Genomic DNA, 71,262 nt, shown 5'->3' with positions numbered 1-71,262 from the left:
GATTCCCACCATGGAGCCCTCCTCCATTTCACCTGCCGCTGACTCCACTGACATGGCTTTGATTTGCTTGTGCCGAATCTGAGCCATGAAGAATTCCATGAGGAAGAAGAGGGCCAAGAAAATAAAGAAAAAAAAGTACCAAATTCCCACTACAGGACTGTTAAAACTTTTTTCAAAACACTCAATCAAACAAGTATTGGTAATGTTGCCATGGCACCAGAAATCTTCATGGATGGGAACCCAGGGCATGCGGACCACGTACACCACCACTCCATACACAGCGATGAACCCAAACCACAGCTGTCGCCCAATATAGTAGCGGGATTTGTCACCAGCCACTGAGTGTAGCACAGGGATCAGTCCAGCCACTGCCGCTGCAGCCATCTCTTCAGAATCTCAAGGGACCACAGAATCCAAGACCAGGAGGACTCCTGACAGCACCTCCAGAAGGGCAGGAAAGGAAAGAAGAACACAGTGTCAGAACTTGCGAGCAGGCGGCCAAGAATCCTAAGCACATCCAAGGAGATGGCTCAGGTTTTAGATCTGCTACCAGCTGTCAGTTTCATATCTTTATACACATGCAGTATTTGTGCCCCATGATATGGTTATTCCTCTCTCCACGTTTCAGCCTATGATAAAGGCTGTCCACTCTGGACACGCCCAACTGCAGAACAGTTACATATCTCATCTTTCCTACTAGATTATCAGCTTCTGGAGGTCAGAAGTCAAACTTTATTCACAGTTAAAATGTCCATATCATCCGGTATAGATAATGACACATAAGGGTCTAATTAGACTTGATAAATGAACAAAAGGATGGAATGAATAAATGAATTTAACTATTCAGGTGTGTCTGGTTGTTCTAGAAGCCCTATGACAATCTCTATACTTTGTATCTTTGCCAGATTTCTTAAGACTATAGAGAAAAATAGAACATTTCCTTTTCTTTCATGCACATGGCTTCTGTTCCATCCACAATTCTTCAGAGGGTACCTATCACCATACTTTATTGATACGACTACTACTAATAATACTCTTTAAGAGTCCCCTTCCCTGTTTTTATGTTATTTTTGCTTCCCTTTCTTTATGTTAATCTGTTTTGTATCTACATATGAGTGAAGTCATATGATATTTGTCTTTCTCTGACTGACTTATTTCACTTAGCATAATACCCTCTAGTTCTATCCATGTTGTTGCAAATGGCAAGATTTCATTCTTTTTGATTGCCAAGTAATACTCCATTGTGTGTGTATATACATACATATATATATATATATATATATATATACCAATCTTCTTTATCCATCCATCTGTCGATGAACATTTGGGCTCTTTCCATACATTGGCTATTGTTAATAGTGCTGCTATAAACATGGGGGTGCATGTGTCCCTTTGAAACAGCACACCTATACCCCTTGGATAAATACCTAGTAGTACAATTGCTCGGTCATATAGTACTTCTATTTTTAACTTTTTGAGGAACCTCCATACTGTTTTCCAGAGTGGCCGCACAAGTTTGCATTCTTACCAGCAGGGCAAAAGAGATCCTCTTTCTCCGCATCCTCGCCAATATCTGTTGCTTCCTGAGTTGTTAATCTTGGCCATTCTGACAGGTGTGAGATGGTATCTCATTGTGGTTTTAATTTGTATTTCCCTGATGATGAGTGGTGTTGAACATTTTTTTCATGTGTCTGTTAGCTATCTGGATATCTTCTTTGGAAAAATGTCTCTTCCTGTCCTTTGCCCATTTCTTCACTGGATTATTTGCTTTTTGGGTGTTGAGTTTATCTTTACAGATTTTGGATGCTAACCCTTTATCTGATATGCCATTTGCAAATATCTTCTCCCATTCCATTGGTGGCCTTTTAGTTTTGCTGATTGTTTCCTTCACTGTACAGAAGCTTTTTATTTTGATGAGGTCCCAATAGTTCATTTTGGCTTTTGTTTCCTTTGCCTCCAGAGACGTGTTGAGTAAGAAGTTGCTGCGGCCAAGATCAAAGAGGTTTTTGCCTGCTTTCTCCTCGACGATTTTGATGGCTTCCTGACTTGCATTGAGGTCTTTCACCCATTTTGAGTTTATTTTTGTGTAGGGTGTAAGAAAGTGGTCCAGGTTCATTCTTCTGCATGTCGCTGTCCAGTTTTCCCAGCACCACTTGCTGAGGAGACTGTCTTTATTCCATTGGATATTCTTTCCTGCTTTGTCAAAGATTAGTTGGCCATACGTTTGTGGGTCCATTTCTGGGTTCTCTATTCTGTTCCATTAATCTGAATGTCTTCTCTTGTGCCAGTACCATACTGTCTTGACGGTTACAGCTTTGTAGTATAGCTGGGATTGTGATGCCTCCTGCGTTGGTTTTCTTTTTCAAGATTGCTTTGGCTATTCGGGGTCTTTTCTGGTTCCATACAAATTTTAGGATCATTTGTTCTAGCTCTGTGAAGAATGCTGGTGTTATTTTGATAGGGATTGCATTGAATATGTAGATTGCTTTGGGTAGTATCGACATTTACCAATATTTGTTCTTCCTATCCAGGAGCATGGAATCTTTTTCCTCTTTGTGTGTGTGTGTGTGTGTGTTCTTCAATTTCTTTCATAAGCTTTCTATAGTTTTCAGTGTATAGATTTTTTCACTTCTTTGGTTAGATTTATTCCTAGGTATTTTATGGTTTTTTGTGCAACTGTAAATGGGATCTTGATTTCTCTTTCTGTCGCTTCATTGTTGGTGTATAGGAATGCAACCGATTTCTGTGTGTTGATTTTATATCCTGCAACTTTGCTGAATTCATGAATCAATTCTAGCAGTTTTTTGGTGGAATCTTTTGGGTTTTCCATATACAGTATCATGTTGTCTGTGAAGAGTGAAAGTTTGACTTCCTCTTTGCTGATCTGGATGCCTTCTATTCCTTTGTGTTGCCTGATTGCTGAGGCTAGGACTTCCAATACTATGTTGAATAACAGTAGTGAGAGTGGACATCCCTGTCATGTTCCTGACCTTAGTTTAGCTGAACTTAGCTCTCAGTTCTTCCCCATTAAGGATGATATTAGCGGTGGGTCTTTCACATATGGCTTTTATGATCTTGAGATATGCTCCTTCTATCTCTACTTTCCTGAGGGTTTTTATCAAGAAAGGATGCTGTATTTTGTCAAATTCTTTTTCTGTATCTATTGAAAGGATCATCTGGTTCTTGTCCTTTCTTTTATTGATGTGATGCATCACATTGATTGTTTTGCAGACACTGAACCAGCCCTGCATCCCAGGTATAAATCTCACTTGGTTGTGGTGAATAATTCTTTTAATGTATTGTTGGATCCGGTTGGCTAGTATCTTGCTGAGGATTTTTGCATCCATGTTCATCAGGGAAATTGGTCTGCAGTTCTTCTTTTTAGTGGGCTCTCTGGTTTTGGAATCAAGGTAATACTGGCTTCATAGAATGAGTTTGGAATTTTTCCTCCAATATCTATTTTTTGAAATAGTTTCAAAAGAATAGGTGTTAGCTCTTCTTCAAATGTTTGGTAGAATTAGAAAACCATCTGACCTGGGCTCTTGTTTTTTGGGAGATTTTTGATTACTAATTTGATTTCTTTACTGATTATGAGTCTGTTCAAATTTTCTATTTCTTCTTGTTTCACTTTTGGTAGTTTATATGTTTCTAGGAATTTGTCCATTTCTTCCAGGTTGCCCAATTTATTGGCATATAATTGCTCATGAAATTGTATTTCTGCAGTGTTGGTTGTGATCTCTCCTCTTTTGTTCTTGATTTTATTTATTTGGGTCATTTCCTTTTTCTTTTTGATCAAACTGGCTAAGGATTTATCAATTTTGTTAACTCTTTCAAAGAACCAGCTCCTGGTTTCATTGATCTGTTCTACTGTTTTTTTATTTCAATAACATTGATTTCTGCTCTAATCTTTATTATTTCCTATCTTCTGCTGATTTGGGGTTTTATTTCCTGTTCTTTTTCCAGCTCTTTAAGGTGTAAGGTTAGGTTGTGTATCTGAGAACTTTTTTCCTTCCTTAGGAAGGCCTGGATTGCTATATACTTCCCTCTTATGACAGCCTTTGCTGAGTCCCAGAGGTTTTGGACTGTGGACATTTTAATTTCCTCTTTAACTTCTTCATTAGCCCATTCGTTCTTTAGTAGGATGTTCTTTAGTCTCCAAGTATGTGTTGTCTTTCCAAATGTTTTCTTGGGGTTGACATTTGAGTTTCATAACATTGTGGTCTCCAAACAGGTATGGTCTGATCTCGATCTTTTGTACTTGTTGAGGGCTGATTTTGTCCCAGTGTGTGATCTATTCTGGAGAATGTTCCATACGCACTTGAGAAGAATGTGTATTCTGCTGCTTTAAGATGAAATGTTCTAAATATACCTGTTAAGTCCACCCAGTCCAGTGTGTCATTCAAAGCCATTGTTTCCTTGTTGATTTTCTGTTTAGATGATCTGTCCATTGCTGTAAGTGGGGTGTTGAAGTCCCCTACTATTATGGTATTATTGTCAATGAGTTTCTGTATGTTTGTGATTAATTGATTTATATATTTGGGTTCTTTCACGTTGGGGGTACAGATGTTGGGAAACAACGCACATACTATTTACAAATAAGTGTCCATTTATAACAGAGTGCCTAGCACATAGTAAATGCCCAGTATGTGCGTGTGGATGTCCCTTGTTCCAACACCAGCAAACATGGTTGTTCTCCAGGGTCCACTGGGACCTTTGCCTGTGGGGAGTCCACACAACCTACCAAATGTCTTCTCAGCAGAGGAACCACTTCTCCCTATGTGGCCCGAGGATCCCTCGGACCTCACTGTCTGCTCCTGGGGATTCACTGTTCCCACCAGAGCTCCACCAGGTATCAAGTCATGGAGTTTCAGACTCTGTTCTCTCCTGTTCATTGAGTCATAATGGTATCCACACCCTCTCCTTTCTCCTTTCTCCCTTTCTTATTAATTCTCTTATGGGTGTTTCCACTCTTTCTCTTTTTCTCCAGCTATTTTCGGGGAGAGGGCTTTTCCTGTACTCTCCCCACTGTCTCTGTCCTCTCTCCACAAGCAAAAACAGGTCCCTACCCTCCATGGCTTCTCTATCTCTCAGTTCACCTCTCCGTGCCATGTACCTGCCGAGTTCTATGGTTCAGTTATGCAGATTGTTGAGTGAATCCTCAGATCAATTTTTTAGGTGTGCAAGATGGTTTGGTGTTGATCTAGCTGCATTTCAGGGAAAAGAGATGTAAAAAACTTCCATGCTGCTCAGCCATCTTGGCCTTGACCTTTCTTAAATCTTTTTATTAGCTTAATTTGGGTAATCATCAATGGTTGTCCTGTTTTACATGTGTTCTTGTACATGGCAGTGACCAATCATTTAATTTGAGATTTAGAATATTTAACAAATTTTGAGGAGTTTTTTGTGATGAAATACACATTAACACAGAATCTACCATTATGATCATTTTGAAGTGTACACTTCTGTGACATTGAGTACGTTCACACCCTTGTGCAACCATCATCACCATCCACCCCCAGAACTTTTTCATCTTCCAAGACTGAAGCTCTGCCCCTAAACAATAACTCCCTTTCGCCCCCCACTCTCTCTGAATCCCTGGAAACCACAACTCTACTTTCTGTCTCTAGGAGTTTGAATACTCTGGGAACCTCCTCTAAGAGAAACCATGCCATATTCATCCTTTTGCAACTGGCTTATTTCACTTAGCATAAAATCTTAAAGTTTCATCTACATTGTAGCAGGTGTCAAGTTGTCCTTCCTTTTAATGGCTAAATAATATTCCACTGTATGTTAATACTACATTTTGCTTATATATACATTCATTGATGGACATTTGGGTTGTTTCCACTTTTTGACTGTTGTGAATAAGACGACCATACCACACTGAGATATCACCTCACGCCAGTCAGAGTGACTAAAATGAACAAATCAGGAGACTATAGATGTTGGAGAGGATGTGGAGAAATGAGAACCCTCTTGCACTGTTGGTGGGAATGCAAACTGGTACAGCCACTCTGAAAAACAGTGTGGATGTTCCTCCAAAAATTAAAAATAGATCTACCTTATGACCCAGCAATAACACTGCTAAGAATTTACCCAAGGGATACAGGAGTGCTGATGCATAGGGGCACTTGTACCCCAATGTTTATAGCAGCACTTTCAACAAAAACCAAACTATGGAAAGAGCCTAAATGTCCACCAACTGATGAACGGATAAAGAAATTGTGGTTTATATATACAATGGAATACTACTTAGCAATGAGAAAGAATGAAATATGGCCTTTTGTAGCAACGTGGATGGAACTGGAGAGTGTTGTGTTAAGTGAAATAAGTCATACAGAGAAAGACAGACACCATATGTTTTCACTCTTATATGGATCCTGAGAAACTTAACAGAAGATCATGTGGGAGGGGAAGAGGAAAAAAAGTTACAGAGAGGGAAGGAGACTCTTAAATACTGAGAGACTCTTAAATACATAAGAGACTCTTAAATGCTGAGAACAAACTGAGGGTTGATGGGGAGTGGAAGGGAGGGGAAATTGGGTGATGGGCATTGAGGAGGGCACCTGTTGGGATGAGCACTGGGTGTTGTATGGAAACCAATTTGACAATAAATTTCATATTAAATAATAAATAAATAAATAAATAAATAAATAAAACGACTATTAACATGGATGTACAGATATGTTTGACTTTCCAATCACTTCTTGTGAGTATATAACAAGAAGCAGAATTGCTGGATAACATGGTAAATCTATGTTTAATTTTTTTGAGGGATCACCACAATGTTTTTCATAGCAGCTGTGCCATCTGCATTCCCACCAGCAATACATAAGTGTTCTAATTTCCCCATGTCCTTGCCAACACTTGTTGTTTTCTGGGGTTCTTTTTAAATGCTTTGCATTTTACTAAAAAATTGTCACAGCTAGTGCTGAAAAGTCCTCTTCAAAAGTGTCTGAGACTCAGCAATATTTCTAAATTACCCCCAAGAATCAGTTCACATCACTCAAATAGTCATACATAGGAATGAAAGGCAGGCTCCAGAGTGAGCTCATGGATGTAGGACTACCCAGTAAGCCTGCCAAGAGCAGTGGTTGATCAAGGAGAAGAGCCAAAGGGGGTAGATGGGACAGTGGGAAAACAATGCACATACTGGGCATTTACTATGTGCTAGGCACTCTGCCATAAATGGACATTGATGTGTCATTTATTCTTTAGAACAACCTTATGAGATAAATATTCTCAATTTCTAGACAAGAAAACTGAGATTTAGAATGGCTAAGTAACTCCTCCATGATCATTATATAGCCAAGTACATGGAGGAGTCAGGATTAGAAACCGGAGTGTCTAACTTGGCAGCCTAAACTTTGGATTTCATCTGCTTTGCAAGCGCATGGTCCAAAGATAACAAGGAGGAAAGGAGGAAGGCCATGGTGGGTCTCCGAACCCTCACCTGCCAACTCTCATGGGAAATAAAACAGTTGGTGGTCAGACTCACAGATCTTTGCTTTCCTTCCTTCAAAGACAGTTTTGTGGCCAAATCCCAGTCACTCAAATTGAAGCATCAAATCTCTGGTAACATGTGTTGAGTGGTGACTAAAACGGCAGGTTTTTACTGCAGTGGCTGGAGGAGTGGATCCGGTCTGGACCATTTGTGTCCCTGCTTCTGCTGCCACAGCTCTGAAGCCCTGCTTTTTCTCTCCTCTCCTATGTAAAACCTGGTGGTCAACAGGAAACCTCTCCTTCCTCACCAACTGTTCCTCTCCTTAGAATCTCTCAGCTAGCTGCCCCATTGGCTATGCCACCTGCCTGTCTTCACAGCCTCTACAAATCATCACTCTCAGAAAAGCAGGTGTAGGAGAACCTTCAGATCAAGTATTCTATAGTGTAGAATGGAGGGTTTGTACAGGGTCAGGAGCCTGCTTGGAAGATTGAGCCAGGGCCCTGGTGATATCCAGGTTATGGTGTGTCCTTTTCCTTATCTACTCCTGGATTCAGATGCCTCAATAGTATGACTCTGAAACAGACTATCAGCAGATTCAACAAGGAGTAGCTGGTAACTTTCCCATTCTTCTCAAACCTCCAACCCCTTTCTGCTACACTCTCATCTCATTTAAACTGAAAAAACAGTGATTGCCAGCCAGGAAACTCCCTCATTTTCCAAATGAGTCCCAGATCCCATACCTGGACCTTCCCAAGGACCCCATCTCCTCAGTCAAAACTCTCCCCTGAATCCTCGATTTCTGCCTCGCTACAGAATTTTCCCACCAGCACTCTTGCCCCTGCCTAGCTTCCCTACACCCTACTCTTCCTCCTAGCCAAGTTCCTGGATAAAGCTGACCCTCTCCTATGTATACTGTCTCCACCTCCTCACCTCTAGTCCACCACCAGTTCCTCCTGTGTAGGGAAGTCAAGATCTCCATCCCCATCAGAAGTGTGATGGGCTTGCTTTAAGTCAAGCAATGAGAATGACTGTTTCACTGTTTTCTTTTTGCCTTGCCTGAAATCTCAGAGCTATATGTTCAATTATAGTAATTCTATTAGACTAGGTTCATGGTATATTTATTTTCCTTTCCTGATAATTTTAATTGTATGGTTTGATACTATAGGTCATATTATAGGTTACCACACATTCTTCAGAGCTAAAATTTATAAATAGACAAGAAAAGAAACACCTGGATTAATTTGCATTCAATTCAAAGAGCAATTTCACAGGAATTATGTGAATGATTAAAAATATGGAAAAAATAGTATGCAGTCATTTAGCTCCAAATCCTCTGTGCCTAACATGAAGTAGGTCTCAGTAAATGCTTGTTCAATGGGTGAATGAAAAATACAATGTGAAGAGAGAGAAAAACAGCACAATGTCACGTGCTCAATAAATACAACATTGTTTCACTATGTATGCCTATCATACACTAACAGAAAAACGTATGGATAAGTGAAAACAGAGAAAGCATTGGAACGGTGGTGTTGTATATGGATTTCTTTCTTTTATATCTATGTTGATATTATTACAATGAATACAAACTGGAGTGGAGGTACTAGAATGCTGTACTACAATTATACATTCTAGTGTTTAATTTGGTAGAAGATGGGGCTTGGGTTATCTATTGCTTCAAATCAAGCCATTTCAAAACTTAGTGACTTAGAGCAGCAATGGCTTATTTACTTCTAATGATTCTGTGGGTTAAAAGTCTGGGCAATGCCTGGTTGGCTAGTTCTTCTGTTCCAGCTGGGATTAACGGGGGTGTCCATGAAGTTGCAATCGAATGGCAGCTGGGCTGAGCTGGAAGGCCTAAGAAGTTTCACTCACATACCATATAGTCAGCTACTCAGCTTGGCCTTTCTCATTGCACATGATAGATGCCTCATCACTCAGTATTTTATCTGCAGCTTCTTTACTGCATGGCAGCTGGCTCTCACAGAGAGCAAAAGAGCAGAAACTACACTGCCTCTTGGAGGCCAGCCTCAAAAGCCACACAATGTCACTTCTGCATCTAGGCTCAAGGAGAGGGAAATAGACCTCTCTTCCTAATGGTCTCATTGCAGAAATCATGCAAGATGGGAGATAAAGTTATGATCATCTTTGAAGAACAGTCGGCCACTGGGTGCTTAAATAATGTTTCACTTCCAAAGTTGCAAAGAAACCTCTTTTAAGGTACTCTGCCAAGTGGAATAGACCTTAAGGATAGTGATATATAAAACCCTGAGTGTTCATTTTATTTTGGGAAAGAGGAGGGAAGAGAGAATGAGTGGGGGAAGGGCAGAGAGAGAGGGAGAGAGACTCCCAAGCAGGCGTCATGCTGTCAGCACAGAGCCAACACAGGGCTCGACCTCACAACAGTGAGATCATGACCTGAGCCAAAATCAAGAGTCAGACATTTAACCAACTGAGCCAGCCAGGCACCCCAAGTGTTTATTTTAATCATCTCCATTGAAAAGAACAAAAAAATGAGCAGCAGCAGTCTTGAGAGGGTGAGAGGATAACTTGAAGCACATCCAGAGACAATGAGCCTGACTACATAGGGACCCTTTATGAGGGCTACTAACCTAGTCTGCCCACTGGCTCCTGAATCTCAACCACAGATCCCAGCAGGGGTCCCTCCTGATTCATTCTCTCTCTCTCTCTCTCTCTCTCTCTCTCTCTCTTTCTTTCTATCCAGCATTACCTAGAGGTTTTATTTTGTTCTTGTTGTTTGAAAGTTTATAAAAACGATTTTAGTGGTTATTTTTTATTGCAGCAAAATACACAAACATGAAATTTATCATTTTAACCACTTTTAAGTGTACAGTTTAGTGACATTAAATATATTCCCCATGCTGTGCAACTATTACTACCATCCATCTCCAGAACTTTTCTTTCCTCCCAGACTAAAGCTCTGTACCCATTCAACACTAACTCCTCATCTCCCTCTCCCCTGAGTCCTTGGCAACTACCATTCTACTTTCTGTCTCTATGACTTTGACTACTCTAGGAACCTCAAATAAGAGGAGTCATACCATCCTTTTGTGTCATCCTTTTGTGACACGCTTATTTTACTTAGTATAGTGTCCTCAAGTTTCCTCCATGTTGTAGTATGTGTCAGAATTTATTTCTTTTTTAAAGCTAAATAATAGTCCACTGTATGGATATACCACATTTTGTTTATCCATTCATCCATCAGTTAACTGGGGACGAATCAGTTAACTGTTTTCACCTTTTGGCTTTTGTGAATAATGCTGCTATGAACATGGGTATACAACTATCCAAAACAGTTTTTAAAAACATAATTGGTTAGGGGCGCCTGGGTGGCTCAGTCGGTTAAGCATCCGACTTCGGCTCAGGTCACGATCTCACAGTCCGTGAGTTCGAGCCCCGCGTCGGGCTCTGGGCTGATGGCTCAGAGCCTGGAGCCTGCTTCCGATTCTGTGTCTCCTTCTCTCTCTGCCCCTCCCTCATTCATGCTCTGTCTCTCTCTGTCTCAAAAATAAATAAAAACGTTAAAAAAAATAATTGGTTAATTTGACTAGTATTTATTGAGTACCTACTATGTGCCAGTTGCTGTGCTAGATGCTGGGAACACAACAATAAATAAGACCCTCCCCAGAACTTACAGTTTGAAGGGGGAGATAGAGACAACCACAGATTTCAATATGGGGAGATAGCTGTTAGGACAAAAAGAATGTGAGCACATGGGCTAGGTACGCAGCCTAATCTCCCAACAAAGGCTTTCTGGGTTGTGTCACTTGGAACCTGAGATCTAAAAAATGAGTCTGGTATAAGGGTGTGGGGAACAGATGAGTGTGGGCAGGCAGAGCAGCTTGAGCAGTAACCCAGAGGCATCTAGGTCAGAGAATGAGAAAGTGGGGTTGACAGACAATGAAGCTGGAGAGATGGGTAAGAGCCAGAAGATATAAGGAGGGCCCTTGAAAGCTTGGTATAAAGTTTGAGTTTATCCTAAAAATAATAGGAATCATCAAAACATTTCGAGTGGAGAGGTGATATGATCTAGTTTACACTTTAAGCTACCAGCCTGTCTAGGGTGTGAGAGTGGGTGGGACTGAATGGTGGCAAAAGAACAGAGGAAGCCACAGTGAGTATCTAATTCATCAGGAGTGGAGACCTGGACTAATAGGAGAGTGGGGAATGTAGATCAAGGACAGCTAGTGGCTGACAGAATGTAGGAAGTAAGGGAGAAGGTGTCATCATGAAAAAAAAAACACAGATAGTTATTAAATGAACCTTTAAAGCATAAAAAGAAGTGTAGCAAAATATTGGTAATCTACTGTAGGGGTGTGGTCTTTACTTTTATTTCTTCTTCACCAAGGACCTGGGGGTATCTTTGGCTTAGTCTGCTCAGACCTTCTTGATTCAGCAGGCAGATTCACTGAACCTGCTTGACCTCTTCTATGACCCACATCAAAAGAACTGCCATTTTCAGAGCATAATCTATGTCTTGATACTCTGAAAACAGTCTGTTCTAGACTGAGTTGTGCCCCCTCCCTAATGTGTATGTTGACACTCTAATCCCCAATGTGACTGTTTTTGGAGATAGGGCCCATAAGAAGGTAATAAAAGTTAAATGAGGTCATAAGGATGAGATCTTAATCTGTTAGGACTGGTGTCCTTATAAGAAGAGGAAGAGATATCAGATCTCTCTCTCTCTCTCTCTCTCTCTCTGCACCCTCACAGAAATGAAGCCATGTGAAGACAGCAAGAAGACAGCCATGTACAAGCCCAGAAGAGAGGCCTCATCAGAAACTGACCCATCCAACACCTTGATCTTGGACTTCTGGCCCCAAAAACTGTGAGAAAATACATTTCTGTTGTTCAGGCCACTCAGTGGTATTAGATATGGCAACTCTAGTGGACAATATAGTCGTAAGAGGTAGGACTTACCATCCCATTCTATAGCGGAAGAAACTGAGGTTCAGAGAGGTTTTATTTTTTTTTAACATTTATTCATTTTTGAGAGACACAGAGTGTGAGTGGGGTGGAGGGGCAGAGAGAGAGGGAGACACAGAATCTGAAGCAGGCTCCAGGCTCTGAGCTGTCAGCACAGCTAGGCGTCCTGAGGCTCAGAGAGTTCTACTTAGCTAAGACTCCACAGATAGTAAGCAGCTCATCTCAGCATCTGTGCAGGCTTCCTTATAGCAAGGCTTTGTCTTTGCAGAGAGTTGTCTGAGCTACCCTGGAAGTACCAGGTCTTTACCAACTCTTTCTAAAATCCTAGCTGATGCTCTTCCTCACAGCATAGAATGATAGTATTCCAGGGTCTGCTCTGAAAAAGTACCCCAGATAGGCATTCCAGGCTCGGAGACACAGAGATCTGCTGCACTGCTCCACCCTCCTCGACAGTGAGGGGGATTTTAAGTTGGCTATAAACTTTTCAGCAGCTATAAACAGAGCTACTTCTTGGCTATATATGATTTCACATGAAACTCCAGCACTTCACTACCTTCTGGAACTGCAGAGTTGCTAGCTGTAAAGAGCAGTTTTTTTCCAATTTAATTATTTCTGTTTACCTTTGTGTAAGCTACTTAAGCTTTTTTTAAGTTTATTTATTTATTTTAAGAGAGACAATGAGCATGAGTGGGGGAGGGACAAAGAGAGTGGGAGAGAGAGAGAATCCCAAGCAGTCTCCGCACTGCCAGCTGTGGAGCCCATATGGGGCTCAAGCCCACAAGCAGTGAGATCATGACCTGATCTGAAACCAAGAGTCAGTTGCTTAACCAACTGAGCCACCTAGGTGCCCTACTACCTTCTTATAGTCTCCTTTATAGTATAGGTGGGGTGCCTGGGTGGTTCAGTCTGTTGAGCATCTCTCTTGATTTTGGCTCAGGTTATGATCACACATTTCTTGAGTTCGAGCCCCACATCAGGCTCTGCACTGACAGCATAGAGCCTGCTTGGGATTCCCTCTCTCCCTCTCTCTCCTTCTCCCTGGTTCGTGCATGCTCTCTCTCAATCTCTCTCTCTCTCTCTCTCTCTCTCTCTCTCTCTCAAATAATAAATAAATAAACATTTAAAAAAAATAAAGTATAGGTAGACATAGGCCCTACTGAAGCAATTTCTGAAGTCGTAGTTTGAACCAGATGAAATTGTTGATTTTATAGATCAAAAATGATGAAATATCAGCAATTTCATACATGCAGTTGGCCCTCATCTCTCCCCACTCTATTTGCTAACTTCTGGGTGCCCAGGACTCATGCTACTCTCTGACGCCTGGGTCCCTAACTTCTTCCTACCATCTACCCCAGTGGTAGCCCAGCTCTGGACAGAGACAGAACCTAGGAGAGAAGTCCACAAAGGAAAACAAATGGAATGGTCAGGGAGATAGAAGGAGAGACACAGAAACTAAGGGTGTAGAGAATTTAAGAGGCTCTGACCTGGCAGGTTCTTCTCTCCCTGAGGCTCTGACCATAGCATTTCTAGAATGTCTTTGTGAGGTTCAAGGAAGACATGGGAGCCAGAACAACCTCAGCACCACTACCGCTGCCCTCATGAATAGCCTTTGCACAGCCTAGGTGCTGGTTTCATAATAAAAATGAAGCAAAAACAACCCTGTCACATCAAAGCCAGCCAGACTTGGCAGCTGGCAAATCTCATTTGGCAGATGTTGGCAGGATTTTGTCTGAAAGACCTTGTGGTTCAAGACAGGAATAAGAGAAGTTCAAGGTGAGCAAAAGGCTCTCGCATCCTGTTACCTTTTCAGGCCTTCAGCTGTGGGCTCTGTAGGGATGTCCCACTGTGGGCTGGATTAGACCCAGAGGTTTAGATGAGCTGAATTTTCAGGGGCAGGGAGCAGCTGTGGTTGAAGTCAGCCTTTCCCAGAGTGCTGCTTGCTGATTTGGAGCAGGAACTAAGTGGAGGACTCTCAACATGGGTTCTGTCCACATTCTGAGTGGAGTTTTCCATGAATTGGCCAATGGTTAGCATCCCTGGCCTGAGTGAACTAAATGCAAGTAGCACTCTCTGGGCATTGAGACAACGTCCAAGCCCAGGGCTGGGAGCTGGAGCAGCTTACAGTGCTGATGATCTCCAAATTTAAAAAGGGTTTTCCCATTACTGAAAGCTTTCCCCCAAAGGTCAGGAGCAAGACAGGGATGTCCACTCTCACTACTGTTATTCAACATAGTATTGGAAGTCCTAGCCTCAGCAATCAGGCAATACAAAGGAATAGAAGGCATCCAGATCAGCAAAGAGGAAGTCAAACTTTCACTCTTCACAGACAACATGATACTGTATATGGAAAACCCAAAAGATTCCACCAAAAAACTGCTAGAATTGATTCATGAATTCAGCAAAGTTGCAGGATATAAAATCAACACACAGAAATCGGTTGCATTCCTATACACCAACAATGAAGCGACAGAAAGAGAAATCAAGATCCCATTTACAGTTGCACAAAAAACCATAAAATACCTAGGAATAAATCTAACCAAAGAGGTGAAAAAATCTATACACTGAAAACTATAGAAAGCTTATGAAAGAAATTGAAGAACACACACACACACACACACACACAAAGAGGAAAAAGATTCCATGCTCCTGGATAGGAAGAACAAATATTGGTAAATGTCGATACTACCCAAAGCAATCTACATATTCAATGCAATCCCTATCAAAATAACACCAGCATTCTTCACAGAGCTAGAACAAATGATCCTAAAATTTGTATGGAACCAGAAAAGACCCCGAATAGCCAAAGCAATCTTGAAAAAGAAAACCAACGCAGGAGGCATCACAATCCCAGCTATACTACAAAGCTGTAACCGTCAAGACAGTATGGTACTGGCACAAGAGAAGACATTCAGATTAATGGAACAGAATAGAGAACCCAGAAATGGACCCACAAACGTATGGCCAACTAATCTTTGACAAAGCAGGAAAGAATATCCAATGGAATAAAGACAGTCTCCTCAGCAAGTGGTGCTGGGAAAACTGGACAGCGACATGCAGAAGAATGAACCTGGACCACTTTCTTACACCCTACACAAAAATAAACTCAAAATGGATGAAAGACCTCAATGTAAGTCAGGAAGCCATCAAAATCGTCGAGGAGAAAGCAGGCAAAAACCTCTTTGATCTTGGCCGCAGCAACTTCTTACTTAACACGTCTCTGGAGGCAAAGGAAACAAAAGCCAAAATGAACTATTGGGACCTCATCAAAATAAAAAGCTTCTGTACAGTGAAGGAAACCATTAGCAAAACTAAAAGGCAACTGACAGAATGAGAGAAGATATTTGCAAATGACATATCAGATAGAGTTAGTATCCAAAATCTATAAAGAACTTATCAAACTCAACACCCAAAAAACAAATAATCCAGTGAAGAAATGGGCAAAAGACATGAATAGACACTTCTCCAAAGAAGACATCTAGATGGCCAACCGACACATGAAAAAATGCTCAACTGCACTCATCATCAGGGAAATACAAATCAAAACCACCATGAGATACCACCTTACACCTGTCAGAATGGCTAACATTAACAACTCAGACAACAACAGATGTTGGCGAGGATGTGGAGAAGGAGGATCTCTTTTGCATTGTTGGTGGGAATGCAAGCTGGTGCAGCCCCTCTGGAAAACAGTATGGAGGTTCCTCAAAAAACTAAAAATAGAACTACCCTATGACCCAGCAATTGCACTACTAGGCATTTATCCACGGGATACAGGTGTGCTGTTTCAAAGGGACACATGCACCCCCATGTTTATAGCAGCACTATCAACAATAGCCAAAGTATAGAAACAGCCCAAATGTCCATCGATGGATGAATGGATAAAGAAGATGTGGTATATATATACAATGGAGTATCTCTCAGCAATCAAAAAGAATGAAATCTTGCCATTTGCAATGACGTGGATGGAACTGGAGGGTATTATGCTAAGTGAAATTAGTCAGAGAAAGACAAAAATCATATGACTTTACTCATATGAGGACTTTAAGAAACAAAACAGATGAACATAAGGGAAGGGAAACAAAAATAATACAAAAACAGGGAGGGGGACAGAACAGAAGAGACTCATAAATATGGAGAACAAACTGAGGGTTGCTGGAGGGGTTGTAGGAGGGGAGATGGGCTAAATGGTTAAGGGGCACTAAGGAATATACTACTGAAATCATTGTTGCACTATATGCTAAGTAATTTGGATGTAAATTTTAAAAAACTAAAAAATAAGATTTTAAAAAAGGGGGTTTTCCCATAGAGCTGCCCAGCCTTCTCTCAACCCAGTCTTTAGCTGGACTTCACCTTCCTAGCTCTGACTGACCTGGTGCTGACAACTAGGGAAGGAGGGACAGGTGAGCTCGGAGGGGAGTTTGAAGGGAAATGCAAGGAATGGGGAGTCTTCACCCCAGCTCTAGGAAGGGGGACTGCACAGTAGTAAAACTGATGACGAGTAAGAGGAAACGGAGACAGTGGTTCAAACCCAGCACCTGCAGCCAAGGCAACAACTTTTTTTTTTTTATGAAAAAGAGAAAAGTGGGAAGAGGTCTGCATCTCCAGGACCCCCAGCACAGATTTGCAAAAGCACAAGGACTTGTCCTGCCAGGGGTAAGGGTCTAGCCCCAGGATGGCCAGGAGATGGGAAATACTAATAAAGTGGACTGAGAGTAAGGAAGCAATGGCCCATGGGCTCCAGGCATGGGTACTCAGGTATTCCAGGTGACCTCCATCATCTCAGAGACAGGTCTTTGATCAGAGTAAGGATGTCAGGACATGTCCTCATTCCCTCAGTCCAGAGGCCAGAGTGCATAACCTTGAGCAAAGTAAGGGTGACAGCCATAGAAGCAGACCATTTGGAAGAGACAGAGATGAACATTGTTGGAAGCTGAGGGAGCAGGTACCAGTTTGCACTCCTGATGCAGAGGCCCACCCCATGTGTGGTAAGAAAGCTGCCCTGGAAACCCTCAAATTGCCCCACCCATCAGAGGGGGTTAACACTCACCAAACCACCTCAGCAAAGACACAAAGGAACAGGGGGTTTGTGACACTAGATCACATTAAGACTTTGTTTTGTTCTCTGTGGTATCTGTAGGGCCTAGAGGAGCAAAATAAGTAAATGGTAAGTAATGACCCACTTTGGCCAAGAAAGGTGTTTAAGATGATGTATTTCACACTGCCCTAGTTCGAATTAAATAAAATCATGCCACAGATTGCCCCAGAAGTAAACCAGATCACCAAGACTCAGGACTGTGACAGGAATGTGTACAAAGGGAGGGCCCAGACAATAATAAGGCCAGTGGTCTCTGAAACAGCAACCAGGAGGAATTCATAACCCAGATATCTACAGAAATTCCAGGGCTATCACAACAAGATTGCAGAGTGCTCAGGAGCTCAGAAGGCCCAGGACTGGATCATCAAAGGGAATTCCTTATCTGACACGAGCTGTGGTGAAACCAGAGAGCAAAGCAATACCGCAGATTTAAGAGCAAGTCAGCACTCACCTGGTAAGGACACTCCCTCGAGCCACTGAAATACTCAGGTAGATCATCTCATCTGGAGGACTTCTAGTTTATAAGGAGACACTGGAGGCATGTCACCATGCTGCTCTAGGCAAGAGATCGTGATCCAGCATCAAGAGAGGAAGTGGTAACAGTGCCAGGATGCATCCTGAATGCTGTTCTACCCCCCAGAATGCACCCACCAGGCCAGGACCCAAATAGGTCTTCATCTGACTGGTGAATAATGTACAGGTCTTATCGATACATAGTACGTATGAGCCAAATGTACTAGAACTCTGTGATACACATGAAAACAACACACCATAACCAGGAGAGACCACTTTCATGTTTGCGTGGATACTGCTGCTGCAGCCATGGGGATCCTTGCCAACAGCCAAGGGTTGGCATGCAGGAAGACTGCAACTATTGCTCTGTTGAAGGAACTCATGTGCTCTCATCAACTGCACCCTTAAGTGCAGGACTGACCCTCCTTCAGGACATAACCTGGACTTTCTCTCCATCAGATCATCTATAGGAGGCAATGGAAGTAAATAAAAGAGGACATGGACTCCCAGAGAAGCAAATACACACCATATGCCAAATCTAGGCCAGAAGGCACGTTTTATACCAAGGCAGGAACCTACAGGAGCCATCAACAGGAAAAGGGGAGCATACTCAATTCAACCTCTTACTCAGAATGGAGGGGTGGATGTGGGGATGGACACGGACATCACTCCAATAAGTAGTTCCTTTTTCATCTCAGCAGCAGTGACTATGGGAACTGTGAAGCTGGGCTCTGGTGCCCTAGGAGAATGGTGAACTCTGAGCAGACCATAAGCATCCATAATCTCAAAACCACCTTCCCTCTAGCAGGATTTGGACCAATCTGAACTCCAGCCGAACAGGGGAGCGTGGTAGGAGATGTATGCAGACTATCTGGAGCAGGGGGCGGGGGAGGGGTGGACTGTGTCACAACTGCCAGCAGCCTATGGAACTGGAGGTCCTGAGAGCCCAGCCTGCCTGTGGCAGATACTGCCATCATGCTCTTTTTCAGCTGGACACATAGCTTCACTTAATAAGACTACAACCCCCATCCTCTCCTCCCTTCAAAAACATTCTGGTGAGTGGGATGTGAGCAGGTGAGGCATGTATCTTCTGGGTTGTACACTCCAATGGAAATGGCTCACCCTCTCCTCTCCCCTCCCCGCTTGTCACTAGCTGAAATGCCACCCCAGATGCAGACCAGGACCGTCCCCCAGGGGTGGTGGAATAAAAGGATAGAAGGAGCCTGGCCCCCTGATGGCCTCATAAAGTAGAGTCTTCATACCTATTTGAACTTTTATATGCAACAGAAATACAGTGTCTAAGTCAAAATTCTTCTGAATGTCTTCTGCCCCCAACCAAATTAACATCCAAGTGATACCTGACCCAAGAATGGACAGAGTCAGGTAATCTCAGAGAACTGAGAGAACATAGAATGAGTGGCTAAGAAAGGTCAAGGACAATATGGGTTGAAAAAGAATGACACAATGGCTGCAAGGGGAGTAGTCTGTGACCCAGTTAGTCCCCACTACCAAATGTTGCCGACAGAACCAAATGCCAAGGAGGAGGGAGGAGGATCACACCTGCGCCTCTGCTGTTCCCAGTGATATTCTTGCTGCAACGGGGCATCCTGAGTGGAGACGTTGACTTCCACAGGTCACTGGAGACCCACGAGAGGGTGAATTGGTGAGTCCCACTCCACAAGGGTAGAGGACAAACACTCAAAGAACTGCACAGAGGGTCAAGTCATGACCTCACAATTTGGGAGTTCAAGCCCTGCATCAGGTTCTGGGCTGACAATGTAGAGCCTGCTTAGGATTCTCTCTCCCTCTCTCTCAGGCACCCCCCCAAAATAAATAAATAAAAACATTTAATAAAAACTGATAGACCCAATTCATGTGTACCCAAAAACCCTGCTGTGTGACCTTGGGCAAATTAATTAGCAATCTCTCCCAACTTGTTTGCTCGGCTATGCAGTGCCCGCCTTCCAGGGTGGCTTCAAGGATTAAATCAGCTGGGAAAGCTGTGCCCCGGCTTGGTGCTCAGTCTGCACCCAGCAACCTCTGGTTTATTTCCATCTGCTCTCACGTGGACTTCTGACTTCCTGAACCTGTCTGGAAAGCTGCTCTGTACAAACCCAGAACTACAGCCGAGGAGCAATGGGGCAGAGCATACAGGCACACAGCTACATGCAGGTAGAGGAAAGGGGTGGTTGCTGCCCTGAGTTCCACTCAACATGGCTCTATGGGTTACTCTGCTACCCCTTCAAGCCACCTCCGAAGTCCCTGCTTCTTTGTGATTTTAAGACCTCATAAACTGGGGCGCCTGGGTGTCTCAGTTGGTTAAGCCTCCGATTTCAGCTCAGGATCTCATGGTTCTTGAGTTCGAGCCCTACATGGGGCTCTCTGCTGTGAGTGCGGAGCCTGCCTCAGATCCTCTGTCTCTGCCTCTCTCTGCCCCTCCCCCATAGCGTGTGTGTGTGTGTGTGTGTGTGTGTGTGGTGACCTCATGAACTAAGTGTGCCACAACCCCAGCACCCACATTCTTCTCGGGATCTTACTTCTGTCCCCACAACCTCACTGGGGCTGCATTCTCCAAGGTCACATGGAAACCCTTAAACTCTCAGTCCTGGGGCCTGAGTCTAGCGCCCCATGCAGCGCTTAACTCATAGAGCTCAATAAATCTTTGTAATCTAAAATATTTCTCTTCCCTGGCAATCACCTCTTCAACGAGGTGATCAGACTTAGCATTGGTAAAAGGAGTAGTTATGCAGCCCTGGGACAACCCAATAGCATGAACTGTACACTTCCATTGGATGAATTGGGGGCACCTGAATGGTTCAGTCATTAAGCATCTGATTTAGGCTCGGGTTATGATCTCATGGTCTGTGAATTCGAGCCCCACATCAGGTGAGCCTTGCTTCTCTCTCTTTCTCTCTCTGTCCCTTACTCACGTGCACCCTCTCTCTCTCACAAAAAAAATAAAAATAAAAAATAAATAAATAGGTGAATTGTATGATCTGTGAATACCTCAATAAAACTATTAAAAAATAAAATAAATAACAGTGGGAACAACCCGAGCTTATTTGGGTCTCCCAATGTGACAACATATGAAATACACAGCATCACCTGGGGGATAATCTTGCCAAAAAGATTTAACCTGAATCAAAGCAAGCCTTTAGACCTCACTTTCAGTTTACAGGAAACATAAGGAATAGAAAAAATCGTGCTAAGAGACACTATAAGAAAGTTGTCAGAAAAATATAAAAATGTGGAATAGTCAATGTCATTTTTTAAAGTTTATTTATTTATTTTGAGAGAGAAAGCAAGCAATCAGGGGAGGAGAAGACAGAAAGAGGGAGAACCCCAAGCAGGCTCTGAGCTGTCAGTGCAGAACCCAACTCAGGGCTTGATCCCACGAACGGTGCTATGACCTGATCCTAAATCAAGAGTCAAACACCTGACTGACTTAGCCACCCAGGCGCCCCCTCAATGTCATTTTTAAAAGGTGAGGGACATGTTCTAGATCTAAAGAGACATAACAACCACATGCAATATGTGTAACTTGAATGAACCATGGTTTTAAAAATGCTATAGTTAGGGGCGCCTGGGTGGCTCAGTCAGTTGAGCGTCCGACTTCGGCTGAGGTCACGATCTCACGGTCCGTGAGTTTGAGCCCTGCGTCGGGCTCTGGGCTGATGGCTCAGAGCCTGGAGCCTGCTTCCGATTCTGTGTCTCCCTCTCTCTCTGACCCTCCCCCGTTCATGCTCTGTCTCTGTCTCAAAAATAAATAAACGTTAAAAAAAATTAAAAATGCTATAGTTAAAGCATTTAGGGGCACAATTAGGGGAAATTTGACTATGATCTGATTATTAACAGGTTGGTGTTAATTTTCTTAGGTGTAATAAAGGCATTCTGTTAATGCAGTGAGCTGTCTTACTCTGCAGAGATGCTTGCTGAAATATTTGGGGGCCAAGCATCATGTCTACAACTTTCTAATGTTTCTGAAAAACACACATCCACATACACAGATATAGAAGTACATTAGTAAAAATTCAATATATTAAAGAAAATAAATAGATAAAAATAAAAATAAAATCAGCTTTTCAATTCCTATGAAAAAGCCTGCTGGGACTTTGAGAAATATTCTACAAATGTTTTTATAGTTTACTTTCTTTCAGTGACCACTAACCTCTAGCCATGTTATTGACAAGCACTTACACATAATTCTGTACCTCTCATTACATCTTTCTCGGTCTCTCAGAAATAGGAATCATTTCTAAGCCTCTGATTCTTTTGACTCATTTTGCGCAATTTCTCCCCAAATCTCAATGTTCTTTTAAAATATAAATTTAGTAATTATCCCTAGATGTAATGATCACACACTCTGTCTCTATCCTAGGCTCTGCCACATACTGTGATTCCAGGCAAGTGATTTACTTTATCAGTTTACTTATTACTAAGGGACAATATTAAACTAAGTCAGTATTGAGGTTTAGTTGTGGTGCTGCTGGTGGTTTTATTTTGTTTTGTTAATACTAAAACTCTCTCAAGAATGTGAGGAAATTTATGAATTCTCTTTCCAGGGTAAGACATAAACACATAAACATTTTGCAAATTATTTCTGAGTGTTTATAAACTTCCTAGAACCTACCCATGGACTTCACCATAACAATCCCTGGACTGGATGCCTTTAAAAAAAAATTTTTTTTTTTGCAATAGTTCTTTGGGGCTCTAATTCTAACTTCTCTTAGAAATAGAAATGGAAAGGGGCGCCTGGGTGGCTCAGTTGGTTAAGCATCTGACTTGACTCAGGTCATGATCTCACAGTTCGTGGGTTGGAGCCCCACATAGGGCTCTGTGCTAACAGCTCAGAGCCTGGAGCCTGCTTCAGATTCTGTGTCCCTCTCTCTCTGCCCCTCTCCCACTTACACTCTGTCTCTCCCCACCCCACCCCCTCTTTCTGGCAAAAATAAATTAAAAACATTAAAAAAAATAGAAATGGAAAAGCAGCACTTTCTATTATTGCAAAGAAGCTGCCTCCAAGAACGGTGCTGACATCCCGTAGGATTCTGGGACCTTCCTTTGCCTAGAAGGTAAGTGGCAAGAAAGCCCAATACATCTGTTTGTTTGCCTCCCAGAATGCAAAGCTAATCATTGGTAGAATTTGATAGAACTTTCCCCTTAGATAATATTTCTCTATTTTTCAATCTGCTCCATAAAATGTGACCAATATGTTTAGCGACTTACAACTCTTACTTCTATTAAATTTAGTTGGAAATGTCATATTGAATTTAAATAGACATGCTGTAAATAAAATATTTTTATGTCAGAACAACAATTAAGGATTGGATAAAGTGGAAATTATATTGAAAACATCATTATGAACTCTTTACTTTTAAAAGTATAATAGTCCCCCCCCCCACCTGCCTTATCCACGGGGATATATCCCAAGACCCCTAGTGGATGTCTGAAACCACAGATAAAACCAAACCCTATGTGTACTATTTTTTCCCTATACATACGTATGATAACTTAATTTATAAATTAGGCACAATAAGAGATTAACAACAATAAGTAATTTAAAAATGGAACAATTACAACAATATGCTGTAATAAAAGTTTTGTCAATGTGATGTCTCTCAAAATATCTGATTTATTGTACTCACGCTCTTCTTCTTGTGATGATATGAGATGACAAAATGCCTATGTGATGAGATGAAGTGAGGTGAATGGCACAGGTGTTGAGATAAAACATTAGGCTACTACTGACCTTGTGGCCATACCTCAGAAGAAGGATTGTGTTTCCAGACCACAGTTGACCAGGGGTAACTAAAACCATGGGAAGCAAAACTGCAGATAAGGGGGGGGATGACTGTCTAACTGTTCTGTCATTAAAATGGTCCACAGCAGGGGCTCCTGGTGGCTCAATCAGTTAAGTGTCCAACTTTGGCTCAGGTCATGATCTCACAGTTTGTGGGTTTGAGTCTTGCATTGGGCTCTGTGCTGACATCTCAGAGCCTGGAGCCTGCTTCAGATTCTGTGTCTCCCTCTCTCTCTGCCTCTCCCCTGTTTATGGTCTGTCTCCCTCTCTCTCTCTCTCAAAAATGAATAATAACGTTTATTAAATGTTACATAATGTTATCTTAAAATATATATTTAAAAAAAATGGTCCACAGCAAAATCACCCATTTCAGACATACATGGAACAATTCGAATGTACCCTTAGAACACTGAATGGGGTTTCTAACACACCACTGAAATAACCAAAGCTTGGTGAAAAGTAGCTAATTCCACCTTTGTTGACTAAAATACCTTATTCCTAGAAAGTGAGATACTTCAGACCATCTGGGATGGCACTGAGGAGACAAGAGCAAGTTTTAAGGATCTTTCCCTGGCTGAGATATTATAATTTGAATAAAAAGAAAAAATCATTATATTTCATTGGAACAAATCTGAGAAAAGCATCAGCCTATAATGGTATTCCAGAAGGAGAAAAACATAAAATATCCTAGAAGAAAATTTCAACTCATGAAAAGGATGGTTATGTAGGATATATTAATGATGATCATGTTATTCTCTTTCTTATCACCTTGGTATTAATATTAATTGTATTACACTGGCATCGTTTATTATGTTAAGAAATTATTAAATACATTTTATTTTTTATTTGTTTAAAGATCAAGCTTTACAGTTAGAAGGGTAATTGGCCCATTGACCATTGGGAAGATATCTACAAATGACTTTAAAAAAATTTTTTAATGTTTGTTTTTGAGAGAAAGAAAGTGAGCAGGGGAGGGACAGAGAGAGAGGGAGACACAGGATCCAAAGCAGGCTCCAGGCTCCAACCTACCAGCACAGAGCCTGATGTGGGGCTCGAACTCATGAACCATGAGATCATGACCTGAGCTGAAGTCAGGTCAAATGCTCAACCAGCTGAGTCACCCAGGTGCCCATACAGATGACTTTAAAATGAGAGTTGAGGGGCACCTGGTTGGCTCAGTCGGTTAAGCACCCGACTTCGGCTTGGGTCAAGATCTCACAGTTCGAACCCCAAGTCAGGCTCTGTGCTGACAGCTGGCAGCCTGAAGCCTACTTCGGATTCTATGTCTCTCTCTCTCTGCCCTTCCCCCACTCTCTCTCTCTCTCTCTCTCAAAAATAAATAAATGTTAAAAAAAATTGTTTTAATGAGAGTTGAGGGGAGCCTGGGTGCCTCAGGATTAGCTCAGGTCATGATCTCACAGTTTGTGGGTTCAAGCCATCGTTGGGCTCCATGCTGACAGCTCAGAGCTTGGAGCCTGCTCCGGATTCTGTGTCTCCTCTCCCTCTGCCCCTCCCTGGCTCATGCTCTGTCTCTGTCTCTCTCTCTTAAAAATAAATAAACATTTAAAAAAAATTTTTAATGAGAGTTGATAAAAGAAAGGGAAATATTTGAAGGGTATGGAATCCAATCAAACAGGAAAAAAGGAATTAGTTACAATCTGGATGCAGGGTTCGTTACCTCCTCAACTCAAATCAGGAGCACAAAAGTTATGAAAGATATTCTATTATAGAGCAGATGGATGGTCCAGGTTTCATGGAAAAAAGTTTGGCCTGAAAAGGTCTATTATAAATAAGAAGAATTTCAGTTTATATATCAGTTTGCTTTTGCTGCATTGAAACATCCCAAACTTAGTTACTTAAATTCTCTCTTATTATTTCTCTTCATTCTGTGGGTCAACTGAACAGCTTTTCTGGTCAGCTGGTACTGAATGGTCAGGCTGAATGGTCCATGTCAGGTGGTTGGAAGGCTGTTGGTTTGTTGGTCTCTGTTCCACATGGTCTCTCATCCTCCAATAGATTAGCCCAGGCTTCCTCATATGGGAGTTTAAGGATTCCAAATACACAGAGAGAGAAAGCCCCAGTGTTTCACATATGCTATCATCCCATTGGTCCAAGCAATTCCAATGACCAAGCACAGAGTAAGTATGAGAGAGGATTACTCAACAAGGTATGAACAAATCAGGATATGAACCATTACTGCAATAACCTTCTGTAGTTTGTTAACAATTAGATTTGCAAGTGTTACTTAAACACTTAGGAATATTTTGTTTGTTAAATTTATAAGTCTACTTGCTTAGCATTAGAAATATTTGCGAGAAGCAGACACATAAAATTTGTGATATGGTTTGAAATGTCTAAGAAAATATAATTAATCAAGTTTTGAGTAGTGTTAAATATTTAAAGACAATTTAATTTTAAATTTAGGAGTTAACTGCACATGAATCAAAGAACAAGTAAAAGTGTTCTTATTTTAAATAAATATTACTAGATTAATAAGTGGACTAGCAAGATTTGTAAGTTGAATTTAAAAGCCTGAGAAAAACTAGGACTTAAATTTCATAAGTAAGTGAATGATAATTAAAACACCAATATTATAAATAATTTTTCCACATACAAAAACCTCTCTCAGGCTTTAGTAAGCCTTAGTGGACACATTTATCCAATAGTTTATTCAAAATATATTTGTTGATCATCTGCTATGAGACAGATGCTTTCTAAACACAGTGTAAAGTGACTCCCAGACCTTCTTTGGTTGAGATTATACATAGTAGAGAATACAGGGAGATAATAGACAAATACCGATCAGAGACTATTTCCTTACCTCCCGACTCTATCCCATCTTCCTCATGGCAAAAACCACTCTGTTCTCTCTCTCATCATCCAAGAGTAGGAGCAGTGCCTTCTTCTCTTTTTCCACAGCCAAAGACATCACCAAGTTTCAGTTCCTGCCTAACTCCAGTTCCTGATATCAGCCTACTAATCCTTTTATAATTGATAAATCCACAAATGCTTCCTGACTATCTACTATTTCCTCAGGATGAGGCAGAGAAGAAGGGAAGAAAACAGTAAGAGCCCAGAGAACATGCAATACACAAAGCAGTACAATGGTGGACTCAGTAAGTATTTATTCAACACGGCACACCAAGCAGAGCACTGAAGGGTGAGAGGAACACAGTGGTGGGGAAGCCAGGATCCTTGCTGTAAGGAAGGATCAGTCCTGTAGGCAAGATTCTGTTACACTGAAGACACCCACTTTTTTACATTTTATAATCTTGCAAATTGCAATTCATCTTATGATGGTGATGCTTTCCTCTGGATGAAATACAGTAAGTGTAGCACAGAGCAGCTTCATACCTGAGAGCTGTGTAAGAGCCTATGGCAATTTGAATAGTGGTCCAAGTCCAGCTGCAACATTAAAATCACCTGGGAAACCCTAAAAGAAAGAAAGGAAAAAAAAGTTAATGCCTGGATTCCATCCCAGATCAGCTAAATCAATATGGAGAGGGCAGGGCTGGGCACTGGTAGTTTTTAAAGCACCAGAATGTTGAGTTCAAACTAGAATACACATTCCCAAGGGGCATGCTTCCATGGATGCTTCAGGTCAAGGGTCAGCAAACTAGAGTCTATGGCCCAAATTTGGCGGGCTGCCTACTTTTTACCACCTCAGGAGCTAAGATGGGTTTTACATTTTTAAATAATGGGGGAAATATCAAAAGAGGAATAGTATTTGGGTAATGTAAAAATTATATGAAATTCAAATATAAGTGTCTGTAAATAAAGTTTTACTGGAACACAGCCATACTCCTTGGTTTACATACTATCTATAGCAGCTTTTGTTGTTGTTGTTTTCAATATAATTTATTGTCAAGTTAGCTAACATACAGAGTATACAGTGTGCTCTTGGCTTCAGGAGTAGATTCCTGTGGTTCATTACTTACATACAACACCCAGTGCTCATCCCAACAAGTGCTCTCTGCACCCATCTCCCATTTTCCCCTCTCCCCCACCCCCTGTCATCAACCTTCAGTTTGTTCTCTGTATTTAAGAGTCTCCTATGGTTTGTCTCCCTCTCTGTTTATAACTATTTTTTTTCCTTCCCTGCCCCCATGGTCTTCTGTTAACTTTCTCAAATTCCGCATATGAGTGAAAACATATGATACCTGTCTTTCTCTAACTTATTTCACTTATCATGATACCCTGCAGTTCCATCCACGCTGTTGCAAATGGCAAGATTCCATGCTTTTTCACCACTAAGTAGTAGTCCATTGTATATATACAATGTATATGTGTGTGTGTGTGTGTGTGTGTGTGTGTGTGTGTGTATACTACATCTTCTTTATCCATTCATCAGTTGATGGACATTTGGGTTCTTTCCATAATTTGGTATAGCGGTTTTTGTGCCACAAGGGCAGAGTTAAATAGCTGGGATAGAGGGCATATGGCAAAATATAAAATATTTACTAACTGGCCCTTTACAGAAAAGGTTTGCTGATCCCAGTTTGAAGAAAATGGGTTTCTAGAACCTCAGCATCTCTCTCTCCTCTTCTAAAAACTTACCTGCCTGGGAAGATGCCAGCCATCAAGGGCCCAGGTATGGGAGGCATCTTCTCCTTCCCCACCTCTTTTTCACATTTGCCCTTCTCCCACTTTGAAAAGAAAAGTAGACCTCTCACCAGCCCTGGGGAGGTGTAAAAATCTCACCCGGCACTAAACAAAAGAATCTCCCTGAATACTGGTGTCTAACAGGATTCTAATGACATCTTGTTGTCAAGTCTTGCCAAGTATTGCATTACCAAAACTGAAGGAGGACCCAGTCAAGTTATCAGCTGCCAAACCATTGAAAATATTTGGTGACAGATAGCTATATGATTTGGGGCATGTAACTCAGAAGGGGTTCAAAGAATTGAGTAACATGGTTATGACAAACCTAGTATCATAATTATTTATGTAAACAAAGTTTTCGAGGCTTATATGCAAAATATTTAAAATGCTGAACACAGTCTCGTTCTGTGAATAAGCAGTATTTGTCCTCAGATACATGAGGAAAAAAATTACTCATCTCATAAGAGAATTTCAAATGTTTGTTATTCTGTTTAATAATCACTATCAAAACTTGTGTCACTTTTACATCATTTTGATCAATTAAGTACTAATAATTATGAAATGAGGGCCTCAATTTCTAACTGGCTGTTGACTGGAGGCCTTTCTCAGTTCCTTGACATGTGGACCTCTCCACAGGGCAGCTCACAGCAACCCAGAAAGAGGCCAAACAACCAGAACCCATGGTCTTTTTGTGGCCTAATATTGTGACATCCCATCATGTTTGTCTTATTCTACTCCTATTCTGTTGTTGGAATCAAGGCATTAGTCTCAGCCCACATTCAAGGGGAGGGAGATATAAAAGGATGTGGATACCAGGAGGTGGGATTGTGGGAGCCATCTCAGAAGCTGCCTGCTACAAATGTCAAATTAACTATATCCTCTACATCTGCTTAATTACAGGATTAAAAATTTTAAGTGTCTTTTTTCTTAACGTTTATTTATTTTTGAGAAAGTGCAAGAAGGGGAGGGTCAGAGAGGTGGAGACAGAGGCTCCAAAGCCGGTTCCACGCTGACAGCAGTGAGCCAATGTGGGGCTTGAACTCACAAACTGTGAGATCATGACCTAAGCCAAAGTCAGACGCTCAACTGACTGAGCCACCCAGGCACCCCTTAAGTATCGTCTTAAAAAATGGGGGAGAGCGGGTCACCTGGGTGGCTCAGTCGGTTAAGCATCTGACTTGGCAACAGGACTTCCGCTCAGGCCATGATCTCACTGTTCTTGAGTTCGAGCCCTGCATCAGTCTCTATGCTGACCAGATCAGAGCCTAGAGCCAGCTTCAGATTCTGTGTCTCTCCCCATCCCTCCCCCGCTCTCAGGCGCGCTCGCTCTCTCTCAAACATAAACATTTAGAAAAATGGGTGAGAGGATGCAGAATTTTCCAAGATTCTTTCAGAAATGAACAAGTAAAGGGGCGCCTGGTTAAGCATCCAGGGCTCTTGGTTTCAGCTCAGATCACGTTCTCCCAGTTGCTGAAATCAAGCCCCAGGACAGCTTGGAGCATTCAGCCTGCTTGGGATTCTCTCTCTCCATCCCTCCCCCACTCTCTCTCTCTCTCTCTCTCTCTCTCTCTCAAAATAAATAATCATTAAAAAGAAAAAAACGGGTAAAGATGTTCGGAGAGCAGGATGCTTGAGGCCTAATTGAGCAGCAGTCTGTTGGGGGTGCGGGGCTAACAGAGATAATCGCCAGGGGTCCTCAGCAGCAGAAAAGGATGGCGGCTGCTTCAGACAATGAAAAAATCCACCGACCCAGACTTGGGAGCTCCAGTCCGTGGGTGGGAAACACACGGAAAAGCTAAGTGCGTCTAGATTCCGTGGGCTTCAAAGGCCAGGCCAGGCCAGGCGTTTACAGTTGACCAGGAGAGAAATGCGGGGGAGGTGGGTGTAGGGGAAACGCAGGAAGGGGATACGAAATGCAGTTTAAGAAAGGCAAATGTGCCGGGAGCGGGTAGGGTGAAATCCGGGAGGCAGAGGCTGGAAGCCATGAGCCGGGTCGGGCAGTGGCAGGAGTCAGGAGAAGGGAGACGCGGCCCAACTTGGATAATCTGGGGAGTCCGGACAGGAAAGCATGCAGTCAGCGCTCCTCCAGAGGACGAGTCATCAGGAGGGAGACTAAGGAGCTGTGGTCGCGATGGCCGTCCTCCAACGGACGTGGGGGAAGTCTCGGGAAATACGGAAGTCTTCAGCGCTGTGAGCACGCAGAATGGTCCGAAACCGGGTGCCTGCCCCCCAAGAATTCAATCTCCCAGAGTCGACGCCAACTGTGTGGGAAATGACTGCTCCTACTTCCTCCCCCGGAATCCAACTGAGAAATGGGTCGGAGCCGGCAGCAGCAGCCCCTGACTGAGAAAAAGAAAGTCAGAACAGAGCCAGACAACTGAGCTGCCAGGGGTGGGAATAGAGGGGAAGGGAGTAAGAAATCGATCGGACTCCTTTGGAGTCTCGAGCTGGGGCCTGACGTCCAGGAACCGAGAAGAAAACGCAGAGAAGACTAACCAGGGGCGCGGGCAACGCGGGAATGAGCTAAAGCCGGGCGCCACGGCTGGCGGGTAAGCGCGGAGATGAAATTTGCGAGCTGGCGGGAGCCGAGAGCTAGGAGAGGCGGTGGGCGGGGCGGCGAGAAGCTGGCGCGCAGGAGTCGAGCCCAGGCCCCGGGAGCGCGGGGAGGAGCGCGCACCTGGACGCACGGCCGGAGGAGGACCCAGCGGAGTGCTGGTCGGGCCAGAGCCCCGCCCCTCGGCGGCCCGCCCCCTGGGCGGCTGGAAGCCGGAAGCAGGCGAAGTCGAGCCGACTCGGAGCTTCTCGGCGGAAGGGAAAGCCCAGGGCCAGTCCCTCGCAGCTCCCCAGCCGCCGGGTCGCGAGCTCTCCGCGACAGTGCGGGGCCATGGGGACTCCGCGCCGCGGGCCACCAGTCGTCCCGGGACCCCTGCTGGGACGGCTACTGCTGTCCCTGCTCCTGAGCGGGCTGGCCCCGGTTCGCGCCTCCCCGCGGCTCCTGGACTACCCGGCACCGGTCTGCTCCCAGCAGGTGAGACCCCGACGCGCCCCGAGGTTACTGGGACGTGGGTGAGGGACAGAGGCGGTGGTAGCGGACGAGGTGCCCCAGGCCGGGCCGGCGGGAAGTCTAGGCTGGGGGTCTCGGAGCGGGCGCGCTCCGGAGGACACTCGGATTGGTGGGAGTTGAGGGGTGAACCCGAGAAGAGGGAGTTTGCGGGAGAGAAGTTCGCGCGGTGAGTGTTGTACAACCCGACCCGGCGTCCCGTGTTGGAGGCGGGAGCGCCGCCGCCGCCGCCGCCGCCGGGCCCCACGGTTCGGGGAAGGAGAGGGAGGCGCGGGGCCTGGCCGGAGAGGCTGGGCAAGGCCGGTTAGAAAGGGAGGCGGGGGAGCCCTTCGGAGGAGTGGGGACTGGACCCGAGCGGCCTCCAAGCCGTGCGCCCTACAAATCCCCGCGGTGCCGGAGCGGGCCAGGACCCGAGGTCAGGAGACCAGTCCGGACCTCGGGAGCTTCTCTCAAAGAAGCCCCGCCAGCCCCCCGGCAACCTGATTAAGGGGGAGGCTCTGAGGAACTTGGGGGCCCCAACGGATCTCGGCTCCGCTATCCCCAGGAGGGACCCAGAGGTCCTAGAGCCCTGTGCTCGAGGCCGGACAGCCTGCGGCGGCCGAGGGGACGGAGCGGTGGGACGGGGACAGTTGTGCGGAATGCAGCCGGCTGGCTCCGGGCAGCTGGGCAACACCTCCCCAGGGCGAGAAGCCCTAAGGACTGGGGAGAGGATTAAGACATCGCCCTTCCAGCTCCTCCACCACCGCCGCCGCCACCCTCATCCAGTTCGTACCCGTCAAGTAGTACCCCCAATGTGCCCTCGGAAAGTGACACACCCACCCGTCGGGTAGTGGCCTTCTGTGGAGGACCATCTTAAGGGGAAAAAAACAAACAGCAGATCACCTTGCTCACCTCCACAGCTTCTCCCCTCAGAAATGTCTCTTTCCTCCACTTTCTCTCAGGTTTCCTCAGCTCCCTCCCCTCCACCACCTCTGACCCAGTATCTGAGTCAGAGGATGTGAAACAACCAAAGATACGTCTCCTTATCTAATGTCATGGAGGATTTGCCAAAAGAGAGTGGAGAGGGAGTGACGATTTAGAAGAATTTTTTTTTATATGAATAATGTTGGGAAATGTCCTTGTGAGTCCCGCTTTTAGGCAAAGTAGGGGACATGTGCTCAGCAGATCCTTCCCACAGACTTGGTATAGAACTGTTGTACCTAGAGAATTCGTGTTCATTTTCTGATGGCCGTTTGCCAGGTGTCTGCAAAATACAAGATACTGTTGCTCTGAACTGAAACTATGAGGAAACACCCCTGGGACCCTAATGTGCAGGGACTCAAATCATTTAGGATGGGGAAGAGGCTTGAAGGTGCTAACTGTGGTGCAAGGCAGCCTGTAGCAAGGGCTCCTTGTGCAACCAGGAGTGTACAGAATTCCAGAGGAAAGAAAAACTCTTTCCGGCTAGGATGTTCTTCAGGTCAGATAAGACATTTGGGCAGCCCTGAGGGGTAGTGGGAGCTGTCCAGGTGGTAGACAGAGGCTGAGCCCAGGCCCTTGGGTGAGCAGGATAAACTGTGTGATTGCACCAGAGAATGTGGCAGGAAAGTGAGAGAAGAAGCTAGAAAGGGAGGTAGGGACTCCATCATGGCCTGGTATAAGAGCTAGACTAAGTGTTTGATTTTAATCACTCAGTGGGAAGCTATTGAAAGTCAGGAGCAGGGCTGGAGACAGATACTTACCGGCCAAATTTGTTTGCCATCTCCTGTGTTCTGCCTTCCCTCCATCTTGCCTCTACATAGACACTTGGCTCACAGACCGCTCATCTCCATGAACAAACAGCTTCCCTGCTTCATCGACTAGTCTCTTTAAAAAGAAAGAAACAACACCCTTCAGATTTCTCTGCCTCCACTGGTGTTTGTGGATACAACGCAATATAGTGAGGGTAGGGGACACCACAAAAACTTGGCTTCAGAGCACCTAAATTTACATCCTGATTTCACTTTTAGAATCTCTGCAAGCTTAGGCAACGTAGGTGGCCTGCACCTGGGTTTATTCACTTCCATAATGAAAGACCTGGATGAACCATCACAAAGTGTGTACCACTTTCCAGAATACAAATGTCTATCCAAAGCCTGGTTGGAGTTCTCGCTCAGTGACTCTCTCCTAAGACAGAGTAGAGCCTTCTCCATACCTGTTCTGTGCTGCAAGCACAGGACTTGGGGCTTGATAAATATTTGTGGAATTAAAGTTGAATGAATGAATGAATGAATGAATGAATGAATGGTTAGCTCTGCGGGAAAAGCAAGGGTAAACTGACACCAAGCATAGCACTATTTCTGGCTTCCTGGGTTTAGCACCTCAAAACCCAGATGACTCTGAGTTCCCCACAAAAATCAATACTGGAGAAACCATAAGTAATTGCATTTCCCTGGGCAGCCTACTGGTTGGCCCTTCCCCCTGCCTGGGCTTTCTCACAGGTTTGCCATGACTGCTAGCCAAGAGGAAAGCCCTCAAGAAAAGACAGTGACTTGGATTTGGTCAGTATGAGTGTTAACACACGATTTTAGAGACAGGATGTATGTTGTATTACAAATTCTTTTTTTTTTCTTTTTTTTTCTTTTTTTTTCTTTTTTTTCCCTGAGCACTTTGTGGTTTTGACTTGTGGTAGAAAAACTGTTAGATTTAACCCTTATCTTCTGGTTGCCAGGCCACTCCTGGCGTAAAAAGTTGTGTTCTGTGGATGTTTTTTACGTGGTATAAGCATTCCAGCAGTCAGGGTCACTGCTGGCAGTGGAACCAGCACAGTTAACAGGTTCCTTGACCATCATACCCAGCTCCTCGCTTTGACTGCTCACGGCGAGACTTCCATCTCGGTACTGTGATATCACATAGCAGCCAGCAGCCAAAAGCACATGGCAGTACCGTGCAGGGAAGAGGACACACCAGGTCAGAAGATATGGTCTTTGGGTCAAGCTTCCCTGCTCACCCACTCTGTAGCCCTGGGTCCACTCCACTGCTGTGGACCAATGTTCTTGCCTATAAAAGATCCTCCCCTCAAAGGGTCATGTGATAATATGTGAGTGAGTGAGTGAGTGAGTGAGTGAGTGAGTGAGTGAGTGAAAGCAACAGACTACATGGGCTGTGGCTTTGGAAGGTACAAGGGCACTAACATTCACCTGTAGCTTTTGGCAGGCACCCTGCCTGGGGCTAACATGCTAGCTTCATTCCACACTCACAATAACCTGCCAGGCTGCGTGATTACATGCTAGTGGCCAAAGGTCACACCGCTAGTGAGTGCTGTACTGAGAATCAGAGCAGTATGTGGCTTCAGAGCCCGCTTTTCTTTACCAGGCACTTGGTAATATTCATTACATGCACACAGTTAAACATAGTGAAATAAATTTCTTCCTTTTAATCTTTACCACTATGGATAGAGAATACTGGCTTACCTGTTGTAGGTGTCCCTTTTTTTTTTTTCAATGTAGACAGTATAGCAGTGATTAAGAGCATGGATTCTGGGGGTGCCTGGGTAGCTCAGTCAGTTAAATGTCTGACTCTTGGTTCCTGCTCAGGTCGTGATTTCACAGTTTCGTGGGTTCAAGCCCTGCATCAGGCTCTGCGCTGAGTGTGGAGACTGCTTGGGATTCTCTGTCTCCCTCTTTCTGCCCCTCCCCCACTCGTGCTGTCTCAGTCTCTCTCAAAATAAATAAACTTTAAAAAAAAATGAGCAAGGATTCTGAAGCAAAACTACATGGGTTTGAGTGTTAGCTCTATGGGATCTTGGGCCACTTAGCTGACCTCTCTGTGCCTCGTTTTTTTCATCAGTAAAAATGGGACTGAGCCTGGGTGGCTCAGTTGGTTAAGTAGTTAAGCATCCAACTTTTGGTTTCCGCTCAGGTCATGATCTTATAGTTTGTGAGTTCAAGCCCTTCATCAGGCTCTGTGCTGACAGCTTGGGATTCTCTGTCTGCCTCTCTCTCTCTCAAAAATAAATAAATAAACATTTTTTTAAATGGGATAATGGTACTTACTTCATAGGACTATTATAAAGATTAAATGAAATATGTGTATAAAGTGCTTAGCATGATGCCTGGCACAAAAGAAGAACTCCGTAAATGTTAGCTGCTACCAGTGCCATCTTCCTCACCAACATTCTTTCTCAGATTTCTGCAGGAGGGCTAACATAATGCCATTCACAAGCAAGTAGCTCATAAATAATATTCTGATCCAACTATCTTTTTTAAAGTGGACATTTGAAGTAAAGAAATTTGGGATGATTTGTTGGAGGAGAATACAACAAGATCTGTCTCAGTAGCATTCAGAGAAGAGCCTGAATGCATTTTTTACATCATTTAAGACATCACACTAAAGGAAATTCTACATGGAAATTAAAAGGAAAAAGTCTGCTATTCCTTCCCCTAAACAAATTAATGTTTTCATCCGTTTATCTCACTGTTTAATCCCTTCTTTTGTTTGGAGTAATGTCCTGAATAAAAGTCTGTCTTTTAATTAATTCTTATCAAGGTAATATGTAGTAATCCTATGCTTGATTTGGCAGCATGTATAATATCATGGTGATCCTTTTAAAATTATACTAAGACCTTTAAAACCAAAAACATCAGATCTCTGTCCCAGCCCTCAGCACTTCCTAAAACTGTTTTCCAGAGATGATCACATATACTTCTTTTAGTGTTTTGTTTTGTTTTGTTTTGTTTTGTTTTGTTTTGTTTTGTTTTGTTTTTATTTTAGAGAGAGAGTGCATGTATGCACTTGTGGGAGCACACAAGCACAGGCAGGGGAGGGGCAGAGGGAGAGAGAGAGAAAATCTTAAGCAAACTCCATGCTAGCACAGAACCTTATGTGGGGCTTGATCCCAGGGTCATGAGATCATGACCCAAGTCGAAATGAAGAGTTGGATGTTCAGCTGACTGAGCCCCCCAGGTACCCCTAGTGGTTTTTTTCCTCTGGCATTTGCCTCCACATTTCTAAATGTACTTACACTGTTTTTTCTTGACTTGTCAATTTTAGATATTACCTATTGACTCATAACATAAAAATTTAAATTTCTTATACTTCTGCTCCCACTGCTTTTCCCAGCATCCCCATTGTAGTTACATCACAATCTCAATGAAATCCATGGGGTTTATACCAAGTAAGTAATATTCACTGCTGAGGCAAATAGGTGCCCTTTGATTATATTTATTTTCTGGTGTAATTTCTTTTCCTCTGTGAGATGATATTTCTTTTAATTCTTTATCTTCCATAATTTTCCATATAACTAGTTTTTTCTATCAGATTTGTCATACACTGTTTTCCCCAAACATCAGATATCCCATCAATTTCATTTCCTCATCCCCCAAAGAACTCCCTCCTGGAACCCCACATTCTCCAGCTTGGACCTGGACTTGCACCACGGCACAACTATCATACTAGATAATCTGTCCTGTTTACAGTTCCCATGTCCTGGACCCTATGATTTCCTTCTCAGAGCTTAACTACCTTATTTTGCTGGAACATATCCTCCTGCAGTTTCCTAAGAAAATGCATAAGGATATGAGGGAAATATATACACATACATGCCCTCACACTTTTTTGATTAATTTGGCTGGGTATAAAAATCATGGATTAAAGATCATTTTCCCTTAGAATTTTGAAGGCATTGATTTGTTGCCTTCTGGCAAACAGTACAGATGCTAAGAAAGCCAATGCCTTCCTGACTGTATGGTACCTATTTTTTTCCCCCTCTGGAAACACTTAGGATCTTCTTTTTTATTCCTGCTATTCCAAAAGTTTCATGAAGTGGGGCCTTGGTCTGGGCCTTTTTTTCAGGCCATTCAATGAATGTTTTTAATTTGGAAATATGTATCCTTTAGTTCTGGAGTGGATTTTTTTGCTTTTTAATTTTTTCCCCTCTGTTTCCAGTATAACAGTCTTTGGGAAATCCAGTTAATCATACTTTGATTTTCTGAATTGATTCCTAAATATTCACATATTTTCTCTGATTTCTGATTGTGCTTATTCTACTTTCAGAGAAATTTCCTGAATTTTGTAGCTCAACTCTTCTATGGAGTTTTTTATTTCCAAGGTTCATTTTTATTCCCAGCTTGCTCATTTTACCACAGTATCCTGTCCTTGTCCATGTCCTCTCTTATCTCTTTGAAAGTATTATAATTTTGTTAGTTTTAATTTTATTCTGTTCCTACCATTGTCTTATTCCCTTCAAGAGTATTTTTTTTAATTTGTATGTTTTGATCTATTTCTCATACAGGAAACCCTTCTTAAGTATCTGATACTCTTTGGCTGTCTGAGAATATTTTAAGAATGAGGTCCTAATCATGATGAGCACTGAGTAACGTTTGGAAGTGTTGAGTCATGATATTGTACATCTGAAACTAATATAACACTGTATGTTAACTATACTGGAATTAAAATGAAAAACTTAATTTAAAAAAATTTTTTTAAACAATGAGGTCCTAAAAAGCTGATTACATACTCTGTGTAGATAGGGCTTATTGGTCATCAGACTTTAATATAGTGGGTCAGGCTAATGATGAACTTGCCCTGTCTATCAGTGGACTCTTTAATGTCAGCATCTGGAGGTCCTTTCCCAGGGGTTGGCTTCCAGCATTCTGAAATCAGAGCAGGGAAAAAGAGGCTGAAGTTCCCAACATTCTCTATGTAGACCTTCACTTTACCACACCCCCTTCAGTTCCTTTGTTTATACTACCTCCCCAGATACCTGATACCTTTAAGACCTGGTTCTTTAAAAGATTCTGATGAGCCATTGGCTTCTTTCTTGTCTCATTCCCTTCTGCAGCAAGGAACTCAGATGCAAGTTCCTCCACTTGGCCTGAGCCAGTCGTCTACTCCTCCTTCCTCTTTGGCTTTTAAAAATGTATTCACCTCTTTTGTCCACTGGTGTTTCCTCTTTGTCCTTGAAAATTTATAAAATTTTCCCTTTCCTAGAATTTTCATATGGTTCGGGGAAGGGGAAAAGATATATGTACATGATCAACATGCCACAACCTCTAATGGAATTTATTTTTCTATATTTCTATTTTCTATATTTCACTTATATGCACATTTTTTCTTCTGTTTAAATCTTTTCCCCTTAATCTTCCCTCTCTCCATCTCTTCTGCTTCCATCCCTTTACAGTAGCCAATGTGTTAACAGCCTGCTATATATCTGTCCACATATTTTCATATGCTCATACAATCATATTCAAACACATGTAAATATATGGGAAGGGTTTTTTCATCACTTGTTTCTATAGAAAATTGGGTCATATGATAAAAAGTTCTTTGCAACTTATTCTTCTCACTCATCAACACATCTTAGCCATCACTCCAGGTCGGTAGATTTCTATGTAACTAATTCTCTTTAGTATTTACATAATATTCCATAGTGGAGAGCAGTCTATCCAACCATTTGTCTTGATGGATAGTGAGATTTAAACTAGATCTCACATTATTCAGCCATTCCCTATTGATGGGCATTCAATACCACAGAACAAAAGGATAAGTTACCCAATTTTTAAAGATAGCACAAAGATAATTCTAAAACTTGATAAATTAGGGGCACCTGGGTGGCTCAGTCAGTTAAGCATCTGACTCTTGATTTCAGCTATGCCCTGGTCCTAGGAGTTTCCGGTGGACGGAGAAATGAGCTTGTGCTTGGGAGGTAATCTCCTCACCAGCCAGGAAACAGAGTGACACTAGAGTGAGCAGACAGCTAGTAGATTTTGTTGAATATGTGAGGAGAGCCTAGCAGGGTTTTGATGGCCCTGGGTAATGATAACTCATCACCAGGAGCTGGACAGGCTACAGAAAATCTGGACCCCATGGGCTCATGAACTGGTGTCCCAGATGCCCAGGTATGGATGAAATGGTGTGCTTGAAGTCAATCCTGGAGCATGCTCAAGTATATCATCCCTGTATCCACTTTATGAGTAAACCCTGGTGGCACAGCATCTTACCCCTCCCATCTTTCAGCCCTGTCTCTCTGCTCTTTTTTTTTTTTTTTTAAGTTTATTTATTTTGAGAGGGAGAGATAGTGCATGTGCCAGCACAAGCAGGGGCCGGGTAGGGGGAGGTGGGCAGAGAGAGAGAGAGAGAGAGGAGAGAGAGAGAGAGAGAGAATCCCAGGCAGGCTCTGCATAGAGCCTGATGCAGCGCTCAGACTCAGGAACCCATGAGATCCTGACCTGAGCCAAAATCAAGAGTCCAACACTTAACTGACTGAGCCACCTAGGTGCTCTCTGCTCCCTTTACAGAAAAAGGTGGGTGCTGACCCCAACACCCTATTTACACACATATACCAAATTTCGGTGTTGTCCCGAAAATCAAAAATCGTATTTCTGATCTGCTTCGACATCCAACTTTCTGTCCCACAAGCCATGATTGGTCCGTTTTGCCAGTTTAGATAACTAGAAACAACTGCGCCTGAGTTCTTCCTTTGCTCCACTGCCAAATCTGAATACATGGACATCACCGTAATAATAATAGCTTCCATTTTTTGAGTGCTTACTATATACCAAGCTCCAAGGAAGGGCAGCCAGTAATTAAGGAGCAACTATTATGTGCCCAACACTGGACAAATATTGTCTCATTTAGCAGGCAATGACATAGTTCGCTGGGCACTACAGCCAACAAAATTCCTCATAACGATTTTCTTAGGGCTTCTAGTAAGCTGCCTGTTTAACAGTCCAGGAGCACTGTATTACTTTATTTAATTGCATCATTAATACACAAATACATTTCTGCTGTTTGAAATTTTTTGTAATGGAGATATATTAGAAGTGGAAAGTAAGGGGCTTCCTTAAACCTACACCACCATCACCACCAGCCCACCCCCTGCCCCATGATCTTTATATTTGTGTCATTTGATTTTCAACAATGCTGTGAAGTTAGTGTTATGGGTATTCTGATTTTACAGTTGAAGAAATCAAGGCCTGGCAATGTTTGATATCTTGCCTAAAGTCACTTAGCTGGTAAGTGGTGGGAAGGTGGCTGAGCTCCAGGGATGTGTGTGTGTCTTCCAAGTAGAGTCAGCTGGCCAAACTCAAGCCCAGTAATCACATCTCCTATTGTTTGTAATTGGGGCTTCTAAATTCGGCTCCCCAGAGCTCTTCTGGGTTAGAGAGTTAACACAGATTGCCAAGTGGGAAGCGACATAAGGTAATATCTGTACTTAGGTCTTCTGATCTATAAAACAGGGCAGAGGGCAATACTTAATCATATGTGTATGAGGGTTAGTGAAATAATATATCTAAGTCACCTAGAACAGGATCTGGCACCTAAAGGAGCTTGTAGAGACTTGGTGAATTTTCCATAACTGATCCTGTAACGAGGGATATAGTTTCTGTTCCCTCCTCTTACAGCACTGTTATCCAGATGGGAGACGGGAAGTTGCTGGGTATTTAGAGGCCTCTTCAGCAGGGTGCCCCAAGAGAACCCTCTCAGTGTCTTTTAAAATTGGGAAGTTCCTGGCTGTTACCAGTTACTCAGAAAATGCCCTTTCTGTTTTGCCAGCCACTGTACCCACTGCCATCCTGTTTCTCCTATCCAAGGATAGGAGTGCAGGATAAGAGAAGTGTGAGGAGAATATGGTTCCCTGCCCCAAGAGCGGCCTGAAGTGGGAGTAGGTGGCTGTGTACATTTTATCCTTGAGAAGGAGCCAAGGGAAGCATGGGGAACCTGGCTGGTGAACTACCATTCTTTCACAGCTGTAATTACCTCCTTCTTTTTTTCCACAGGGGCTAAACTGCGTAGTCAAGAATAGTAAGTCATCTGTTTTTGTTAGTCTTGTCATTGCCTTGTTAATAAAATGCTAACCCCATGCTGATCTCCGACAAGAGTGCTGCCAGTCCACTTTGTTTTGGGATAAGGGTTACAGCCCTCAGCAGGAGGTGCCCTTGGGAATCCAGGATGTGTGTACCTGTGCTTCCTGTCAAGAATATCCATTATGCAAAAGTCCAAAAGTGAGAATCAGAATTGTCATTTGGGTTTTGAAAATATTATCTGGGGTGCTGCCCTGGTGTATCTATAATACGATTTGATTTTCCAGAGCTTGTCACTGTCAGGTGAGAGACATCTGTGGTGTTGGTCCTGTTTTGTGTTTTATTTCAAGAAGGAGGCACATACTTCAAGTGTCTGTGCTAATTAGAGACCCCTGGCATATAAAATGAATCAACTTTTATCACTACCCCATCCTTCCTGTACTCCCATTTCACTGCTTTATCTCAAAACCAAGTTTCATGCTTTGTCTTCTCTCTTAACATGCCCTTTAGACTTCAGAGATTTGCAGCGACCCAGACAAGCTGGAAAGGGGTGGGGGCAGTGTGGTGAAGCCAAGAACCCAGCTAAGGGTCGCAGGCCCCTGAGCGTTTAAGATCTAGCTCTTTGGAGCCACTGCTGGCGCATCTTGCCTGCATGCCTCATTCTTTTGCAGTTTCTTCAGGTTCTTGCAGAACATGGAGGTCTCTAATTTTTGCTTTTTCTGGCTCCAGGTACCTGCCTGGATGACAGCTGGATCCACCTTCGAAATCTGACCCCTTCATCCCCAAAGGATGTCCAGGTCCACCTGGACTTTGTCCAGACCCAGCATGGAGACCTACTGCCTGTAGCTGGCATCAGATGGACCCTGCAGACAGATGGTGAGTGGGCATGTCAGATTCTGCCTGGGAGATTCTACCTACCTCCAGGTGAATCCACAGACTAGACCATACGGCTCTCCCACCAGACTCAGAATTGGGTTCCCAGTCCTATGCTCAGACATGAGGGCCCAGATTTCATGCTGAAAGGCTCTATCATTTCATGCAATACATGAATACTTCTTCAGCATTTTAGATATTAACCAATGATGGTATCTTCTCAACCCACCATCCTTCCTTCAGCCTAAAATCCTTATCACCCTGGAAAAGGAAGTCAAATGGTTAATTCTCTGACTGCAGTACCAAATATTTATTGGAAAATGGTAACACATTTGCCAGCCTGCTTTTCCTCTTAATTTAGGGGCTGGCTTTTTTTTTTTTTTTTTTTTTTAATCTCTGCTATACCCAACATGGGGCTCAAACTCACAACCCCAACCAAGATCAACAGTCACATGCTCTTCTGACTGAGCCAGCCAGCTGCTCCTAGGAGTTGGCATTTTTTAAAACAACACCCTTCCCCCAAAAAACCTTCTCCAGGGATAGAGAGTTGTATGACAGAACAAGAGCCAGCCCCACATTTGTGACCAGGGCCTGGGGGAGGTTATCCTCTTTATAAGTCTCCAGCCTCTGGTGCCTGCCCCAGCCTATCCAAGGATTGGGACAGCCATGTGTGACACCCGTGCCATGTTGCCAACATCCCAGCCACAAATTTGCACAGCCTTTGCCTCTAGCCCAGTATAAAGTTTCATTTGTCCTTGCCCAGCTGGGAGGTAAGTGTCAGCAAGGCAGGAGGCTAACTCAGGCCCAAGAGCGAGCAAAAAGTAACAGGAAGTGGAGGGTTAGGTACAATGTGCAGATTTTCTTTTAAGAGTGAGTAAGCATAACAGATGGGGAAGCACCACACCCCGCGGTTTGTGTTTGTTGATCTACATCTGTTTGTCTCCTCTCCTCCCTCTGGCCTGCAGCCAGCATCCTCTACCTGGAGGGTGCAGAGTTGTCTGTCCTGCAGCTGAACACCAATGAACGTTTGTGTGTCAAGTTTGAGTTTCTGACCAGACTGAAGCATCATCATAAGCGGGTAAGTGTCCGGCTCCAGAGTGGATTGTGTTCCTCTAGTGACAGTGAGGAACAGAACATGTTTCCGAAGACTTCCCAGACATACCCACCTGGCTTTTGCTTCCAACTGTAACTAGATGTTCATTGTAAAGAGAGTTGAATGGGAAGGACTTCCACGGCCCCACCTCCTGCTCTCTTTCTTTGTAACCAGGTTAACCTGGGGCCTGCCTCCAGGAAGAAACAGCTTTGCCCAGCCTAGAGAACCACTGTGGCTGGGGCACAAGCCAGTGAGTTCTGCAGCGGTTTCCGTTTATTTGGCTGCTCACTGCCCGATGGTAAAATGTTCATTCTCATTTAGTTTGCTTAAAGTATGGTCCTTGGCGGCATCCGCATGACCTGGGAACCAGTCAGAAATGCAGAATCTAGGGCCCCACTCCAGTCTTCCAGAATCAAACTGTAAGGGCGGGGCCCAGCAATCGGTGTTGAACAAGCCTGCCCAGTGATTCTGGTGTAAGCTCCAGTGTGCAAACTGCTGGTTGAAATCTGCAAAAGTACCTGTTTGCAGATCCCCTACAACCACAAGCAGCCAAGACAGATCCCTTCTCCTGTATGTAATTAGGACCCTCAAACTTGACTGCCAGGTGGATGGTGAGGACCACGTGCCTAGATCAAGTTAGAAGCAAACCGCCCCCCCCACCACCAACCTCTGTCCACCACCAGGATAGTTAGAATGAGAGGTGGAATCAATGCACATCATCTGCACCATCCAGAAAAAAAATATCTGCACACCTTCTGTTACCTGTACAACAAAGGTGCCTACAGATGCAGACTCAGTGGGGATCTGTAACCCTCCCTGTGCACTTTCCTGCTCCAGAACATTCTCAAGAGATCCCTGGTTTTCCCTTAAGGAGGAAGAGTCATTTAACAAATGGTGTTTAGCTGCCTCTTGGTTTTTTTGTTTTTTTGTTTTTTCACATATTGAATGATTCCATTCATATGAAAAGCCCAAAATAGGCAAAGGCATAGAACTGCCTCTTGTGTGCTAACTCTCCCAATAGCCCCAAGTCCTCTGGCTCAGCTCCCTGGCTCCCTTACGCTGTAGTTCTGGAGTTTGAGAGGGCTCACGATGGAGGAGGACTATTTTGGCTTTCCCCAGATTCTCTGGCATATGACACTACAGTCTACTGATGAGGGGCCAGACTTTTTTAAAATAGGCAGCAAAGACCAGAGGAAACAAAGAACAAAGAAATGCCTCCCTCTGATTTGGGATCTTGCTTTGGTGGTTGTTTTCTTCTCCCATTTCACTGATCTTTTGAGGGCGGGTGGGCTTGGAGTTCTTTCGGTGAGAAGTGTGAATGTGACCTTTCCAACCTCCCCTTCCTCCCTCTTTTCAGTGGCATTTTACCTTCAGCCACTTTGTGGTAGAACCTGGCCAGGAGTATGAGGTGACTGTTCACCACCTGCCCAAACCCATCCCTGATGGTGACCCAAACCACCAGTCCAGGAACTTTCCCGTACCTGGTAAGAGCGCCCTCCCAAGCCATTCCTTTCACCACTCAGCTCTTGGAGAAGAAACCAGCAGGTGGCTCAGACATCAGCCTCCCTGCTAAGCTGGACTGTGACTGCCATTACAGCATGTGATACCTACAGAATAAACAGATGCCACAGTTGGGGAGCTCCTGCCCAACTCCCCAACTCCTTCCCCCTAAAGGGTCAGAAGGACAAGCCACTCTTGAGAGAGTTTTAACTCCTGCTTCTAGTCTGGTTCCAGCTCTCGTCACCTTGCTCTGCACCTTTTTCTTTTTCATTCCCCACTTGTCCCCACCTGATTCTTCACCTTTTACCCCACATCCTACCTGCATTTATCCACCACCATCCCATGTGTGATACCGTCTCCTCTTCCCCCACTAATCCATCCTGCCTAAGAAGACTGCTGGGTTTATCTTCTAAACCTTTAATGTGTGTGCACCATCTATTTCTCTGTCGTCCCCAGAATCTCAGCCACAACCTACAACATTTCTCATTGTTCAAAGCCAACTACATATGGAAACCCAGCCCCCTTGAGGACAGGGTCTGGGGCTTGCTCAGGGTCTGCGCAATCTCCAGAACCACACAGTGCCTTGCATATAGTAGGTCATCAGGAAGTGCTTGTTAAGGATGATGACAGTCTTCTCCATTCCTAGAGCACTCCACATGGGCACATGCACACACACACACATACACACACACGATCTGCTTACCCTGCTTCATTTTTCTTCATGTTACCCATCACTCCCTGACATACTATCACCATATATTTGTGATGTTACATTATGCTGTTTGTTTTCATTGGTCTTTTCTACTGGAATGTGCTCTCCAGAGGGCAGGGACTCTATCTTATTCACCACTGTCTAAAACAGTGCCTGGCACAGATTGGGTGCTCAGTAAGTGCTTGTCAAATGTGTGAATCCCCCCAGTCCCCTCGCTTGTTCCTGCAGTAGACTCAGTGACTGTCAGTCTACAGCAATTCATACCTATCACATGTCTTCTTAAACCAAAGTGAAAATGATACAGTCAATGCCATTGGGGAAGGGAGGTTAGGAAGATGTTTCTGAAGCAGTGGTCCTCAAGGCAATCCCTGGGCCAGTGGCATCATCAAATTACCTGGGAGCTTGTTAGAAGTACAAATTTTCAGGACCCACCCCAGACCTGACTAAATCAGAAACTACCCATGATGATGCACAGGAAAGTTCGAGAAACACTGCTGTGGAGGAACAAAATGTTTCTGCCCCTGTCAAGAGTCAGAGGCAACCCACAGAGAAAGCTGGAGGTGGGAGGAGGATCCGGAGTGGGCTGAGATTCTTGGGTCACTCAGAGCAAGCTCAGGAGGAGTACAGTTGAGTCTGGAAGGTTCCCTGAGAGAGGAAGGAGGAGACAACCAGGTCAGCCCCCAGTTCTGTGGGACCTCTGGCTAATGGCAGCAATGCTGTCTGGGAACTGGCTTTGAAGGGCCCATCTTTGAAGCCTCCCCAGAAGGAAACAGGTTGTATCCCTGGTGTTGGGTGTCTGGAAGAGCAAACTTTCTAAGGCAGAGGCTTAGTTGTTTCACCTTTTTCTGGGTTGATAGGCTGCGAAGACCCCAGGATGAAGATGATCACACCATGCGTGGGCTCAGGTAACCACACCTGGCGGTCTTGCTGGGGGAGCTTTGCCCAGGAGCATACACACGCACGCATGCCCTCCCCTCACTCCCAGCCTGTGTCTGCGCCCTGACCAGGCAGCCTATGGGACCCCAACATCACCGTGGAGACCCTGGAGGCCCGCCAGCTGTGGGTGAGCTTCACCCTGTGGAATGAATCTACCCATTACCAGATCCTGCTGACAAGTTTTCCACACACGGAGAACCACAGCTGCTTCCAGCACACACTGATGGTGCCTGAGGTAATGTTTCCACTGTCCTGACCCCTCCAGTGTAGTACCATGCTGCCTCCCTCAGCCTCAAGTCTCCCTCCACTGTCAGGATAGAACCTTTGCCAGAAGCCCAGCGCTCAGTACCATGCTTAGTCAACCCCAATCCTGCGCATCTGTTTTTTTTCTTTCCTTCTGGTACGTGGTTGACGTAGAATCAGTTCTATGGTTGATCTTTCCTTTGTCTCTTATAGTTGATTCTGCAGTTGATAGAAATGTCATTGATCTCTGCCCTGCTCACCTCCCCCGTCCTTTTAGTTCTTCCTTCCCCACAGTGTCCTCTGTTCTTTTTGTTGTTGTTGTTGTTTTCCACCTATTCCAAAAAGGATCTGAATATTTTTAAATGTGGGTATTAAGACAAAGGGGAAATAAAGATGAGGAAGTAAGATGGAAGCAGGGTGCAGTTACTACTGAAAATGTGTGTCAGGCCGTTGGTTATGAACACAGATTGTCCCCACGATGCCAGCAGCCAAAGCAAAGAGAAATTCCAGTTACTAGATGTGTTCACGAATTAACAATGAACCAGTTGCCCTAGGGAAACATAGCCTTTCCTGGAACAGAAACCCAAGAAGCATTTGTGTGTGTGGCCTTCCTATGGGGCACAGTGGACAGCGATGCCAGCGTTCTCAGCAGCCACCTGCAGCACTTTCTCACCCGTCCTCTCCTCTCCCTACAGCCTGCGTACCAGGACTCCCGCCAGCGGTCCAATGTCACGCTCACCCTGTTAGATTCTAATTGGTGCTGCCGCCACCGAGTACAGGTGAGTGAGTGTAGTGTGCACAGGTGTGGGAGCACATGCACAGGTAGCACTCCTAGAAGGGCAGACTAGGAAAGGAGGGCGGCTCAGGGACTCGTGCTCTCTCTGAGGACCTGGCACCGTGCCCCACTGGGCCTCCCTGCCTGGTGAGACATCATGTCCACCTTCCCCAGCCCTTTCTCCCAGATTCACCTGGCCGGGCTTCTTTGGCCCCTGTAGCTGATGGGCGATCTGTCCGACAGCACAGGGAGGTCCTGGAGCAACCAGCCAGGTGTGTGTCCTCAAATAGCCTGCTGGCGAGAAAGCATTAGTAGAGGACCCCAAGTCTCCCCAGCATCTCAGGATCCCTCTCTCTGCTCTCACAGATCCAGCCCTTCTTCAGTAGCTGTCTAAACGACTGCCTCAGACACTCCATAACTGTACCCTGCCCGGAAATTCCAGATCCTCCAGGTAGGAAGTTTATGGCTGCTCTGGGGCATTTTAGGGGGTGAGTGTGAATGAAGTCAACACCTTGAGCTGAACCCTGACCTGGTTCTAAGGGTGGGGGCGGAGTTTAATTTTACTTAGAGTTACTCAGGCCTGCAATGCGGGGCTCTAAAGACACTCCTGGGTTGGACTCCTGACTGCCTTTCATTAGCTATGTAGCCATGGGCAAAATACTTAACCTTTCTGATCTTCAACTTTTGAGACTGAAAAAAACAGGAATTGTTACTGTCAGAGAGTTACAGTTATGGACCATGTACTGAATGAAGTGTTTTACCATGTCCACTTTCAGTCCTCACAAATTGTGACTCTTCATACTGTGAAGCAGAAGGTCCTTTCCGCAGGTTCATAGATGAGGAAATAGAGGCACAGAGATGTTCAGTAACTTGTCCAAGATCACACACCAAGGAAGTGGCGGAGCTTCGGCTTCTGGCCCGAGGGCCAGAAGCTCGGCAGCCCGTTCCCTCCCCCTGCACCGATGCCAACTTCCCACTCATAAGCCACCCACCCCCTAGCATGTGGCTACAGCCAAATGCAGACCAGAAAGCAGCAGACATTGCATTGGCCTGGAGGAGAACCTAGCCTCCCGGTTGAGAGTTGGGTCATCTCTTAATAGACCGACAACTTGGGTGTTCCATGTGGATGTTTTCACTCAGTTTACTGGGCATTTGGAGTGCTAGTGCAGGGCCGAGGTCACTGCCAGGCCCTCAGTGGGGGCAGTGATGGTTCTTGTGGTCACTGCTAATAACTAAGAATACTGTTTTCCCTTTGTTCTCACTGCAGTCTCAATCGCAGGTAAGCCCCACTCTCCTTCCCGTAGCGCTGTAGGAGTCCGCAGGGGCCATTCCCCAGGGGCCACGTGAGACGTCCCTGACTGAGCCTTGGATGGAGCCAGGCAGACAAGGCTGAACCAAGAGGCCAGCCCAGGGGTGGAGATCATCACTGTGTCATGGTGCAGGCCAGAGTGGACAGCCCAGGGGCTGGGCCCGGGGGCTGGGGGAGCTTAGGGCTGGCATAGCAGACCCCCTCTGCTACATCACTCATGCTGTTCTGCTTACCACAGACTATATACCCCTGTGGGTGTACGGGTTCATCACGGGCATCTCCATCCTGCTGGTGGGTTCCGTCATCCTGCTGATCATCTGCATGACCTGGAGGCTACCCAGTAAGGGGCAGGGGCTGTGGGGGTGGGTCATGGGGTTTTCCCCTCTGTTCCTCTCTTTATTCCTATGTCCCCTTCTTTCTGCTGCAGTCTCTGTAAGGCTGTACTAGGAGGGCACCCTTCAACCCCAGTCTGAAGAACAGAACTTGCCTCTTTTAGGCCACACCAAGCTCAGTTGTCAAGAACTCAGCGTGCAGGAAGGCTGCCCTGGGCTCAAATACCAGCTCCACCACTTACTACCTGGGCAAATTACTTAATTCTCTGAGCCTCAGGTTCCTCTTTTATAAAGTGGAATTTATAAAGATACCCACATCGTAAAACAAATATAAGGATGACATGAAATAATGTTTATATATGAATTCTTAGCATAGAGCCTGGCACATATTTGCTCAACATATGTTAGCTATAATTATATTTATTGCTACTAAAATTAATACCATTAAAACAAACTGGATGGAAGGAGCTAGGGTAGAATTTCCCTGCATCAGACATGATCAGCCAAGCAGGTGGGAGAACCTGAATGACTCCATCCTGCAGCCCCCAGACTTGTACATCCTAGGTCAGGGAGAATGGTGAAGGGGCAGCATGGTATGAAAAGAAGGCTCTGGGTAGACCCAGAACGTACAGGTGTGGGTCCCAGCTCTGCCTCCCTGCTTTGCAGGCATAGGCAAATTGCTTAACAAACCCTAGATTTGATCTTCTCTTCTGTAAAATGGGATAACACCTCCCCCTCAGGGGTGTGTGAGGATTGAATGATCTGGCCAAATTCTGAGCAGGAGAGAACAAGGGCCTTTAGCCTAGGGGCTCAGCCTTTCCCTGCCACCCCACCCCCCACCCCCTCCGCATTGGGACCGGGCCCTTCCTTCAGTAGTCTGGGAGCTGTTTCCACACATTCAAGTCTCGTCAGGAGTAGGTTTTATTAATTATTATTTATTGTGTGATGGGAAGAACACCAGACCAGGCACTGGAAGACCCAGTGAGAGAGCTCTTCTCCACAGGATTGTTGGGAGGGTCAAATAAGTTAACATCTCTGCAAACACTTTATAAACTGTAAAGCTCCCTACAGACACCAGAGAGGCTTTTGCTTCATTTCTGTTGTTGCACTTCTGACCTTTTACTGAAGTGCCCCACGCCACACTGACACGAAAGGACACACGAAGAAGAAGACATGAAGGAAAGTTCACTCATTTGACTATCTTCTGGTAGTTCTGGGAAAGGGCCCAAAAGGTAGGGATTGAAATGAAGGTTCTGCATGTCTTCCTTGGCCATCGGGGGTTCTGTTCACCCTGCCATGTCACTGGGGAGCCGACTCCTGCACCACAGCTTCCCTCTTTGTAGCTCAGGGGGAACAGTTGCTTAAGAATGTTGTTTCTCTTCCTCACCTCAAAAATACTAGGAGGAAATGTTGTAAACCGGCCTGGTGGGGGCTACTTCTGGAGATGTGTTGTAAGCCTCTGGCAAGGACACTTCTGAGGAAGAGGCTTTCCCTGCAGTGGGGTGTTTCTCAGAAGCAGCCCAGCTGTGGAGAGGAGAGGAACCAGGGCTACAATGAGGGATGTGGGTGGAACTCCCAGTCACCACTCTGAGGGTCCCTGCTGGGTCAGTGCTGCCAAGTGCTTGTGACCCCTGCTGACTATGTTCAGTGTGCCAGACACTTCACATATACAGTCTCATTTAATCTGTGCCACACAGACCCATTTTACAGAGGAAGAAACTGAGTTTCTGAGGCATGGGTAACTTTCCCAGATCTCACAGCTGTTCGTGGCTGACCTGGGATTCACACCTGAGCGACTCCACATAGCACGGGGTCCTGCAAAGGCCCTGAAACATCTAATAACTGCCCTCCCTTATCATTTGCTCTGTGTCAGGGGTGTGACAGCATGCCATCAGGTGCCCTTGTGAATTGGTCCCTATTTCTCTTCCAAGAGAGCTGCTCCAGTGTATTTTTGTTTCTTTCAGGGTCTCGTGAAAAATACGGGAATGACACCAAATGTACAGGTCAGTATTTCCTGGTGTGGGTGGCCTCTGTTTGGTGTGTTTTGCTGTCAAAGGCTTGATGGAGGGTTCTCTTGAGAGACATGGGTGGGTTGCCTTCTGCATTTTAACTCCTGAGCTCCTTCAGGAGACCTCCCCGTAAGAGGACCTGCTTCCTAGTACCACCACACAGAGGGGACCTCAAATAGCAAAGCTAAGATAACATTTTTTAAATCACTTGGACAAAGAAGGAAGGGAAGGGACCATCTTTTATAAAAAGAGGTCCTACCTATAACAGGTATTTGTATTCCATAGGCAGGCCTTTGTGTCTCTTTTTCTTTTTAAAGTATCGGCTAAAGGCCAGATAGGAATCTTGAGAAAGAAATTCACTGTCCCAGAAGGGGTCAAATTGTGATTCTTTTCAGGCAGCCAAAATGGGCGAAATAGCAACATTGGCTTATTCAGAGACCTCAGTTGCATTACTTCGGCTAGGGAGCCAATCTCTTCCTGGTCTAGGGTACTCCTGGCCTGACCCATTAGGAGTTCTGCCCCTGGCCTGTGGTTTGAGGATCATTGCAGATGCACACCTGAACCTGTGGGCCTGGTTTTCCTTGTTTCCCTCAGATGTCCTGCCCAAGAGCAGCCTGACGCCCCCACCCCTGAAGCCCAGGAAGGTCTGGATCGTCTACTCAGCTGACCACCCCCTCTACGTGGATGTGGTCCTAAAGTTCGCCCAGTTCCTGCTCACCGTCTGTGGCACCGAAGTGGCCCTCGACCTGCTGCAGGAGCAGGTCATCTCAGAGGTGGGGATCATGACCTGGGTGGGCCGCCAGAAGCAGGAAATGGTAGAGACCAACTCCAAGATCATCATCCTGTGCTCCCGAGGCACCCGCGCCAAGTGGCAGGCCATCCTCGGCTGGGAGGAGCCTGCTGTCCAGCTTCGGTGTGACTGCTGGAAGCCTGGGGGTGACCTCTTCACAGCGGCCATGAACATGATCCTGCCAGACTTTAAGAAGCCAGCCTGCTTCGGCACCTACATTGTCTGCTACTTCCGTGACATCAGCAGTGAGAGTGATATTCCTGACCTCTTCAACATCACTCCCAGGTACCCACTCATGGACAAATTTGAGGAAGTTTACTTCCGAATCCAGGACCTGGAGATGTTTGAACCCGGCCGGATGCACCGCGTTGGGGAGCTCACGGGTGAGAACTACCTGCGGAGCCCCAGTGGCTGGCTGCTGAAGGAGGCCGTGGAGAGGTTCCGGGAGTGGCAGGCTCAGTGCCCTGACTGGTTCGAGCGCGAGAACCTTCGCTCCGCAGAGAACCAGGACCTCCCATCCCTGGATGAAGAGGTGTTTGAAGAGCCTCTGCTGCCACCGGGAGGAGGGATCATCAAGCAAAAGCCCCTGGTGCAGGAACCTGCCTCCGAGGGCTGCCTGGTGCTCGATCTGCGCGTCTGTGAGGAAGGAAGGGGAATGTCCCGGCTGGAACCTCAAGTTCAGCCCCAGGGAGAGCCGGCAGCCCTGACGCTCCAGACAGAGGTGTTCCCTGTGGAGGAGGCGCCTCCAACTCAGGCAGTACAGCCTGTCCCTCAAGCCACCGGGAGCAGCACAGCCAGCCGCTTGGCCGTGGTAGAGGGAGATGAGGCTTGGCCACTGTTAGAGGGCCACGGCCCTCGGAGGAACAGCATCCTCTTCCCCGTGGACTCAGAGGACCCGCCCCTCTGCAGCACGCCTAGGGCATCGCCCAACCACCTTCCGGAAGACGTGAGGGAACAGCTTGAAGGCCTGATGTTCTCACTCTTCCAACAGAGTCTGGGCTGCCAGGACCAGGAGGGCTGGGAGAGCGCCGCAGCAGCCCTCAAAGACCTGTACGCTCCCTGTGAGGATGGGCAGCGACAGTCAGTGCAGTCCGACCAGGGCTACATCTCCAGGAGCTCCCCGCAGCCCCCTGAAGGACTCCTGGAAATGGAGGAGGAGGGAGAAAAGCAGGACCTGGGGAGGTCGGCCAAGCAGCTCTCGCCTGAGGACCTAGAGAGCCTGAGAAGCCTCCAGCAGCAACTTTTCTTCCAAGAGCTTCAGAAGAACTCTGGCTGGGACGGTGTGGAGCCTGAGATGCCATAGGGCCTCCTTAGACCCCGAGTGTTGGGAGAAGGGTGCGTGTATGTACACAAGTGTGCACATGAGTGTCTGTATGTATACATATGTCCGTGTGTGAAATGTTTGCCTTTGAAGTGTTAACCTCTTGATCCCTGGGCATCCCCCTTAATTTTCTTTGTCTGACCCTCTGGTCATGATGTCTCTTCCCCACAAGAATCCACAGCCCATTCCCAGGAGCTAGTGACAAAGTGTCCTTGAGTCTCCACCATTCATTCATTCGTTAATTCTTTCATTCATTCAGCATTTATCTTGCACCTCTTATGTGCCAGGCATCTGAGATACAAAGGTAAATTGCAGGAGATACTGGCCCCAGCCACGGAGGGGCTTAACATCTAGTGAGAGCAACAGATTAGCAAACAGGATGGTCATGAGCGAAGTAAGGCCATTGTAGAGGTCTGCCCAGGGCTATGAAAATACAAAGAAGGGAAACCTGGGCCAAGACACTGTGGTTGCAGAAGGCAGCAGGTGGGGTGAGGGCTGGAGCAGTAAGAGAAGTGGTGGAGAGGCAGCTAGAGCCCCAGTTGGAGAAGGCACGTGGGCCAGGCTGGGGTTTGGGACATCAGCCCTGTGGCCTGGGATGCCTTTGATATGGGAAGCTGCTGCTCTGCAGAGAAGGAGGCTGAGGACCAGACATACCTGAAAGCCACCTCAGCTCAGTTTTGAAAAGAGACAGGATGGAAATGTGTGGTGTGAAACCTAACAGCATTCAACGGGGAGAAAAGTCTGAAATCCTGAGCCCCTGTTTTGGCACTCAGTCAAAGACAGGGTCTTTAGGGACTGCGTGAGCGGGCCCCTGGGCAGCAGCCCCCCATCCGCACACCTCTTGCCCCCCGTGAGCACAGGAAGCACCAGAGCTGGGCGCCCAAGACTGAGTATGAGATACGGACTTCACATCAGGGTGGGCAGAGAGGGGCAGGGCAGGAGTTAGAGGGCTGGCAGAAGCAGGCCTCTTTGAGGAGAGAGGAAAGTGTACCACTCTGTCTTTAAAAGTCTGAGTTGGTTCAAAGAGGAGAGATGCTAAGGCCCAGTGTTTGAAGAAGTGTTTCCTGAAAGTGCCTCCTTTGGAGAAACTGAAGGCTTTGTCCCTCTGGGGTCCTGGCAAGCACACTGGGATGCCATCTGCCCCTGGAATGGAGTCACAGCTCCAAGGTTCAGTGAAGGGGTGAGGATTCTGGCACATAATGGGAAACCAAGTATCACAGGTTACCTGTGTGTATGCCACACCCATGCATATGTGTGCACAAAAGGAAGATTATCAATAAAAGAATGAATAAATGTGTTAACTCTGGTTAGAATTCTGGGTAGTTACTTTGAGTTCCATGTTACTATGGGTCAAGAGTTCCTAGCCTAGCTGTAGAGTCCTTTCCAGTGGTGCGATTTCACCTCATAGTGGCAGCGGCATCAGGCCTAAGTCCCAGACAGAGTGTGGCCCGTACACAGCCTGACAGCAGGACCAGGTAAGGTGTCTGTGCACCTCCAGAATACTTACATTGATACCTAATCCCCAGCGTGACGGTTGTGGAGGGACAGGTGATGAGGTCACGTGGATGGAGCCCCAGACTTCCTCCCTTCTGCCACGTGAGGGCACAGCAAGATGGTTTGTGAACCAGGAAGCATGCTCTCACCAGACACCCAATCTGCCAGCTCCTTGATCTTGGACTTGCCAGCCTCTAGAACTGTGAGAAATAAATTTCTGCATTTATAAGCAGCCCAGCCTATGGTGTTCTGTTAAAGCAGCCCTAACAGACTAAGAGAGAAGGGAGAAAAGGAACTGAGTTCTCCCAGCTGCCAGCCTCTCAGGCTCCATCTCTCCTCCCATAAGCTGGGTCCAGATGCCTACCAGCCTGTGGTGTTTCCCCAGCTTCTAGGAAGCATTAAATGTGCAGAGTGTGGAATACCACCGTGGGCTCTTCCTTGCTGGAGCCAGGGCTCTCTGTGGTGGCAGAATGGCCCTAGCCAGTGTAGTGCTGGTGCCCAGAAGACATTCCCATTTGAATTGCATTCCCCACAAACCTTGAATTCTAGCTCTGCTGGCCTCTGAGGCTAAAATGTCCTCAATTAGCATTGTTCACTAAGTCCTGTTTATCTCCAGGGCTGCTACTTTTCTTCCTAACAGCTTTGTTGAGATACGATGCACATACCATACCATTCACAGCTGCCCCCATGCAGTTCAATGGCTTTTAAGAGTTCAGACTTCAGCAACCATCAGCATAATCAAGTTTAGAACATTTTTCTTACCCCCAAAAGAAATCGAAATCTAGCACTCCTTAATCCTCACCCCAACCTCCCTAAATTCCTCATCCCTCTATAGATTTCTCCATTTTGGACATAACATGTAAGTGGAATCATGAAGTCCCCAGGCTTCACCCTTTCTTTAATGTTCTTCCCTGGCTCCTCCCCTGTTCCCTGCCCTACCCTAAAGCCCAGTCTCATACTGGTCTTTCCAGCATAAATGCTGGAAATTCTGTCAACCTGTGGTGTCTGCTGTCAGCCAAATGCCAAGAGCTTCAAGAGCATGTATAAATAAAGCCATGCCTTTCTTTTCATACTATTCTGAAACATGGCTAATAAAATCCTACTTCACCCAGAAACACCATTCCAAGAACAGATGTCCTCCAAGCTGTGACTTTCCTACCACTCAGGCCCTCTCCTAAATAGAGTGCAAAAGTGGCTCAAGTGGGTGGGAGGACCCACAGTCAATATACAACCGAAGCCTGCAGTGGAGTAGCTGTGACTGGTGTCCGGCCCAAGTCTGCATGCTTGCACCAGGCCAGCTTCCAACTTCCAAGTGGACTTGCCTGCTGTCTTGTTCCTAGTTTAAAAAAAAAAAAAAAAAGAGGCAGTAGGGATGATTAAATGGTGATGTAGACATTGTTCAATACAGTGCTTTCCAACTCAGCTTCCAAAACCAGTTTTTCTTTTCTGCTTAGGAAGGACCTCAGAGGTGTCCAGGCTTTCAGGGAGTTGTTAGTCACTTAAACATCCATTCAGCAGTTTGAGCTGGGATCTCTGCATGGCAGGCTATGATGGATTTTACTGATTTTCTGCTTATCTTTGAATATTAAATAAGGCATAAGGGAGAGGAAGATGTACTTACAATGCAGTGGAAAGTTTTAATCCTGTGTCCTTTAGCTTTGCAGTTGGTGCGCTCCCGTCCCAAATACACAAGGGCAGTGCCAGGTGCCATTCTGCCCCAGCGTTTCCTGAAAAGACCTGTCAGTTAAGGGCCACAAGACACAGGCTGCTTCAGGCTGTGCAAGAAAGTAAGGGCCCAAGTATGCGTGAGCTTAGATTAAAGCAGAGCTGGTATTCCAGCTCCAGCTGTGGGTCTCAAGCCAGGGATCTGGAAAGAGATTTTTTTTTTTTAAGTTAGTTACGGAGAACAGGGGAAGGGCAGAGGGAGAGAGAATTTTTTTTTGAGGGGGGGTGGTGCAAGTGAGTGAGGGGCAGAGAGAGAGAGAAGCAGGGCTCACCTGAAGCAGGGCTCGTGCTCACCCGATGCAGGACTCGAACTCCTGAACCATAAGATCATGACCTGAGCGCAAATCAGATGCTTAACTCACTGAGCCACCCAGGCGCCTGAGAGGTTCTTTAAAAAGAGGCAACCCAGGGGCACCTGGGTGGCGCAGTCGGTTAAGCGTCCGACTTCAGCCAGGTCACGATCTCGCGGTCCGTGAGTTCGAGCCCCGCGTCAAGCTCTGGGCTGATGGCTCAGAGCCTGGAGCCTGTTTCCGATTCTGTGTCTCCCTGTCTCCCTGCTCCTCCCCCGTTCATGCTCTGTCTCTCTCTGTCCCAAAAATAAATAAACGTTGGAAAAAAAAAAAAAAAGGCAACCCAAGGGCTGGTTAGCCCAAGGTTAACTCAAGTCTGGAACCCTGGCTCTGCTGCTTGCCAGCCATGTGGCTTACCAAGTAATCCTCCTTAGGTCTCAGGCTGCAGGATGTGCATCAGGGGCTCCTACCTCATAGAGGTCTTGTGAGGAGTGGCTGGAACGTGCATGTGAATCACTTGGGTGTGTCCTGCACACAGGAGCACTCAGTAGTACATGATAGTACTCAGTACACAGTAGTACTCAGTATGTGGTAGTACTTAGTACACAGGAGAAATAAGTACATGGTAATACTCAGTACATGGTAGCCATCACACCATCCAGGTGTTGCTACCCCTACCCACTGCTGCTCTTGTGAGGAGTCCAGAGGCTCCCTTAGGTCTCATCGCCTCTTAGCAAGGAGCACTCTGACCTGATTTGGGTCAGAGCAGTTTAGGAACCTCACTGTTTAGCTTCTCTTCTGTTGCTATGGCTTTCTCACTATAGTGTTTGCTTTTTCAGATTACAAAAGTAATATCCAATATTCTTTATTATGAGAGAATATAAAATAAAGCAACTGCCCCCAGCCCGTGGGTACAGGCTGCAAAGTTGGGGTGCCCACTCATGGCCTCCCACATCACTCCTAAATGGCTTCAAGGTCCATCTTCTTGCTTTTGGTCTCCCCTCCAGCTCTCCATGCCCTGCTGCCTCCCCCAGATCTTGGCACTCGGTCCACATTCACATCCTGTCCATTTAGGTTGGTTAAGACAGGTGAGCCAGCCTTGTCTGTTAGAGGAACATGGAGTCCCCTCTCTCGTGACTTGAAGGATACCAAGAGTTCTTTTTTTTTTTTTTTAATTTTTTTTTTCAACGTTTATTTATTTTTGGGACAGAGAGAGACAGAGCATGAACGGGGGAGGGGCAGAGAGAGAGGGAGACACAGAATCGGAAACAGGCTCCAGGCTCTGAGCCATCAGCCCAGAGCCCGACGCGGGGCTCGAACTCACAGACTGCGAGATCGTGACCTGGCTGAAGTCGGACGCTTAACTGACTGCGCCACCCAGGCGCCCCTCAAGAGTTCTTGTTCAACATGCCCCCACTCCCGACACCCCAGTTCCTAGATTCCTTTCCTCGGAAGAGTAGTCCCTTAGGCTGTTTACTGGATTCTTCCTTTCTGATTAGAGAGGAAGAAGATAGATACAATAGTGACCTGAGAAGAGGAGAGAGAGCAGAAAGGAATGAGGCACAGGTGGCTGGCCCCCTACTTTTGCCTGCACCCTGACATGGGTGTCCCACTAGTGGACTTTTGCTCAATGCCTCTCTCTTGGGACTCACACAGAATATGAAAACCAGCCCCTGCTTTTTAGCCAGACCATTCTGAAGCTTTAATAAGGGAAAGTTGAACTTAATTGACAGCTAAGTCTGTAGGCTGCCTGGGGTAGTGAATATCTGGAAAGCAGACAGACCTGGGTTCAAATTTGGATTCCCTTCTCTCTTTTTTTTTTTTTTTAATGTTTATTTGAGAGAGAGAGAGCACAAGCAGGGGAGGGGCAAGAGAGAGACACACAGAATGTGAAGCAGGCTCCAGGCTCTGAGCAGTCAGCCCAGAGCCTGATGCAGGGCTCGAACCCACAAACCGAGAGATCATGACCTGAGCTGAAGTCAGACGCTTAACTGACTGAGCCACCCAGGGGCCCCTGATCTGGATTCCCTTCCTGACTCTAGTGTGGTATTCAGCAAGCTACTTTATCTTTCTGGGCCTCAGGAAAATAGAGATAAGGCTCCCTTGGAGATGGCTGTGAGGATGAAATGGGCTGCTGTGCAAGGGCCTGACTCAGGCGAGCACAGGGCATGTTCCCAGGTTCTTCCAGAGGGCCGGAACTTCAGGGTCAGACTCAACCCCTCAGGCAAGGCCTGAGTGAGACCTCAGCCCTGCCCACTCTGAATATACTGCCCATTCATATGCCATTTCTCATTTTCACAAAGATGTTTTCATATATGTTCCAGTTGACCAAATGGGTAAGAGCTAGCTTGCCTAACTATGAGAAATGTGTAAATATTTATAACATGCTTAGTCAAATTAATCATCTTATTTTACATCTAGATTTAGGAACAAATGAAAACATGATCTTATGTTTTTGTCATTATTTTATATGTAAATTTTGTCCCCCATTATGATTATAAATATCTTGAGGAAAAGGACCATTTTTGCATATGCCACCTCATTTAATTATTACCACAGCTTTGTGAGATAATATTGCTCCTGTTGATGAAAACCTTCTGGGAGGTGAGGTAAGTGCCCACAGCCTCAGCTAGAACAGAGAGCAAGCCAAGGGCCAGGCCGTTCCCATGCTCTGATTTTGCCTCTTTCACCCTCTGGGTCCAACCACTGTGTAGCCTTTGGAATGGCCAGAAGCATCATAGGGCAACACAGAGTGGCTATATCTATGCTAAAAAAAAATCTATTATTTTTGTGCAGACTCAATGTTCTGTCTTAGACTTCACAGTCCCCTTTGTGTTTGTTTGTTTGTTTTTTAAAGGCCTTATTCTTCTCATTCATACGTAATTCATGCCTTTGGCTGAGGGAAGAGTAATAGAGGAGGACAGAGTACTTAAACATAAGTTTCTCAATCTTTCTTTTGGCAAGTTATTCTTAGAAATGGGAGTGAAAGCCCCAAATGGCTGGGGAAATCTCTCTCAGGCCAAGCGCCCACCTGAGTTAGCTCTGCCTACAGAAAGCCTGGCTAGACACACCCCAGGTCAAGGCCAAAACCACACTGCCTCTCTGAATAGCATGCCAACCACCCAGAAGGAAATAGCAAAGGTGTACCCACGACGTTAACATAAGCCTATAAAATGATGACAAATGTCACAGTGACATTTAAGAATTTAGTAAGGAAACCAGGACAGGAAAGATCTTAAACAAACCACACAGGAAGCTTGTCACAAGTCTCAAGGCTTTTTTTTTTTTTTTTTATTTTCAGAACAGAGGCTGGTTTTATTTTTAAAAAGAGAAAGGGGGAAAAAACGTGATAAATGCTAGTGAGCTGCCGCTTCCCTTCTTCCAGGCTCTACCAGCCAGCTCTCCTCCACAAAGACACATAGAACCAGAACCAGGGCACATTATAGCAGAACAGCCTTTACAGAGGGTCTAGTCCAACCCCCTTTTAAAACAGATACGGAGTCAGAGGCTCAGATCAAGAGCATGCCTTACTTGCACAAATGTTAGAGGCAGTCTGAATTCTGAACCCAGAGTACTTTTCTGTGAACTATACTGCCAGCACAAGCCTCAGGAGACAGTGCACCTTATCTTTATTTAGACCCATGGGAAACATCTCCAGTTTGACCCCCCACTAAAGATGCCCCTAGAAAGCAAGAAAAATGAAACTTTAGGGTTTTTTTCTTGTTGAGCGTGGGGCAAGGAAAGAAAGTAAAAGGACTCAAGAAAGAAACACCAGAAGGAAGGGGTTGACCCCTGAGCACAAAGTGCTTGCACCAGATGTTTGAAAGAGAATGTCCAGGGGTGAGTGGAAGGGGGGAGGGCAGCAGACAGAGCCTGAGCAGGCCTGGCCTCTGCGATAATTGGCCCAGGTGCCATAAATCTCTTGTCATATCTCGGGAAGTGGTAGCTCATTGGAACCTATCACAGCCTCCCACAGAAAACTCAACAGCACTCAGATTTTACAGTCATTCAGCGGGAGACCACCATCCAAACAGGAGAGAGGGGTGGGGCAGGGGCCAGCCAGGGGCTGGCCATGGCTCAGACACAGAGCCCTTTCACAGTCACTGAGATTAGGTAGCAGAGAGAGCAACGCTGGAGAGAGGATATGGGGACCCAGGGAGCAGCCATGGGGGCCCACCCAGGGTCTGGGCCCAGAACTTCAAGCACAGGGAATTTAAAGGGAGAGGATTGGGGTAAGAGGGGGGAGGGGGAGAAGGCAGAAAAAAAAAGATTCGTTGTAAAATCCAACTAGCTAATATTGGACCTGGTAGGGTGAGGGGCTGGGAACACAGATAATACATTGAGTGTAAACATTTTTCCTCCATCGTCCCCCACTGTGACAGTAGGGGAGGCTCAGAACTCTGCTCAAGCCATCAGCCTCTCTGTCTCTGTCTACATGGACAGATGTCTTCTGTCAACAAACTTCCAAGTTGAGAGAGAAGGGCCCCAAGTGAAAAACTGAGGCTCAGAAAGCAAGTGACATGTCACTCAAAGCTAGTGAGTGACAGAGTCAAAACTACAGTCCGTGACTTCTAGTCTTTTGTCCAGGGTTCATTAAACCACACAAGACTTCTCAAGCATAAGAAGTTGGGGAGGGGAAAACAAAAATTCTTATAGCACCACCCCATCTTATTTTGGGGTGGAAGAAAATGAGTATTTCCTGGCCTTGCTGCCAGCTGCCCTCCTGCACTCTTACCTCCCCTAAAAACACTTATCCTGCCTCAAAGATTCCAAGAGTGAGGTCCCACGTAGAGAGTATAAGTGGGCAACCCCTGGGTGTCCCTCATCATCAACCTCAGCGAGAATACTAGGGAGGAAGGCAGGGCGGAGGTAAGATTTGCCCAGCCTCTCTATGCAGCCTGCCTTCTCCGTAGAAATTCTCTTAACCAGAGCCGAGGATGAAGGTCATCACCACATTTTCTGATACACACCAGGCTTCCTAGAGGAAGGACAGATGGGGAATTGGATTTCCTTGAGCCGATGGGAGCCCCAACTTCACATCTATCCAGGAACCCCACCAAAGCTTTTGTTCTGAGCCAAGATCTGACCCAGGCAGCAACAAACCTCAGGAAGGATAAGAGTTCCAGGTGCAAAGGGAAGGAGACAGGGAGAGCAAGCCAATGGCTGATACTCCACAGACCCTGTAATAAGACTGGCACCAAACCCCAGCTGGATCCAGTGGCCATGTTGAATGCAACTTCTGAGTATTTTGCCTTTATTTTTTGCAAGCAGCATCAGCACATGATGCTACAAAAGTTGAAAGCACGGAGGTAGAAATGCTCACTCACCCAAGAAAGGGTGTGGTTTGGTCCTTAGAGTAGGGACCCTCTCCTCCCCAAGCTGAGAAGAGAGGAGTAGAATTGAGGAAGGTCCTGGGTGAGCTTCTCCCTCGGAGGAGAGCAACTGGGCAACTCCCAGGAGCCCAGCTCTTTCTGGGAATTCAGGGCCACAAATTCAGGTAGCAATGAGGAGAGTGGTCATATGTGTGGTGGGGAGGGCAGGGCCTCCCAGATCTACTGATTGCAAGGGGTCACAGTGTGGACACAAGAAAACAACACTATACACACAGAGACAAACACAGACTTTGCATCTACTATCTGGGGGAAAAAAAATCCAATAGACACATCAGGGGAACAGTGGATTCCGGGTCAGTTTCAAGGCATGGGACAGTGACCACTAACCACAGCCTATAAGAAGCTGGCACTTCCAAGCAAGAGGGAAGGCTTAAGGCCCAGCACCCCCTGCCTGGGCACCACCTTTACTCCATGCTCCCCCACAATGGACAGGAATTAGGATGGCAGTGGGAAAAGCAAGAAGCAGAGGTATCCAGCCCCCTGGAGGCTAGATTAGAGTAGGATATGGAGAAGGGAGAATCGAGTAAGTGGACCTTCCTCCTTCATCATTAGCGGCTGGTCTCCCTCCAAGCAGTCTTGACTCACAGGGTGCAGAAGGGACACACTGGCCCTTAGCCCTATTGACAGTTACCTTTTCCAAATAGAGCCTGATCAAATCTGGGTGAGAGAAGGTCAGAGGATAAGGGGCTGGGGTCTCTCAAGCCCAAAGTAAGCCCCTCTCCTTTATCCCTCCTCAATTCTGGGAGGCCACTGCCAGGGTATTGACATAGCCATGGGCTCCTCCCTCATTCTCCGAGATGCAGTGGCCCAGCTGAGAGACTCCCTGAGGTGGTGGTGGTGGTGGCGGCGGCGGTGGGGCAGAGGGCGGAGCGCCATAGCCCCCTCTCCCCCGACTGGGGGAGGCCCGACTCCCCCGGTCCCAACAGCCCTCTAGGGCTTCCAGGCCTCGGCAGCCTAGGAAGAAGAGGTTCTTGAGCATGAAGATGGAGAGGGGCTGCTGGTAGCTCACCACCAGGAGGCAGCGCAGCGCCAACAAGGGCACGTCCACCAGGCAGCCACCCAGCAGTCGCAGAAGGCGGCTACAGCTGCCCGGCCCTGAAGCCTGGCCCCAGGACGAAGCTGCCGCTGCGGCGTTGAGCTCGTAAAGCCAGAGCACCGGCGAGGAGAGGGTGAGGAAGTAGACGGCGATGAGCAGGTAGCGCAGGTGCGCGGGTAGCGGCACGCGGCCTTCCAGCATCAGCTCCACCAAGGTGAAGCTGTCGAGCAGGTCCAGACACGTGCCCAGGAAGCAGCCGGCGGCTCGGTGCTGCTGGGGCTGCAAGAGTAGGGGTCCCGCCGAGCCAGGGGGGGCTCCAGCCTCGCTGATGGCCCGCACCAGGCTGTAGAGCAAGGGCACGGACAGCGCCATGGTGATGCGGAAGCCCGTGGTGCCGAAGGGCGCGCGCAGCTCTATGAGGTCCAGGATGGACGTGCCCAGGATGAGCACCACCTTGGGCGTGAAGGCGATGGAGTAGATGAGCCAGGCCAGGTAGGCAAAGGCGAACTCGCCCGCTGACCCGACAGCCCCCGGGCCGCCCCCCGGGCCACCGGCGCCCCCGCGGCCGCTGCGCGCCTTGGCCCCTGCCGCAGCCCCGGCGGAGGCTGCGGAGGAGGCGGGCAGGTGCAGGGGCGGCGCGGCGTGGTGGTGGTGCTGGTGGTGGTTGTGCGCGCCGCTCGCCATGCCGCCCCGACGGCCCCGGCTGTTCTTGGCGAAGAAAATGGCCCAGCCCACCACCACCACCAGGTCAGTGGCGATCCAGGAGCACCAGTACAGGTCGGTGACGGCGATGAGGTACAGGTCCAGCAGACCGCCCTGCGCCAGCAGCAGCACCACGGACAGCGCCTGGTAGCCCCAGCGGCACCCCGGGCTGGGGGCGCAGCCGCGGCGTCGACTCCTACGGCCCGACCGGGTCGGGCGACCGCAGCAGCAGCAACACGAGCAGCAGGAGGTGCCGCTGCCTGTCCCGGTGCCGCCCGCGCCCCCAGCCGAGCGGCCCCCGGGGCCCCCGACGGCCCCGGCCGCCGCGCCCCCGCCAAAGTCCGCGGCTGTCATGCTGCAGGAGGAGGTGGGCGTGGAGGTGGAGGAGGAGGTGGCGGCCGAGGAGGAGAAGGCGGCGGGCGCGGGGTTGGCGGCTGGGGCGCCCCCCTGAGCCGGGGGTCCCGGGAGCCCGGCGGCGGTGGCTGGCACCAGAGGCTTGCTGATGCTGATGCTCTCGTCGTCGTCCTCTCGCTCGGCGCCGGTGCTGCTGCTGGGGGAGCGGGAGCCGCCGCCGCCGCCGCCCCCGCCGCGTCTGCCGCCGCCTCCCCCCCGGCTGGTGCTGGTGCTGGTGCTGCTGTCGCCCGAGCCTCTCCGGTCGCGGAAGGAACCCCCCCGGAGGAAAAGGGGCTGCAGCCGGGCGGCGGCGGGGGGCGGCGGGAAGGAGCCGGACGAGGACGAGACCGAGCGGGGGTTGCCGAGCGCTGGGTGCATTGTCCTCCAAGGGTCTCCGGGGGGCTGCCCAGCTGCTCCCTCCCCGCCAACCCTGGGCTGGCTAGGCGGCCGAGGGGAGCCGGGGCCAGCCGCCGCCTCCTCCGGAGCGGCTGGGACTCGTACCCGGGTCGGGCAGCAGCGAGATCCGGACTGGAGCCACCGGACTGGGCGAGCCAAGCCCCGGGTGGCTGGCAGCGGGAAGGCGAGGAGCTGAACCCTCCGCGGTGACGACGGGCGCGGCGGGGGCGGGGGCGGGGGCGGGGAGCGAGCCCAGCCGGAGAGAAAAGGGAGGCTGGTGGCGGGGAAACCAGGACTGGATTCAAGGGGGAGAGGAGGAGGAGAGACCAGAGAAGGAGAAAGCCTGGCTCGCTGGATCAGCAGGAAGAAAAGGGGGAAGGGGTTGCTGAGACACAAGAGTTGGGGTGGGGAGCGCTGTGGTGGGCCTAGAGGAAGAGAGGAGGGGAGGAGGGAGGGGCTGGGAATCGGGAAGGGGCGGGGTGGGGGGGTCGGTGGTGGCGCTGGGAGGACTAACCCGAGCATAGGATTCCTAGGAAAGTCGTTCAGAGATCCCACTAGCTGAACTGCTGAAGCGTTAGCAACTGGATGGCCTTGGTCTCAGTGCAGACCATGCGCCTGAGCACCAGACACAGACGACAGATTCAGGCCTCTCCTCCTGGTCAGCACACTTTTGCAGGCAGAAAGGCAGCTCTGGCCCCTTGGCTCTGTCCAGTGCCCGCTGGCTGGGGCATCCTGCCTCTCCTTCAGGCACTTAAAAACTAATGAAGGCGTCAGGCTATACAATTTAAAAGGACCAGCCCAGTCATGTATTTCTACATATTCATGTGCCCCCGCACTGAGTTCAGTGATAGACCCTCAGAGAGGTTCCAATTTCCAGTGAATGGATCAGTTCTTTGAATATAACTGCTGGGGGAGAGAGGGTAGGTAAAGGAATTACTTATGTGGCCCCAGCCAAGTGGGGCTTTTGGTATTCTCAGAGGTCTTTAAAGTGGTAATTGCAACTAATAAAGATGTACATAGCAGAGAGTAAAATAAAGGCATCTTTAGAGGTATGGGTACCTTGATAAACAAAAGCTCAAAGACAGTGATGGGGAATGTTAACAACCAGCCACTGTGGACAGAAGGCACAGTGGGCCTGCAGCTACCAGTTCAGAGCTCTTTCTGACTCAGCCTCTAGGATTTATTCCATGACTGGGGCTAGATATCCACCAGCAACTCAGAAAGGCAGCAGGTAGAGCTCTGGCTTTACAGATTTAGGGGAGAAGAAATGACTAGAGCATTTGGGGCTCAAAAAAAAATCCGAGGCTCATGTATAATGCAAACATCCTGGCAAGGCAGGAAGCTTGTCAGCCCCTTCCTCCTTCCCCACATACTTCAGGCTCCAAGTTCCCTGCCTTGATTTCATTGCCATTGGGGCTCCCTTCCTAGATGACACCCTGCAGTGCCAGGGAGGAGGAAACAGTAAAGCCCAGGCCTTGCCCCTAAATCTGCCTCTTGAATAAGGGTCAGTTTGAGCCAAACTTGTTTTCTCCAGTCTGTACAACTAAGCCATGGTAAATGTGGGATTTAGAACCACAGTCTTCACTTTTCCATCTGCCTCTGTCACACACAGCCTTTCAAAAGTTCTATGTCCAATCATCATGCCAGACAGAACGTGAGCTCTGGGGTCGGTGGCCTCAGCTCTGCCACTTAGCTTGGTTATTTCCCCTCTCTGAGCCTCATGTTATCCAACTGTATAAAGGGACCAATATCTACCTTAACAGGCTGTTATATTAAGAGAGGTCATGAATTCAAAGGTTTTAGCCTAGTGCCTGGCACAGAGTATGTACTCAGTTAAAGGCAGCTGGTGTATCCTAATTCCTCTTAGCTCTTGTCTTAACGTCCCAAGGAACATTTACTCATGGTACAGGCCACTAATGATGGTTTTCTGGGCTGGATTCCTGAGGCCACATCCAGAGTTCTGTCCCCCACAGCTTTGCACTTTGGGAAGTGCCAGGGAGCAAAGCCACTCTCATTAGGACAGTGGTTCTTGGAGCTGGTCTTCACAGACTTCAGTGTGAGAGATTCCACTATGGCAGCTGGTGCCAAGGCCCCTCCACATCGGGCAGGGTGGGGAAGAAACAGCGGATGCAGCCTGCACTCAGGTGTGAGCATCACAGCAGATCCAGCAGGCATCAGGATTGAGACAGTCCAGGTTAAGAAGCAGACTGGGGAGCGGCCAAGTGCTAATGGGAGTGATTATAGCCAATCTCCCAGCTCTCCCCCAGGGAAAACACCAGCCAACAACTAACCTGAAAGCTGACCCAAGCCTTCTGCTCAAGTTAATGAAGAGAAGGTGAAGGAACAAAAGCAGCTGATGAAGGCAAAGAACTGGGCTCCTGAGGGAACACTCAGAGATCTGCTCCCACTCCCCACACCTGCCGGCTACCCTGACCCACTCACCACTCACGGTACTCCCCTCCTGCTCTCACCTGGCAGGCCCAGCCCCTCCTCCCACAGGTGCCTCCAGGACAGGTTCCCTCCCCAGCCACTTGAATTGTAACAGCCCTTTGAAGTTATCCTTTGTATTTCTGGGAAATATACTGTCAATCAGATTAACTTTCTTGTTTTGTTTTTAAGTTTATTTGTTTTTTTTTAAGTTTATTTTTGAGAGACAGGACACAGGGGAGGGGCAGAGAGAGAGAGAGAGAGAGAGAGAGAGAGAGAGAGAGAGAGAGAATCCCAAGCAGGCTCCACACTGTCAGTGCAGACCCCAATGCGGGGCTTGATCCCACAAATTGTGGGCTGAAATCAAGAGTCTGACACATAACAACTCAGCCACCCAGGTGCCCCAGATTAGATTAACTTTCTGTACAAGATCTTTTAGCCCAATTTTTTCAGATCTGAGGCCCTGAATAAAAGACCACATATAATAAGGATAAGAAATCCGAGTACATGAAAGAATAAGTTGGTGGCCTAGGTATTGGAAGGATCTCCTCTTTGCACTGGGTTTTTTCTAATCTGTGTACACACACACACACACACACACACACACACACAGCCTTTGCTTCAGCCTGGAAAGGGCTTGACAAAGACATGACAAGAAGGAAGACAAAAAGACTTCCTCATATATCAAGTGAGAGCAAATATCCTACAAGGATGTAGCAAAGGGAAGATACAGATGCCAAGGACCTCATAAGCCCTGAGGATCTATGCTAGATATCTTACATACCAAACTGAGAGACAGAGAGGTAAAACAACTTACTCCAAGTCACACAGCAGTTAAGGGCAGAGTTAGGGTTAGATCTAGACTTCTCTTAGCCCAGTGCTCTCACTGCGTACCACTCTCCAGGATGGCAGCACTCATGGGCATCCTGGGGGACAGGGACAAACTAAGCAGGTTTCAAACCAAAATATACTTACCTAAGAACCTGCTAAACACTAGGTACTGGGTAAGGTTCATTTGGGGACCTAATATTCTTGTCCTCCTGGAACAGCAGTAGACAGACTAGGAGTAAGGGAAAGATATTCCTGCCAGCTCAGCAGCATAGGAAGGTTCAGTGAGGCAGGGCCAGCCCCTCCAAATACTGAACCAAGACCCCACTCATTCCTGATCCATTCTCAGTTCACTATCACTGCCCTCTCTCACCTTCATAGCGAGAATAAAGAACAGGTCCAAAGAGAACTGTCAGAGGGGTGTGTGGAACCTCACAGGTACTTGTGAAAAGACACAAGCAGGGATCTCTGGTTCTCAACTACACAGTCACCATACTGACTATCAGAAAATGAAAGGGAAGCTAGCAGGGAACTGGGACTGAGACAGGATGAGTCTGTGAAGCTGCGTGCGGCTTATTAGGAACTTGGAGCCTCAAAACTGCTTTTAGAGCTCTCTGAAGATGGACACTCCTCCTGCCCCAGTTCAGAGCTCCTCCAATACCTGGAGCAAGGCTGTGCCTTGGCTGTCCCACAGATGTCACACAGACATGCCATTACCCTCTTGGGGAAAGGAGGCAACTCCATGTATCAGTCCCCGGGCTAGGTGTCGGGATTCTAGACACTAAAACAAGGCAAGTCCTTTCCTAGGAACCCACACTGGGAGGGAGACGCAATAAAATATTATGAATGTTATGACCAAATGTTATATAGGGTCCAGAAGAGGTATGAAATAGGAGTCGGTAAAGCATTCAAGGAGGATGGGGTATGAAAGCTGTTGTAAAACATGAGCAGATGTTGGTTAGCAGATAGCAGATAGGGCTGGATAGGGAGAGCATCCCAGGTAGAAGGAGCAAGATCAACAAAGTACCAAAGATATGAAATAGCAGGACACTTTTAAGGAATTACAAGTATGGGACACTGCTTGAATATGAGGTTCAAGAAGATGCAATACGAGATAAGGCTGAGGAAACAGGTAGGACCTCATATGCCAGCCCATATGCAGAATGGACTGCATTCTGAGAGAACAGGGAACTCTTTTTTTTTTTTTTAAGATGTGATTTATTTCTTTATTTTTTATTTTTAGAGAGAAAGAGGGCAGGGAGAGGGGCAAAGGGATTGAGAGAGAGAGAGAGAGAGAGAGAAAGAGAGAGAGAGAGAGAGAAAGAGAGAGAGAGAGAGAGAGAGAATCCCAAGAAGGCTCCATGCTCAGCACGGAGTTGGACATGGAGCTCCATCCCACAACCCCGAAATCAAGAGTCGGACCCTCAACCAACACTCAACCCAGGCACCCTCAGAATAGGGAACTCTTGAGAGCAGAGATGTAACAAGAACAGATCTGCATTTTGGAAAAGTTATTTTGCAGTAAAGATGATGGATTTGGAGGGGAGAGAAAGTGAAAGCAGAGACTATGTTCTACTTCTGGCAATACTGTGAACTAAGTAACATAAAACCTCTCCAGCTAGCAAAAAAATACAAGATAAAATTGAATGTACTTTTAAAGGCCCAGTTAAGAGAGTAAGATAAATTCTTGGGGCCATAAATAAAGAGGAAACTAAAAACCAAAATGATAAGTGAAGTAAATGATGCTTTGATTGCCTTCACATATGTAGTCTCTTAGATAAGCAATGTTATCTAATATGGTAGGGACTAGCCACAAACAGCAATCTAGGTTTAAATTTATTTCAATTGCCATTAATTGAAATAAATTAAAACCTAAAATTCAATTCTTCAGTCTCACCAGCAACGTTTCAAGTGCTCAAAAGCCCCATGTGACTAGTGGCTACCATATGGGACAGCAGATACAAAACAATTCCATCACTGTGGCACGTTCTATTGGACCACACAGATGGGAACTTGGATTTAATAGCCAAACAGACAGGAGACCTGGCATTCAACCCCAATGAGGCAAGAAGGCAAAGCTGAGCTTCCTACATAAAACCAGAACCCTCAATGAAAGGATGGACTAGAAAAACAAATCTACCACCCAAATAGGGAGACTACATCGAAATTAATGAGGATTGGCCTCAGCTAGAAGTACAAGGAAAACCCCTCCTGGGAATTCATTACCATGAGCCTACACCACATATAGGTTTAGAATTTCAATGATCTTATGCTAAAAATTAACATACATATTGGTTATAGGCTGGGCCACCTGGGTGGCTCAGTCAAAGTGTCTGACTTCAGCTCAGGTCATGATTTCAAGGTTCATGAGTTTGAGCCCCACATCAGGCTCCTGGCTAACATTGCAGAGCCTGCTTGGGATTCTCTCTCTCCCTCTCTCTGCCCCTCCCCTGTACTCTCTCTGTCTCTCTCAAAATAAATATACTTTATTTAAATATATATATATATTGGGGCACCTGGATGGCTCAGTCAGTTAAGCGTCCGGCTTCAGCTCAGGTCATGATCTCTCAGTCTTTGAGTTCGAGCCCCATGTCAGACTCTGTGCTGACTGACAGCTCTAGAGTCTGGAGCCTGCTTTGGATTCTATGTCTCCCTCTCTCTCTGCCCCACCCCTGCTCATGCTCTGTCTCTCTTCATCTTTCAAAATTGAATTAAGTGTTAAAAAAATTAAAATATATATATTGGTTGTAGGCTAACAATGAACATGGATACCTACCGAAAGCAAATATAAAACAGTTCTGAAGAGACACACCTTCAACACAGGCCTTACAGAAGTCCCATAGATAAAACACCAGCAAAAGTGAGCTCACAATCCCAAATTACAAAACACATAAGGAAATAATCCATCATGAATGAAAGCCAGCAGATGAAATATACAGCAAGATTAGACCCTCCCCCCCACCACCAAGAACTTCAGATGATGGCTATAATACCAATAAGTTTACAATGATTAAAAACATTTTTAAAAAGAATGTTATGAAAAAGAACAGTATAGAAAAAGAAAAGAACAAGGCAGGGAGAATTACATCCAAGAATAGCAGTGTGTGGATCTCTGTGAATTTGCTCCCCAGTGAAACAGCCATAACTGCTAGCAACTATAAAAAATAACCATTTAAACAAACTGAGGGTCGGGGTGCCTGGGTGGCCCAGTTGGTTGAGCACTGACTTGGCTCAGGTCATGATCTCATAGTTTGTGAGTTCGAGCCCCGCATCAGGCTCTGTGCTGACAGCTCAGAGCCTGGAGCCTGTTTCAGATTCTGTGTGTCTCTCTCGCTGCTCCTCCCCTGCTCGTGCTCTGTCTCTCTGTCTCTCTCTCTCAAAAATAAATAAACATTAAACAAACTGAGGGTTGATGGAGGGAGGTAAAAACCAACAAACCAAACCAACCAGACAAATGATTCAAAA

The 71,262-nt window shown here is 46.3% G+C and overlaps 2 protein-coding genes across 4 annotated transcripts; one reads left to right on the top strand and one right to left on the bottom strand.

Moving 5' to 3' along the window:
* The first annotated feature begins 31,190 nt into the window (after positions 1-31,190).
* Positions 31,191-54,414, top strand: IL17RA (interleukin 17 receptor A). Of its 3 annotated transcripts, XM_047066825.1 has the most exons (13): positions 31,191-31,426; positions 41,197-41,221; positions 41,950-42,096; positions 43,059-43,171; positions 44,544-44,670; positions 46,256-46,303; positions 46,406-46,569; positions 47,273-47,356; positions 47,719-47,803; positions 48,620-48,631; positions 48,900-49,001; positions 50,958-50,996; positions 51,597-54,414. In XM_047066825.1, exons 1-13 carry the CDS (start codon positions 31,283-31,285, stop codon positions 53,093-53,095), a joined length of 2,589 nt encoding a protein of 862 aa, XP_046922781.1. In that variant the 5' UTR covers positions 31,191-31,282; the 3' UTR covers positions 53,096-54,414. The 3 variants fall into 3 exon arrangements, with proteins under 3 accessions (XP_046922781.1, XP_046922782.1, XP_046922783.1); XM_047066826.1 differs by lacking the exon at positions 48,620-48,631; XM_047066827.1 differs by lacking the exons at positions 31,191-31,426; positions 41,197-41,221; positions 41,950-42,096; positions 43,059-43,171 and adding an exon at positions 43,359-43,484.
* Positions 54,415-59,936: 5,522 nt separating this feature from the next.
* TMEM121B (transmembrane protein 121B) lies at positions 59,937-64,548 on the bottom strand. The gene has a single exon (XM_047066907.1). It carries the CDS (start codon positions 64,522-64,524, stop codon positions 62,749-62,751), a length of 1,776 nt encoding a protein of 591 aa, XP_046922863.1. The 5' UTR covers positions 64,525-64,548; the 3' UTR covers positions 59,937-62,748.
* Positions 64,549-71,262: the final 6,714 nt, after the last annotated feature.

Source organism: Lynx rufus, unplaced genomic scaffold, assembly GCF_022079265.1.
Source record: "Lynx rufus isolate CCGP_SWC_20201006 ecotype Redwood Valley unplaced genomic scaffold, mLynRuf1.p SCAF_7, whole genome shotgun sequence".
Classification (NCBI taxonomy): Eukaryota; Metazoa; Chordata; class Mammalia; order Carnivora; family Felidae; genus Lynx; species Lynx rufus.
Note: the sequence above shows the minus strand (reverse complement) of the source record. Positions and strands in the feature narration are given on the sequence as shown.

Coding starts and splice junctions, on each gene's coding strand:
- IL17RA (XM_047066825.1), top strand. CDS start 31,283: ATGGGGACTCCGCGCCGCGGGCCACCAGTCGTCCCGGGACCCCTGCTG. Junction 31,427..41,196: donor CACCGGTCTGCTCCCAGCAG/GTGAGACCCCGA, acceptor TTTTTTCCACAG/GGGCTAAACTGCGTAGTCAA. Junction 46,570..47,272: donor ACACACTGATGGTGCCTGAG/GTAATGTTTCCA, acceptor CTCTCCCTACAG/CCTGCGTACCAGGACTCCCG.
- TMEM121B (XM_047066907.1), bottom strand. CDS start 64,524: ATGCACCCAGCGCTCGGCAACCCCCGCTCGGTCTCGTCCTCGTCCGGC.